Source organism: Mobula birostris, chromosome 5 (genome assembly GCF_030028105.1).
Source record: "Mobula birostris isolate sMobBir1 chromosome 5, sMobBir1.hap1, whole genome shotgun sequence".
Taxonomy (NCBI): Eukaryota; Metazoa; Chordata; class Chondrichthyes; order Myliobatiformes; family Myliobatidae; genus Mobula; species Mobula birostris.
Genome location: NC_092374.1, coordinates 188413677 through 188469107, shown reverse-complemented (window position 1 = coordinate 188469107; position 55431 = coordinate 188413677). Strand labels below are relative to the sequence as shown.

Below are 55431 nucleotides of genomic sequence, written 5' to 3'. Positions count from 1 at the left end.
ACATTAAATGTACCTTTGAATCCTTTGAAACTTTTGGAATAACTGCAAGAACAACATCAGCAGCGATCTAGGGATATCGTTCACGTGCCTGGAACCCGAGACCTAAATCAGATGATCTATTCGGGTGGAAAGAATTACAAGGTAGACAGAGGAACACATTCAAGGATATGCTGAAAGCCTCCATAAATAAATGCATCATTGCCAGTGGATTAGTGTCAATGGATGCCTGACATCCATTGTTGGCCAAACATGCTGAAAGGTTTGCTTCCATGTTGTCTGGCTCCAGGACGTCTGGGAATCTTTGGCTCACTTTGGGGTAGCACAGTGACATCGCTGGTGGAGCGACTGCCTCACACGGCCTAGTCGTGGCCGAGTTCAATCCCCGCCTCTGGGGCTGTCGGAGTGGAATCTACGTGCTCTCCCTGTGACCACACGGGCTTCCTCCGGGTGCTCAGGTTTCCTCACACATTCCAAAGGAATGGCGGTGGGAATTGGAATTACTTTCACCTTACTTCATGAAAAACCATAGAACAGATGCGTCACCCAGTCCCTTTGAGAAATCCTGTATCCCTGCAAGATACTCTTCCTTATCAACATCACCATTATATTAAGCTCGTGTTCATGTTTAATTATCATTCAACCATCCATGAATACCGATGAATACAGCCAAATGAAACAGTGTTCCTCCGGGGTCAAAGTGCAAAACGAGGTACAGGTTGGGGACTTATTACCCGAAATTCCAAAATCTGAAAACCGCCAAAATCCTCATTTTTTTTCCAAAGTGCTGACATGATATCACAACTGGAAACTTCCACAACGTGCTGGAGAGGTTCTCTGGCCAGACAGTTCTGAGAAGTGACGTCACAAATGTAATGTTAATGAAAACTAGAAAACCATTGCATGAAGTGAAAAATTAAGATCTCAATTGTGTATTGAAAGTAAGCTTTCGTCAGCACTGGAATGAACATATGCCGCTTAACAGTATGCCGATCATGAAACAAGCGAAGATCTATCACGATGAACTGAAGATTGAAGGTAATTATGAATATTTATCTGGCTGGTTGCCGAAATTTAAGAAAAGGCACGGCATTAAGTTTTTAAAGATTTTAAGAATGTTAAAGTGTCTGCTGATCACAAAGCAGCAGAGATTCATTGATAAGCTTGCAAATACTGTTGCTGATGAAAATGTAACACCAGAACGAGTTTACAATGCTGATTGTTTTAATGCCTTACATAAAACCTATAAAAAAAACTCAAATGTAATCACAGTGTGCTGTAAACATTTCATGAAAAGATGGCATCATAGGTAGAGACTGAAATCCTGCCATTGTTTGCTGTTCAACAGCTGATTCAGGTATTCTCTGATACTGCTGTGCTGCTTTTGTTATCCTGCACACATTACAGTTTTATTATATTAATGGTATGCAACAATTTTTAGAGTGATGTACAGATGTGTGATAAACAAGTGTAAGACAAAGACTGCTTACTGGTTGCACATAAATTCAGAGTCAAAAGTGATGGCGATCCTAAACTATCTCATTATATATTCCAAAATCTGGAAAATCCAAATTCTGGAACTCTTCTAGCCCCACACATTTCAGATAAGGAGTACTCAACTTGCACCATCAGTCTGACATTGGAGAGGGTTTAGAGAAGATTCATGAGAATGATTCCAGGAATGAAAGGGTTACTGTATGAGGAGCATCTGGCAGCTCTTGGGCTGTATTCCCTGGAGTTCAGGAGAATGAGAGAGGATCTCATAGAAACATTCTGAATGTTAAAAGGCCTGACCAGATTAGATATGGCAAAGTTATTTCCCATGGTAGGGCATCCTAGGAAAAGAGGGCACGACTTCAGGATAGAAGGACGTCCTTTAAGAACTGAGATGCGGAGAAATTACTTTAGTCAGGGGATGGTAAATCTGTGGAATTTGTTGCCATGAGTGGCTGTAGAGGCCAAGTCATTGGGTGTATTTAAGGCAGAGATAGATAGGTTCTTGATTAGCCAGGGCATCAAAGGGGTATGGAGTGAAGGCAGGGGAGTGGAGATAACTGGTAGAATTGGATCAGCCCATGATTGGTGGAGCAGGCTCAATGGGCCGACTGCCCTATTTCTGTTCCTATATCTTATAGTCCTATAGTCATACACAGGACAAGGCAGATAGCAGTAAAAATAGTCATACAAAAAATGTATACATAGCCTAGTCACCAAGCGACATTTCTGCTGCATGGGTGTTGTCAGCAAGAACAATACAGTTATGTCTCTTTTTCTTTGACACCCCTTCATTCTCAGGATCATCAGCTCCCCCTTCAACCTCATTCCTGCAGTGAAGGAGCCAGCAGGCTTCAACTATTCTGGGGATTACAAATTAGAAGGATAATCGGTTGTTCATTTGCACAGTATGGTACTTCACTGCGACTCCTGGAAGATCCGCCAAGAGTACAGGCGTCAGAGTCCTGCCACCAGCTTTCCGCTTGCCCCCACGAGGACCGGAATGCCATTCAAAGCGTACTGCAGATTATAGAAAACGGTTGTGTACATTTTTACTTCTCTGTGCATCTCACACTGCATCTTGTCACTTACTCGTTACTACATAGACGGCAATCATTCGGTCAAAGGTCAAAAGTCAAATCCATCGTCGCATACACAAGTAGACGTACGCACAGGTGCAATGAAAAACTCACTTGCAGCGGCATCGCAGGCTCATAGCATCAGACAAGCATTACTGAGTCCATCGGGGACATACAACCTCCCAGAACAGCAGTCTCATCTCTTCCACCTCTGCTTATTTCTCTGTAGCCCATCTTAGTATTCACTGATCCCATCAATTCACATGCCATTATTTTGCTACTTATCTGCATGCAGTTTACATTACAGTTAGACATTAGCGCCATCGTCACCATCAGCCTCCATAGTATCCAGGACACCTTCAAGGAGTGATGCTTCGAAAAAGCAACGTCTATCATTAAGGACCCCCATCACTCAGGTCATGTCCTGTTTTCATTACTACTATCAGGAAGGAGGTACAGAAGCATGAAAGCACACTATCAATGATTCAGGAACAGCTTCTTCCCCTCTGCCATCAGATTTCTGAATGGACATTGAACCCATGAACACCACCTCACTACTTTTTTATTTCCATTTTTGCACAACTTATTCCGAGGCTGTGTCCTCTGGTCGTAGACTCTCCCTCCATAGGAAAAATCATCTCCATATCCAATCTACCAAAGCCTTTCACCATTTGGTAGGTTTCAAAGAGGTAACCCTACATTTTTATGAATTCTACTGAATACAGGCCCAGAGACATCAATGACAAACCATTCAATCCTGGAACCATCTTGTGAATCTCTCTGACCTGTCTCCAGTTTCAGCACATCCTTTCTAACATAAGGGGCCCAAAACTGCTCAAAATGCTCCATGAGGCATCACCAGTGCTTTATAAAGTCTCAACATTATATCCTTCCTTTTGCATTTTAGTCCACGCCACAGACTCAATCTGCAAATTAACCTTCAGGGAATCCTGCACAGGGGCTCTCAAGTCCCTTTGTGCCTCAGTTTTTATGTATTTTCTTTCCATTTTGAAAATAGTCAACCCTTCCATTTCTTCTATCAAAGAGCATGACAATACACTTCCCAACACTGTATTCCATCTGACACGTCATTGCCCATTCCCCTAATCTGTGTAAGTCCTTCTGTAGCCTCTCTACTTCCCCAAAATTTCCTGCCCTTCCACTTTTCTTCATATCATCCACAAACTTTGTAACAAAGTCATCAATTCCATCATCCAAATATTGACATATAATGTAAAAAGAATCAGTCCCAACACAGACCACTGTGAAACTAGTCCACTAGTCACCAGCAGCCAATCAGAAAAGGCTCCTTTTATTCCCACTCCTTGCCTACTGCCAATCAGCCTCTGCTGTATCCATGCCAGAATCTTTCCTGTAATATCATGGACTTGTATCCTGTTAAGCAGCCTCATGTGTGACACCTTCTCAAAGGCCTTCTGAAAATTCAAGTACACAACATCAAGTGATTCTCCTTTGTCTATCCTGCTTGTTATTTCTTCAAAGAATTCTCACAGATTGTCAGTCAAGATTTTCCCTTGAGGAAACCATGGCCTATTTTATCATGTGCCTCCAAGTTCCCTGACACCTCACCCTTAACAATAGACTCCAACGTCTTCCCAACCACTGAGGTCAGACCAAATGGCCTACAATCTTCTTTCCTCTGCCTCTCTCCCTTCTTGAAAAATGCAGTGACATTTGCAAATTTCCAGTCTTCAAGAACCATTCCAGAATGTAGTGATTCTTGAAAGGTCATCACTAATTCCTCCACCATTTCTTCAGTCACTTCTTTCATAACACTGAGATGTACACCATCTGGTCCAGGTGACTTATCTGCCTTCAGATCTTTCAGTTTCCCAAGAAGCTTGCTAGTTATGGTGACTGCACACACTTCGTGATCCCTGACACTCAGAACTTCCAGCATACTGTGAGTGTCTTCCACAGTGAAGATGAATACAATATATACTTATTCAGTTTATCCACTACTTCCTTGTCCAGCGGTCTGAAATCCACTTTCACCTCTCTTTTACACTGTGTGTATCTGAAGAAACTTTTGGTATCCTCTAATATTATTCACTAGCTTACTTTCATATTCCATCTTTACCTTCTTAATGACTTTTTTAGTTGCCTTCTGTTGACTTTCAAAAGCTTCCCAATTCTCTAACTTCCCACTAATTTTTGCTCTATTCTCTGCCCTCTCTTTGGCTTTTATGTTGGCCTTGACTTCTCTTGTTAGCCACAGTTGTGTCATCTTGCCTTTGGAATACTCTTCCTATTTGTGATGTTTATATCCTGTGCCCTGTGAATTGCTTCCAGAATATCCAGCCGTTGCTGCTCTGCTGTCATCCCTCCCAGTGTTTCTTTTTTCAAATCAATCTGGCCAACTCCTATCTCATGCCTCTGTTATTCCCCTCATTCCGCTGTAATATTGATACATCTGACTGGTGATGTGAGTGCTACCGGGCGATAGTCATTAAGGCAGCTCACATGATTCTTCTTAGGCACTGGTATAATTGCTGCCTTTTTGAAGCAAGTGGGAACTTCTGCCCATAGCAGTGAGAGGTTGAAAATGTCCTTGAATACTCCCGCTAGTTGGTTGGCACAGGTTTTCAGAGCCTTGTCAGGTACGCCATTGGGACCTTCTGCCTTGCTTGGGTTCACTCTTTAAAGACAGTTTAACATCGGCCTCTGAGACAGAGATTACAGGATCATTAGGTGCAGCAGAGATCTTCACAGCTGTAGTTGTGTTCTCCTTTTCAAAGCATGCATAGAGGACGTTGAGTTCATCTGGTAGTGAAGCATTGCTGCCATTCATGCTATTGGGTTTCACTTTGTAGGAAGTAATGTCCTGTAGACCCTACCAGAGTTGCCGTGCATCCGATGTCGCCTCCAACCTCGTTTGAAATCGTCTCTTTGCCCTTGAAATAGCCCTCCGCAAATCATATCTGGTTTTCTGGTACAGGCCTGGGTTGCCGGACTTGAATGCCACAGATCTAGCCTTCAGCAGATGACGTACCTCCTGGCTCATCCACGGTTTTTGGTTTGGAAATGTACAGTCTTTGTTGGCACACACTCATCCACATAGGACTGCTGCGTTCCACCAGCATTTTGTGTGTGTCACTTTGTAGAGAACCATCTTCACTTTCACATGAAACTTTTTCTGTTGATCAGGGTCAAAAAAAGCCAAATTAAATCAACTGTGATTCAATGTTGCAAAACAATAAAGCATGGACTTCCAAGGGGAGGGGGTGATTTCTTTATAAGCACTATATATATACACACACATAGTATATGTGTGTATTTATATGTGTACAGTGTTTATACACGCACACCACGCACACACACAAACTGCAAAAATTCTGTTTAAATCAGAATCCGGTTTAATACCACTGACATATGTCATTAATTTTCTTTTTGATTTGCTACAGCATTATAGTGCAATGCATAAAATACTATAAATTACAATAAGAAGTATGTTTAAAAAATTCAATTAACTGATTAGCGTTAAAATAGAGCAGAAATAGAGTGGTAGTGTTCATGGTTTGTTCATTGTTCGTTCAGAGATCTGATGGCCTTGGGGTAGATCCATATCCTGAACGTTGAGTGTGAGTCTTCTGGCTCCTGTACCTCCTCCCTGATGGTGGTAATGAGAAGAGGACATGTCCTGGATGGTGAGGGTCTTTAAAGATCCGTGCCGCCGTCTTGATGTACCACCTCTTGAAGGTGTTCTTATAATAGATTTGGCTAAATCTACAACCTTCTGCAAGCTCTTGTGATCTTGCGCATTGGAGCCTTCGTATAGGCATTGTAACTCCAACCGGAACCACCCAATCAACTTAACGTCACCAGGGGGGGATAAAACACCTTCTGAATTTATTGTATTTTTACTGACAGGGTTATCCCGGTTTTACGCAATGCCTGTCCCCGCCCCATTTAGATGGGGCGTTGGCTGGTCGAGCAGAGTTTTCAAGGATCGCTGAAGTTTAGAAGACAGCAAATGAATTATTTGATCGCGTTTTGTTTTTGTTCGCTGTTCAGGCTGGGCCGCGTAGGAGGTAAGAAATAATGTTCAGGGAATGGGAAGCGCGCTTCACGGTGATTCTCGGTGCCACCGCAGGAGCGCTGAGGCCGAGGTGGCTCGGCATCCAGAACGGCTCATGCCTTACGGGCCCTGGAAGCTGCTGCCATCACGTTTGAGAACTTAGGGAGAAAGCCCGGTTTCTAATTCTGCGACCACGCGTCGCCATTTATAGTGCTGCTGTGACGCGCACCTCTCCCAAACTTCGCGCCGCGGCAACGCAGAACGCAACAACTGTGATTGGTCCGCAATCAACTTACGCTGCAGTAGCTTCCCATTGGGCGACTGAAGGACTGGGAAGGAACTCTGGCTGCAATGCTTTCCATAAAGCTTTACAGACCTCCGAAATTATGGAGGACACATTTCGCACGAAAAAAGACGCTCTCGTCTTGTTTACCCGAGACTACAATGACCATGAAGCCTTGCGCGGGCAGGTGAGTGCGCATGCGCGAATTGCCGAGCGACGCAGACGCACTAACGCACAAGTATAAATTTTTTTATTTCAAAATATACTTTATTCAAAAATAAATATATACAATAAACCATTCAATAACTTTTCATCCTTTACATACGTTTCCATTATACTCAGTAAAATACCCGTGTTTATAGCCACCCACGTGGCACTCCAGTAGTTCAGCTTAGCATCTCATTGTTGAGGGGTATACTCCCCGCCCACCGACCCCTCCCACTCCCACGGGTGGAGAAACCTATACTGTGGTCCTTCCCCACCGGGCCCTTGCGGTGGCTGCACCAAGTTTCAGTGCGTCCCTCAGCACGTACTCCTGCAGCCGAGAGTGTGCCAGTCGGCAGCATTCTGCCACGGACATCTCCATGTGCTGGTAGATCATCAAGTTTCGGGCTGACCAAAGAGCGTCTTTCACCGAGTTGATGATCTGCCAGCAGCACCGGATGTTGGTCTCCGTGTGCGTCCCCGGGAACAGCCCGTAGATCAGGGAGTCCTCTGTCACGCAGCTGCTGGGGATGAAACGTGACACTAGCCCGTCCATCCTCCTCCACACCCTCTTTGCGAACTGGCAGTGTGCAAAGAGGTGGGTCACAGACTCCTCCTCACTGCAGTCCTCCCGTGGGCAGTGGGGTGCGGAGATGACGTTCCGGGCGTACAGGAGGGCTCTGACTGGGAGGGCCCCTCTCACCGCCAGCCAGGCGAGGTCTTGGTGCCTGTTGCTGAGATCTGGCGATGAGGCATTTTGCCAGATGAACTGGACAGTCTGCTCAGGGAACCACCCCACTGTGTCCATCACGTCCTTCTCCTGCAGTGCCTGCAGGACACTTCGTGCCGACCACTGCCTGATGGCCTTGTGGTCAAAGGCGTTCTCCTGGAAGAACTTTGCTACGTGGGATAGGTATGCCAGCAACGACCAGCTGACTGGGGCGTTGCGCGGGAGTGGGGCCAGACCCATCCTTCGTAGCCAGGGCGACAAGTAGAACCTGGGCACATAGTGGTACTTGGTGCCCACATACCTGGGCTCTACACACAACCTGATGCAGCCACATACGAAGCTGGCCATCAGGGTGAGGGCAACATTGGGGACGTTCTTGCCCCCATTGTCCAGGGACTTGTGCATGGCGGTCCGTCTCACCCGCTCCATCTTGGATCCCCAGACGAATCTGAAGACAGCTCGGGTGATTTCCGAGCTGTAGGAGCGGGGAACGGGCCAGACCTGCGCCAAGTACAGCAGCCCTGAGAGCACCTCACACCTGATGACTAGGTTCTTGCCCGTTATCGACAGGGAGCGCCCTCCCCACAGTCCCAGTTTCTGTTTCACCTTGGCAGTCCGCTCCTGCCAGTTCTTGTTGCACGCCTCAGCCCCTCCGAACCAGATCCCCAACACCTTCACGTGGTCAGACCTGATGGTGAAGGGGACGCTGGATCGGTCGGGCCAGTTGCCAAAGAGCATGGCTTCGCTCTTTGTGCGGTTGAGCCTGGCCCCCGACGCTAGCTCGAACTGTTCGCAGGTGCCAATCAACCTGCGAACTGACCTCGGATCAGAGCAGAAGACGGTGACGTCGTCCATGTACAGGGAGGTTTTCACTTGGGTCCCTCCACTGCCTGGCAGCGTCACCCCTCTTATGCCCCCATCCCTCCTGATGGCTTCCACAAAGGGTTCTATGCAGCAGACAAACAAGACAGGGGAGAGGGGGCAGCCCTGCCTGACTCCAGACCTGATGGGGAAGCTGTCTGTTTCCCACCCGTTGACCTGGACTGCACTACGGATGTCTGTGTAGAGCAGTCTGATCCAATTCCGGATTCCCTCCCCAAATCCCATTTTGGAGAGCACGTCCGCCATGTACGTGTGCGATATCCTGTCGAAGGCTTTCTCCTGGTCCAAGCTGACCAGGCAGGCGTCCACCCCCCTGTCCTGCACGTAGGCGATGGTGTCCCTCAGCAGCGCGAGGCTGTCTGAGATCTTCCTGCCCGGTACAGCACAGGTTTGGTCCGGGTGGATCACCTGTCCCAGAGCAGACTTGACCCTGTTGGCGATAGCCTTGGACAGGATCTTGTAGTTAGGCCACTTGCGTAGGTTACGGCGTCTAGTTAAGGCTGCAGATGCTGGAAATTCAAGCAACACACATCAAAGTTGTTGGTGAACGCAGCAGGCCAGCAGCGTCTCTAGGAAGAGGTACAGTCGACGTTTCGGCCGAGACCCTTCGTCAGGACTAACTGAAGGAAGAGTGAGTAAGAGATTTGAAAGTTGGAGGGGGAGGGGGAGATCCAAAATGATAGGAGAAGACAGGAGGGGGAGGGATGGAGCCAAGAGCTGGACAGGTGATTGGCAAAGGGGATATGAGAGGATCATTGGACAGGAGGCCCAGGAAGAAAGACAAGGGGGGGGGGACCCAGAGGATGGGCAAGGGGTGTAGTGAGAGGGACAGAGGGAGAAAAAGGAGAGAGAGAAAGAATGTGTGTATATAAATAAATAACGGATGGGGTACGAGGGGGAGGTGAGGCATTAGCGGAAGTTAGAGAAGTCAAAGTTCATGCCATTAGGTTGGAGACTACCCGGACGGAATATAAGCTGTTGTTCCTCCAACCTGAGTGTGGCTTCATCTTTACAGTAGAGGAGGCCGTGGATAGACATATCAGAATGGGAATGGGATGTGGAATTAAAATGTGTGGCCACTGGGAGATCCTGCTTTCTCTGGTGGACAGAGCGTAGGTGTTCAGTGAAATGATCTCCCAGTCTGCATCGGGTCTCGCCAATGTATAGAAGGCCACATCGGGAGCACCGGATGCAGTATATCACCCCAGCCGACTCACAGGTGAAGTGTCGCCTCACCTGGAAGGACTGTCTGGGGCCCTGAATGGTGGTAAGGGAGGAAGTGTAAGGGCATGTGTAGCACTTGTTCTGCTTACAAGGATAAGTGCCAGGAGGGAGATCAGTGGGGAGGGATGGGGGGGACAAATGGACAAGGGAGTCGCATAGGGAGTGATCCCTGTGGAAGGTGGAGGGGGGGAGAGAAAGATGTGCTTAGTGGTGGGATCCTGTTGGAGGTGGCGGAAGTTACGGAGAATTATTTGTTGGACCCGGAGGCTGGTGGGGTGGTACATGAGGACCAGGGGAACCCTATTCCTCGTGGGGTGCCGGGAGGATGGAGTGAGAGCAGATGTGCATGAAATGGGGGAGATGCATTTGAGAGCAGAATTGATGGTGGAGGAAGGGAAGCCCCTTTCTTGAAAAAAAAGGTGGACATCTCCCTTGTCCTGGAATGAAAAGCCTCATCCTGAGAGCAGATGCCGCGGAGACGGAGGAATTGCGAGAAGGGGATGGCATTTTTGCAAGAGACAGGGTGAGAAGAGGAATAGTCCAGATAGCTGTGAGAGTCAGTGGGCTTATAGTAGACATTAGTAGATAAGCTGTCTCCAGAGATAGAGACAGAAAGATCTAGAAAGGGGAGGGAGGTGTCAGAAATGGACCAGGTAAACTTGAGGGCAGGGTGAAAGTTGGAGGCAGAGTTAATAAAGTCAACGAGCTCAGCATGCGTGCAGGAAGCAGCGCCAATGCAGACGTCGATGTAGTGAAGGAAAAGTGGGGGACAGATACCAGAATAGGTTCGGAACATAGATTGTTCCACAAAGCCAACAAAAAGGCAGGCATAGCTAGGACCCATACGGGTGCCCATAGCTACACCTTTAGTTTGGAGAAAGTGGGAGGAGCCAAAGGAGAAGTTATTAAGAGTAAAGACTAATTCCGCTAGACGGAGCAGAGTGGTGGTAGAGGGGAACTGATTAGGTCTGGAATCCAAAAAGAAGCGGAAAGATTTGAGACCTTCCTGATGGGGGATGGAAGTATATAGGGACTGGACATCCATGGTGAAAATAAAGCAGTGAGGGCCAGGGAACTTAAAATCACCGAAAAGTTTAAGAGCATGAGAAGTGTCACGAACATAGGTCGGAAGGGATTAAACAAGGGGGGAATAAAACCATGTCGAGGTATGCAGAAACGAGTTCGGTGGGGCAGGAGCAAGCTGAGACAATAGGTCGGCCAGGACAGGCAGGTTTGTGGATCTTGGGTAGGAGGTAGAAATGGGAAGTGCGAGGTGTGGGAACTATAAGGTTGGTAGCAGTGGATGGGAGATCCCCTGAGTGGATAAAGTGGGTGATGGTGTGGGAGACAATGGCCCGGTGCTCCTTAGTGAGGTCACGATTGAGGGGTAAATAAGAGGAGGTATCCGCGAGTTGTCGCTGTGCCTCAGCAAGGTAGAGGTCAAATGCACGGGGATCTCATTGAAACCCATCGAATGTTGAAAGGACTAGATAAGGTGTATGTGGCGAGGATGTTTCCTCTAGTGGGAGTATCCAGAACTAAAGAGCACAGCCTCAAAATTGGGAGGGGGGGGGCGACCTTTTAGAACAGAAGTGAAGAGGAATTTTTTTAGCCAAAGAATGATGAATCTGTGGGATGCAGTGGAGTCCAAGTCCGTGGACAGATGTAAAGTGGATTCCTGATCAGTTGGGGCATCAAGCTATCAGGGAATCAGGGATCAGCCATGGTGAAATAGTGGTGTGGACTTGATGGGCTGAATGGCCTAATTCTGCTCCTATGTCTTACGATCTTAGTGTGCCAGACTACAACAGCACCTCCCTTATCGGCGGGTTTAATAGTAAGGTTAGGATTAGTGCAGAGGGAGTGGAGAGCAGAGCGTTCAGAAGGAGTGAGGTTGGAATTGGAACAAGGTGCAGTGAAGTCGAGACGGTTGATATCCCATCGGCAGTTAGCAATAAAGAGATCCAGAGCAGGCAGAAGACCAGAGCGGGGTGTCCATGAAGAGGAGGAGGGTTGAAGATGGGAGAAGAGGTCATCGGTGGGGGTGGAAGAGTCCTTGCCGAAGAAGTAGGCTGGGAGACGGCGGAAGAACAGTTCCGTGTCATGGCGAACGCGGAACTCACTGAGGTGTGGGCGAAGGGGGACAAAGTTGAGGCCCTTACTGAGGATAGAGCATTCTGCCTGAGACAGTTGAAGGTCGGAGGGGATGGTAAAGATCCGGCATGGATGAGAGCTGGGATCAGAGGGGGTGGGGGGAGGCTGGGGGTGTCAGTGGAGAGGGGAGGGTTGGGGTGAGAGGAAGATGGGGCCCAGGAGTTGACAGTGGGATCTGAGGGAGACGGGGTTGCAGAGTGGTGGTGGGGGAAGGGGAGACGGGAGTCACAACAGCAGCACATAAAGACCCGGCCTGGAGTTCAAGGCTGGAGTTGCAGTTGGTGGTTGCGCAATCGCTGTGAAGGTGTCCATGGGCGTTGCTGGAGTCTGGGTTTTGAATATGCCCTGAGGTGTTGGAACCGGCGAGATCAATGGCAGAGGCTGCAATCTGAAGTTCATGCCTGCTAGTTTCATGGCCAGCAGGCTCTGGGGTCTGCAGATGTAGGATCTTGCGATCTTTGCCTAATATGACAAAGTCAAAAAAACGGCGATTGCAGGCGTGAATCCGACGGAGGATGAAATAACGGGTACGACCATTACAGCCGGCGAAGAAAGTGTCCCGAAGGTGTGGAAGGGTCTGGGATAGGGACACCAAGTACCTCCTCATGGCGGAGAGGGTCGCCTTCAAACAAGGCTCTAGTGAAGTTGCAAAGACTCAGTGGGTCAGACTGCATTGGGGGTTGGGGTGGGTGGGTGAGTGGGTAGGGGAATCGATCTGACGTAAACGGAAGAGATGAGAGAGGGGGAGGGGGAGAAACAACAGCAGGGAGGTGATGGGAGGAAAAGTTTTCAGGTTGTTGATTTTCAGCAGTTGTGTGTCAAGGTCATTGATCTCAAACTGAACTCTTTCACTCTCCTCTCATCAGGGCCGGATTAAGCTAGTGTGGGGCCCTAAATTTTTAAAAAATGCACATAAGTATTAAAACATAAATTATTTACTTGCATAGTAAAGTAATTTTTTTTTTCATACAGCCAGATAATACGACAAATGTCTGACACTTCAGTAGTAGTATTACTTACACATAGGTATCAATTTCAAATGTCAAAAATAACAAAACTACAATTTAAAAGTTATGTTATCTAGATTTAGCATGAGCAAATTTGTTGATGATACTGGAAATGTCTATATCACGCAGAAGTTCATGTTCAATGCTCATTAGAGTGAGATTGTTCAATCTGTTTTGACCCATGGTGCTCCTTAGTGCATTTTTAATCCTTTTCAGTTTTGAAAATGAGCGTTCTCCACTGCATTTGGTCACCATGAGTGACAAATAGATGCACAAGGCATTTTCTACATTTGGAAAACATGACTCCAAAGAATTGTCAGTTATCAAACGGTACAACTGTAACTCTACAAGGTCTTGTTTGGTGCCAATATGAGAAACAAGATCAGTTTTCAACAGTTCAGTAAACTGCACAAGTTCTTCATCAAGACTTTCTTCCAGATCTTCCAGATATGATTTAATAAAGATTTGACGACCTCTTTACGATCTCTTCAGGTGTAAACAATGGTAACTGAAGAAGGAATTCAAAAACACCATTCACCTTTAGATAAGCTTTCTGCCTTTTTGACAGGGCAGAAAGCAAGCTGTCAATAATGGCAAAAAATGTTCAGCTTTTAAACTTCTGAGAAGGCGTTTGAGATTCAACAAGTGGATCAAGAGTGCTGGAACCACTGAAATCATCGTACGCGCGATTTTGCTTGTGTTTTCTTCAAGTTTGCTGTTGATAATCTTCACACTTAGTCAGATCCTTGGATTTTTGCTCAATGTCTGAAAAAGTAGACTGCATAGCTTGAATATATCCATGCAAGGATTCATAGAGTGCACAAGCTGTGTTCAAGTCTTGGCCAGAAGATTGCAAAGAAGCACTGGTCATTTGAAAACACTGTAATACTTGATCCCACAATGTGACCAATATTCCTGTTTCCAACTTCATCATGGTTGAAAGTAGTCCATGAGCCTGTTGTCAACACCCTGCCTTCTGATCATTGTTATTTGAAATGTCATCCAAGACTTGTTTTATTGCAGAAAAGCTGTGTAAGAGTGCTTTTGTTTCATCTGCACAAGCTGACCACCTGCTCTGAACATACTGTATGCCAACGTAAGTGAACTTGAGACCAGGTATCTGGAGGCTTTGCTCATTACAGCTGGGGACTTTAACCAAGCCAACCTTAGCCAAAGTTATACCAACATGTTTCCTGCCCCACTAGAGGCCCGAATATACTTAACCACTGCTACACAGCAGTCAAGGATGCCTACCATTCCGTCCCACGACCTCACTTCAGAAAATCGGACCATTAGGCCGTACTCCTCCTCCCGGCTTACAAACAGAAATTGAACCGGGAGGTCACGGTGTCAAAAGTAGTGTCACGTTGGATGGAGGAAACGGATGAGGTCCTCCGTGACTGTTTTGAATCAGTGGACTGGTTAGTATTCAGGGACTCGGCAGCTAACCTCGAGGAGTATGCCTCAGCTGTCACAGACTTTATTTGGAAATGCATGGAGGACTGTGTGTCTCGCAAGACGATCTGGGTATTCCCTAACTGGAAACCTTGGATGAATTATGAGGTCAAGTCCCTTTTGAAGGCTAGAGCTGTGGCTTTTAGGTCCGGGGATGCCAGTCGCTACACGGAATCCAGGCGTGAACTCCGGAAAGCCATTAAGGGCGCCAAGAGGCAATATCAAACCAAGTTGGAAGCCCAGGCTAACCAGAGGGATGTCGGTAGACTATGGCAGGGTCTAAATGAGATCACTGGGCACAAAGAAAAGGCTGGGAATATCAATAACTGTGGCACTTCTCTTCCTGATGAACTTAACGTATTCTATGCAAGATTCGAAAAGGAGCGTCCCGCTCCCTCCGGATGAACCGGACCTGGTGACATCGAGATTCATCATCACTGAGGAGGACATTAGAAGGGCCTTCCTGAAGATAAATCCAAGGAAGGCGACGGGCCCAGATGGCGTCCCAGGACAGGTTCTCTGGGCCTGTGCAAGTGAGCTAGCTGGAATATTTGCTGACATCTTCAACTGCTCCTTGCTTCAGTCTAAGATCCCCTTGTGTTTTAAGAAGGCAACGATGATCCCGGTGCCGAAGAAGAGCAAGGTGGCATGCCCAAATGACTATCGACCTGTGGCTCTGACATCAATTGCTATGAAGTGCTTCGAGCGATTGGTTATGGCACACATCAACCACAGCCTACCGGTCAACCTCGACACTTTGCAATTCGCCTACCGGAGCAACAGGTCAACGGCAAATGCCACATCTTTGGCCCTACATTCCTCTTTGGAACATTTGTAGAATAGACATATACGTAAGGCTCCTTTTTATTGATTACAGCTCTGCCTTTAATACTATCATTCCAAATAAACTGATCCCTAAGCTCTGGAACCTACGTCTTAGCACTTAGATCTGCAGCTGGATCTTCAACTTCCTCACAGACAGGACCCAGGCTGTAAAAATAAGGGACAAGCTCTTCTCTACAATTACTCTGAGCACCGGTGCCCCACAAGGCTATGTACTTAGCCCCCTGCTGTACTCACTGTACACCCATGATTGTGTAGCCAAGTTCCAATCGAACTCAATATATATGTTTGCTGATGACACCACAATTGTAGGCCATATCTTGGGTAATGATGAGTTTGAGTACAGAGAGGAAATTAAGAACCTGGTGGCATGGTGTGAAGACAATAACCTATCCCTCAACGTCAGCAAGACGAAGGAATTGGTTGTTGACTTCAGAAGGAGTAGCGGCCCGCACAACCCTATTTACATCGGTGGTGCGCAAGTGGAACAGGTCAAAAGCTTTAAGATCCTCGGGGTCAATATCACAAATGACCTGACTTGGTCCAACCAAGCAGAGTTCACTGCCAAGAAGGCCCACCAGCACCTTTACTTCCTGAGAAAGCTAAAGAAATTTGGCCTGTCCCCTAAAACCCTCACTAATTTTTATAGATGCACCATAGAAAACATTCTTCTAGGGTGTATCACAACCTGGTATGGAAGTTGTCCTGTCCAAGACCAGAAGAAGCTGCAGAAGATCGTGAACACAGCCCAGCACATCACACAAACCAATCTTCTGTCCTTGGACTCAGTTTACACCGCACGCTGTCGGAGCAGTGCTGCTAAGATAATCAAGGACACGACCCATCCAGCCAACACACTTTTCGTCCGTCTTCCCTCCGGGAGAAGGCTCAGGAGCTTGAAGACTCGTATGGCCAGATTTGGGAACAGCTTCTTTCCAACTGTGATAAGACTGCTGAACGGATGCTGACCCGGATCTGGGCCGTACCCTCCAAATATCCGGACCTACCTCTCAGTTTTTTGCACTAGCTTACGTTCCCTTTTCTATTTTCTATTTATGATTCATAATTTAAATTTTTACTATTTACTATCGATTTGTACTCCAGGGATTGCGAAGCGCAGAATCAAATGTCGCTGTGATGATTGTATGCTCTAGTATCAATTGTTTGGCGACAATAAAGTATCTGACATTCTTTTCACAATGGGCAAATGAGCACCACCATCAGATAATGCAGCAGAAAGGAGATCCCACCGATAAGTAGAAGCAGAAAAAAATGTGTACAGGCTTTCTACAAATTGAAAGAAAAGTAATGCTTCTTGACAATATTCAGCAGCACATTTTCCATCCAAATTAGTGAATGTGCAAAACATGGAATGTAATCTGCACACTCATTCAGCTCTTTAATTCGTGATTGTAAGCCACTATACTTGCCACTCATGTTGCTGGCATTGTCATAACTTTGACCACGGCAGTCTTTTCTATCAATGTCATTTTCCCTTAAAAAGTCAAGTAAACTATGAGCGAGCTGTTCAGCACTATGCCCTTCCATATCCAAAAACTTCACAAATCTGTCAACTGGTCCAGATGGCAGAACATAGCGCACAATCAAAGTCAGTGGCGCACCCTCCAGCAGCGTAACAGCGCACGCTGCAGCGGCTTGGGAGCATGGGAGATAGCACAAAGGTCACCACAACACAGCAAGGAACCAACACAAGCCTGCACACACATACCATGCAGCATGCAGCTCCCCCGACATGAAAACAACAGCGTAGCCAGATCGTTGTGAGAATACAGTGAGATGTTGATTTCACCAGACTGCAGCTTGCAAGCATTTACTGTGGGGCCAGTAGCAAATGCTACTTTTGCTATTAGGTTAATCCGGCACTACCTCTGATGCTGCTTGACCTGTTGAACACGTCCAATATTTTCCGTTTTAATTTTAGACCTGTGTCTAGTGCAAATGCCCCTTATTGAGAGGAGTTCTTATGTCTATTTCATTTATCACCTTGCCTTGACCCCTGCCCACATTTCACCTTTTTCAAGGATGCAACTTAATTGATTTTTTTTTTCCTTCCTTAATGCCCAGCTGAAACGATGCAAGTTGAGGGTGCCCTTGGTTCGAATGTTTTGTTGGAGTCTGGAAACAGTGCTGATCTCCATGGTCGTGAAGTTGTGTGGGAGTTCACTAGCAACAATGGAACCGAGTTCACCATTTTGGATGTTGGACCAAACCACCCAGAAGTGAAACCAAACAAATATTTTGAAGATCGTTTAAATTTTAATCTGTCCACTGGAGATTTATTATTAAGCAATTTAAAGACAAGTGACCAGGGAAATTATACTATCAGCATTGATGGTCAGGAGCCGAGAAAAAGAGAATTGCGAATCTTTGGTGAGTAGCTTGTGTCACTGAGCATTTATAGTACGGTTGGATGCTGTTCAGCTTGGACAAGTTCTCATGAACAGACACAAATTGTTGCAGGAATTCTGCACATCAGACAGCATCTATGGAGAGGAATGATACTGATGAAGGGTCTCAGCTTGAAACGTCGACTGTTCATTCCTCTCCATGAATGCAGCCTGACCTGCTGAGTTCCTCCAGCACCAGTGTATGTGAGTGTTACTCTGGATTTCCATAAGATATAGGAGCAGAAATAGGCCATTCAGCCATTGACTCTGCTCTCCCATTTCACCATGACTGACCCATTTTCCTCTCGACTCCACTCTCCTGCTTCTCCCATAACCTACATGGGAAAGAGGTGGGGGTGTGGCACTGTTGATTAGACAGTGTTATGGCTGCAGAAAAGGTGGACGCCATGGAGGGATTGTCTACGGAGTCTCTGTGGGTGGAGGTTAGGAACAAGAAAGGGTCAATAGCTTTACTGGGTGTTTTTTATAGACCACCCAATATTAACAGGGATATCGAGGAGCAGGTAGGGAAACAGATCCTGGAAAGGTGTAATAATAACAGAGTTGTTGTGATGGGAGATTTTCATTTCCCAAATATCGATTGGCATCTCCCTAGAGCAAAGGGTTTAGATGGGGTGGAGTTTGTTAGGTGTGTTCAGGAAGGTTTCTTGACGCAATATGTAGATAAGCCTACAAGAGGAGAGGCTGTACTTGATTTGGTATTGGGAAATGAACCTGGTCAGGTGTCAGGTCTCTCAGTGGGAGAGCATTTTGGAGATAGTGATCATACTTCTATCCCCTTTACAGTGGCATTGGAGGGAGATAGGAACAGACAAGTTAGAAAAGTGTTTAATTGGAGTAAGGGGAATTATGAGGCTATCAGGCAGGAAATTGGAGGCTTAAATTGGAAACAGATGTTCTCAGGGAAAAGTACAGAAGAAATGTGGCCAATATTCAGGGGATATTTGTGTGGAGTTCTGCATAGGTACGTTCCAATGAGACAGGGAAGTTATGGTAGGGTACAGGAACCGTTGTGTACAAAGGCTGTAATAAATCTAGTCAAGAAGAAAAGAAAAGCTTACAAAAGGTTCAGAGAGCTAGGTAATGATAGAGATCTAGAAGATTATAAGGCTAATAGGAATGAGCTTAAGAAAGAAATTAGGAGAGCCAGAAGGGGCCATGAGAAGGCCTTGGCGGGCAGGATTAAAGAAAATCCCAAGGCATTCTACAAGTATGTGAAGAGCAAGAGGATAAGACGCGAAAGAATAGGACCTATCAAGTGTGACAGTGGGAATGTGTATGGAACCGGAGGAAAAAGCAGAGGTACTTAATGAATACTTCAGTATTCACTATGGAAAAGGATCTTGGTGATTATAGTGATGACTTGTAGCAGACTGAAAAGCTCAAGCATGTAAATATTAAGAAAGAGGATGTGATGGAGCTTTTAGAAAGTATCAAGTTGGATAAGTCGCCGGGACCGGATGAGATGTACCCCAGGCTACTGTGGGGTGCGAGGGAGGAGATTGCTGAGCCTCTGGCGATGATCTTTGCATCATCAATGGGGACGGGAAAGGTTACGGAGGATTGGAGGGTTGCGGATGTTGTTCCTTTATTCAAGAAAAGGAGTAGAGATAGCCAAGGAAATTATAGACCAGTGAGTCTTACCTCAGTGGTTGGTAAGTTGATGGAGAAGATCCAGAGAGGCAGGATTTATGAACATTTGGAGAGGTATAATATGATTAGGAGTAGTCAGCATGGTTTTGTCAAGGGCAGGTCATGCCTTGCGAGCCTGATTGAATTTTTTGAGGATGTGACTGAACACATTGATGGAGGAAGAGCAGTAGATGTAGTGTATATGGATTTCAGCAAGGCATCTGTTAAGGTAGCCCAAACCAGGCTTATTGAGAAAGTAAGGAGGCATGGGATCCAAGGGGACATTGCTTTGTGGATCCAGAACAGAAGGCAAAGAGTGGTTGTAGACGGGTCATATTCTGCATGGAGGTTGATCACCAGTGGAGTGCCTCAGGGATCTGTTCTGGGACCCTTACTCTTTGTAAGTGACCTGGATGAGGAAGTGGAGGGATGGGATAGTAAGTTTGCTGATGACACAAAGGTTGGACATGTTGTAGATAGTGTGGAGGGCTGTCAGAGGTTACAGCGGGACATTGATAGGATGCAAAACTGGCTGAGAAGTGGCAGATGGAGTTCAACCCAGATAAATGTGAAGTGGTTCATTTTGGTAGGTCAAATATGATGGCAGAATATAGAATGGTAAGACTCTTGGCGGTTTGGAGGATCAGAGGGATCTTGGGGTCCGAGTCCATAGGACCCTCAAAGCAGCTGTGCAGGTTGACTCTGTGGTTAAGAAGGCGTACGGTGTATTGGCCTTCATCAATCGTGGAATTGAATTTAGGAGCTGAGAGGTAATGTTGCAGCTATATAGGACCCTGGTCAGACCCCACTTGGAGTATTGTGCTCAGTTTCGGTCGCCTCACTACAGGAAGGATGTGGAAACCATAGAAAGGATGCAGAAGAGATTTACAAGGACGTTCCCTGGATTGGGGAGAATTCCTTATGAGAATAGGTTGAGTGAACTCAACTTTTTCTCCTTGGAGTGATGGAGGATGAGAGATGACCTGATAGAGGTGTATAAGATGATGAGAGGCATTGATCGTGTGCATAGTCAGAGGCTTTTTCCCATGGCTGAAATGGTTGCCACAAGAGGACATAGGTTTAAGGTACTGGGGAGTAAGTACAGAGGAGATGTCAGGGGTAAGTTTTTTACTCAGAGAGTGGTGAGTGCATGGAATGGGCTGCCAGCAATGGTGGTGGAGGTGGATATGATAGGGTCTTTTAAGAGACTTTTAGATAGGTACATGGAGCTTAGTAAAATAGAGGGCTAGTAATTTCTAAGGTAAGGGCATGTTCAGCACAACTCTGTGGGCCGAAGGGCCTGTATTGTGCTGTAGGTTTTCCATGGGTCTAATCAAGAACTTATCTTCTCCATTTTGTAAATGTCCATTGTAATTTCCATCCATACATTTAAAGTTGGGCTCTCCTGAGATAACTATTTCCTGGTAAGGGTCTTTTTACCAGCCACCAGCAGTACATTCATCAAATATTTATATCTCTTTTCAACCATTCTTGAGGTATATACCAAAATATATGGTCTTACTCTCATTTATCTGTTAGTATATCATTGAAGTTTGCAGAATATAACTTAATCGATCTACTCCCTGAACAAATAAGAACCAAGAAAAGTGAATTTTAAAAAAAGGGTAACGAAGGTGTGGTTCCAAGGCTGGGGTCTCTAGATGACCCTGGGTTGGGCTAGAAGAAAAGTCTAGCCGTGGGGGATAGCCCCTCCTACCCGTGGGTTGAGGCCCCTGCTGCAGTACCTATAAAAGTAAGTTTAAAAAAAAAACGATGTCCATTACACAGAAATGATTTCCCTGTGTATTCCTCCCATGTATATATTCTCATTTAGGTGGGGAAAAAGGAATGAATAAATAAATTTTAAAAATTGAGTAATATAAAATCCACATTATAACACGTATTTCTCGAGATGGGTATCTCACCGTCTATTTTTGCTTCCGTTTAGTTTATCAGCACTTTTAAAATTAGCCAAACCTTATGGCTCTTCTGGAGGAGGTGAGGGCTGCCCTCGGAGAACTGACAGTCTCCTCCTAAAATCCTTTTCTTGTCCTGTTTCCGTCCCCTGCTTTCCAGGTTCTCTTACTATTTCCCAAGCAGTTCGGGATAACTGCTCAGCCAGACTTTCCCTTGGTTTGACCACGCTAATGGACAGTCCTCTGTTGTTCATGTCTGTAGTTGCCTCCTCCACCGTCTGGTACAGTCGCGTCCCTTCTTGGTAAAATACCCTCAGTTTAGCAGGGTATGGGATTTGGAATTTAATCTTTTCTTGCTTTAATATTCGTTTTGCTTCGGAATATTCTTTCCGTTTCTGTAGGACCGCCGGGGGGTAATCATGATCGAAGTATGTTAACTTCCCGTTCCAAAATACCCTCTTCTTACCCCAGGCCCTTCGTAGAATCTCCACCTTGCTCTTGAATCGAAGGAATCTAAGTACTATGGAGCGCGGTTTACCTTCTCTGTCTCTGAGAGGCCGCTGGACAGGTGAATGGTGCGCCCTTTCAATTTCAATCTCCGTAGTCTGAGGAATCTCCAGCGCTTCCCGCAGCAGCTAGTCTACAAGTCTGTCATCAACAATTCCTCCGCTCCTTCGGGAACATTATAAATCCTGATATTTTTCCATCGCGATCTTCCCTCCTGGTCAAGCAATTTACTTTCCTGTTGATTTAATATTTTTATCGTCTTACTTTTAGTATCTGTTCCACATTTTGCATGCGATCTTCCATCTTCTCAATTCGAGTCTCTGCCACCGTTATTTTCTCATTGACATTGGCGAGCTCTGACTGGATATCATTGAGTTGTTGTTTTATATCTTTTTGAACTTCCCTTATCTCTTCCAAAATCCTTTTCAAATTTGCCGCTTCGACTGCACTAGGCCCAGCGTCAGCATCGCCACCACATGCACGTGTAGGAGAGCCACACGCTGTACCTTTCTCTTCCAAAGGCTCCGCAGTGGTGCTTTTTTTATCTCCATTCCTTCTCCCCATTCTTGCCTTCCCTTATCAATTCAGATATTTTCGAAAGATCTTATATTTGATGGATTAACTGGCCAAAATATGCGTTTTTCCGGAGACGCTGTTGACTTAAGCTGCCATTCTGAGCAATGACGTCACCGGAACCCCAGTATTAGCCTGCACTTTTATACCTTCTTCCAAAGTGTGTGCCCAAACACTTCCCGACACAGTATTCAATCTGCCACCTCTTTGCCCATTCTTCTAATCTAAGGCCTCCTGCAGCCTCTCTGCTTCCTCAACACTACCTACCCCTCCATCCATCTTCATATCATCCACAAACTTGGTCATAAAATGATCAATTTCATCATCCAAATCGTTGACATACAATGTAGAAGAATCGGTCCCAACACAGACCCCTGTGGAATACCACTAGTCACCAGCATCCAATCCAAAAAAAGGCTCCCTTTATTCCCACACGTAGCCTCCTACCACTCAGCAAATGCTAGAACCTTTCCTGTGATACCCTGGGCTCTTAACTTGTTTAGCAGCTTTACGTGTGACATCTTGTCAAAGGCCTTCTGAAAATTCAAGTACACAACATCCACCAATTCTCTTCATCTATCCTAATTATTATTCAAAGAATTCCAACATATTTGTCATGCCAGATTTTCCCTTAAGAAGGCTATGCTGACTTTAGCCTATTTTGTCGTGTGCCTTCAAATTCCCTGAAACTACATCCCCAACAATCGAATCCAACACTTTCCCAGCCACTCAGGTTAGGGTAACTGGCCTATAATTTCCTTTCTTCTGCCTCCCTCCCTGTTTGAAGAGTGGAGTGACTTTTCAATTTTCCTTCCTCCAAATCCATGCCAGAATCGATTTCTTGAAAGTTCATTACTAATGCCTCCATAATCTCTTCAGCTACCTCTTTTTGAACCCTGGGGTATTTTCTGGCAGGACCAGGTGACTTTAGACATTTCTGTTTCCCAAACACCATCTCCCTTGTAATAGCAACTGCACTCACTTCTGCCCCTTGATACTCTTGAACTTCTGGCATACTGGTGTCTTCCCCAGTGAAGACTGATAGAAAATACTCACTCGGTTCGTCCACCTTTCTCTTGTCCCGCATTACTATCTCTCCAGCATCGTTTTCCAATGGTCCAATCCTACTATTGCCTCCTTTTATATATCTGAAAATATACTGGTATTTTAGGCTAGCTTAGCTACATATTTCATCGTTTTCCCCCCCTCCCAGCAAAACTGTTTTTTTTAGTTGCCTTCTGTTTAGTTATGTATATCACCTTGCCTTGAACTCTGCCCACATTTCACCTTTTTCAAGGATGCAACATAACTGATTTTTTTTTTCCTTCCTTAATGCCCAGCAGAGATGAAGCAAGTTGAGGGTGCCCTTGGTTCAAATGTTTCGTTGGAGTCTGGAAACAGTGCCAATCTCCATGGTCATGAAGTTGTGTGGAAGTTCACTAGCAACAATGAAACCGAGTTCACCATTTTGGATGTTGGACCAAACCACCCAGAAGTGAAACCAAACAAATATTTTAAAGATCGTTTGAATTTTAATCTGTCCACTGGAGATTTATTATTAAGCAATTTAAAGACAAGTGACCAGGGAAATTATACTATCAGCGTTAATAGTCGAAAGCTGAGAAAAATAGATTTGCGAATCTTTGGTGAGTAGCTTGTGTCACTGAGCATTTATATTAGGATTGGATGCTGTTCAGCTTGGACAAGTTCTCATGAACAGACACAAATTGCTGCAGGAATTCTGCACATCAGACAGCATCTATGGAGAGGAATGATACTGATGAAGGGTCTCAAGTTGAAACGTGGCCTGTTCATTCCTCTCCATGAATGCAGCCTGACCTGCTGAGTTCCTCCAGCACCAGTGTATGTGAGTGTTACTCTGGATCTCCATAAGACATAGGAACAGAAATAGGCCATTCAGCCCATTGAGTCTGCTCTCCCATTTCACCATGACTGACCCATTTCCCTCTCGACTCCATTCTTCTGCTTCTCCCATAACCTACGTGCTCCAACTAATCAAGAACCTATCAACCTACGCCTTAAATGCATCCAGTGACCTGGCCTGCACAGCTGCCAGTGGCAAGAAATTCGACAGATTCACCTCCCTCTGGGGAAAGAGCTTCCCCCTCTCTCTGTTCTAAATGGATGTCCTTCTATCTTGAGGCTGTGTCTTCTGGTCATAGGTTCCCCCACCAAAGTAAGCAGCCTCTTCACATCTGCACTATCTAGGCCTTTCAGTATTCAATGAGATTCCCCCACCACCCCCAGTCCTTCTCAATTCCAGCGAGTACAGGCCCTGAGCCTTCAATCGCTACTCTTTCCCTCCTGGAATCATTCTCGTGAACCTACTCCAATCCCAGTCCGGTATCAACACGTTCTTTCTTGGAAAAGGTGCTCAAAACGGCTCACACCACTCTGTGAGGCCTCACCCTTGCCTTATACAGGCCTCAGCATTACATCTTTGTGTTTATATTGTAGTCCTCTTGAAATGAATGCTAACATTTCATTTGCCTTCCTCACAACTGATTCAACCTGCATATTAACCTTTTGGGAATCCTGCATGAGGATTCCCAAATCACATTGCACCTCAGATTTTTGAATCTTCTTCCCATTTAGAAAGTAGTCTACACTTTTATTCCTTCTACCAAAGTGTGTGCCCATACACATCCCGACACAGTATTCAATCTGCCACTCTTTGCCCATTCTTCTAATCTGTCTAAATCCTCCTGCAGCCTCTCTGCTTCCTCAACACTACCTACCCCTCCATCTATCTTCATATCATCAGCAAACTTGGTTGCAAAAATGATCAATTCCATCATCCGAATTGTTGACATACAATGTAGAAGAATCGGTCCCAACACAGACCCCTGTGGAATACCACTAGTCACCAGCAGCCAATCCAAAAAAAGGCTCCCTTTATTCCCACACGTAGCCTCCTGCCACTCAGCCAATGCTAGAACCTTTCCTGTGATACCCTGGGCGCTTATCTTGTTTAGCAGCTTTACGTGTGACATCTTGTCAAAGGCCTTCTGAAAATCCAAGTACACAACATCCACCAATTCTCTTCGTCTATCCTACTTATTATTCAAAGAATTCCAACAGATTTGTCATGCCAGTTTTTCACTTAAGGAAGCTATGGTGACTTTAGCCTATTTTGTCAAGTGCCTCCAAGTTCCCCGAAATTACATCCCCGACAATCGAATCCAACACTTTCCCAGCCACTCAGGTCAGGCGAACTGGCCTATAATTTCCTTTCTTCTGTCTTCCTCCCTTCTTGAAGAGTAGAGCGACATTTGTAATTTCTAGTCCTCCAAATCCATGCCAGAATCTATTGTTTCTTGAAAGGTCATTAATAGTGCCTCCATAATCACCAGCTACCTCTTTTTGAACCCTGGGGTATTGTCTGGCAGGTCCAGGTGGCTTTAGACTTTTCTGTTTCCCAAACACCATCTCCCTTGTAATAGCAACTACACTCACTTTTGCCCCTTGACACTCTTGAACTTCCGGCATACTACTATTGTCTTCCACAGTGTAGACTGCTACAAAATACTCACTCGGTTCATCGACCATTTGTGGTGTGAACTCCCAGGAACTTGGTGAACTTAACTCTCTCTATACAGGAGCCAGGTTTTCGCAGAGGGGGATGGTTCATCTGCACCTCCCTGAGGTCCACAATGATTTCCTTTGTCTTCTCCGTGTTCAGGCTTAGGGTGTTCTTCTCACACTATCCGCCAGCCCCTCCATGTCCTCTTTGTATTCCATCTCATCACGTTCTTGGTAAGGCCGATCACTGTTGTGTCATCCGCAAACTCGGTGACACGGTTTGAGCGGAATCATGCGACAGACACAGTCATGTGTCAGCGGCGTGAACAGCCGTGGGCTGAGCACTCAGACTTAGGGAGCGCCAGTGCTCGGCGAAATGGAACAAGAGACGTTGTTGTCCACATGGACTGACTGTGGCCTTACTGTTAAGATGCCCAGTATCCAATTGCAGAAGGAGGTGCTGAGACCAAGCGAGGACAGTTTCCCCACCAGTTTCTGGGGTAGGTTATGATGGTGTTGAACTCAACTCCGAACTGAACTCTATAAACAGCAGTCTGGCATATGAGACCCCGTTTTCCAGTTGGGACAGGACAGTGGAAAGCTGTGGCTATTGCATTGTCAGTGGATTCATTTGAGCGATAAGTGAACTGGAACGGATCCAATGTAGCCAGGAGAAAGGCTGCATGACCAGCCGCTCAAAGCATTTCATAATCATTGATGTTAATGCTAGCCGACGATTGTCATTTTGGTAGGATACTGGCGCTAGGCACGGACCTCTGCAGTAAGCCATGGCTTCTGATTTTTCCCTCACCCGGATGTGTTTCATGATGGTAACATCCTCAGTACACTTCTCTGTGGCTGGTCACAGAATCGGTACACAGTGTTGCTAGAAAGTTTGGAAACCCTGTAGAATTTTCTCTGTTTCTTCATAAATATGACCGAAAATGTAATCAGTTTTTCATGTTGTCCTAAAGCTAGATAAAGAGAACCCAATTAAATAAATAATGCCAAAACATTGTACTGGTTTATTCATTTATTTATTGAGAAAAATGCTTCATCATGACATGTATTTGTTGGAAGAAGTATGTGAACCTTTGCTTTCAGCAACTGATGTGACCCCCTTGTACAGCAACAACTTCAACCAAACATTCCCAGTAACTGTTGATCAGTCCTGCACATCAGCTTGTTGGACATCATTCCTCCGTACAAAACTGCTTCAACTCTGGGATGTTGGTGGGCTTCCTTGCATGAACTGCTTGCTTCAGGTCCTTGCACAACATTTTGCATAGGATTAAGGTCAGGACTTTGACGGCCATTCCATAACACAAATTTTCTTCTTTTTAAACCATTCTGTTGTTGACTCACTCTTGTCTTTCGGATTATTGTCTTGTTGCATTATCCAACTTCTACTGAGCTTCAGGTGACGTACTGCTACCCTGACATTCTCCTGTAAAATATCTTGGTACCATTTTGAATTTGTTGTTGTCTCAACGATTGCAAACCGTCCAGGCCCTGAGGCAGCAAAGTAGTCCCAAACCATGATGCTCCTTCCACCGTGCTCCACAGTTCAGATGAGGTTTTGGTGTTGGTGTGCAGTGCCCTTTTTCTTCCAAACATGGCAATGTGCATTTCTGCCAAAAGGTTCAACTTTTGTCTCATCTGTCCAGAGAACATTGTCCCAGAATTGTTATAGAACATCCAGGTGGTCTTTTGCAAACTTGAGACATGCAGCAATGTTCTTTCTGGAGATGAGTGGTTTCCTCTGTGGTGTCCTTCCATGAACACCATCCTGTTCAGTGTTTTTCTTAAAGGGACCACATGAACAGAGACTTTAAGTTCTAGAGATTTCTGAGGGTCTTTTGCTGTTACCCTCGAGTTCTTTTTCACCCTCTTCAGCATTGCACATTGCGCTCTTGGTGTGATCTTTGCAGGATGCCCACTCCTAGGAAAAGTAGCAACAGCACTGAGTTTCCTCCATTTGTAGACAATATATTTTACTGTGGACTGATGAACACTCAGGTCTTTAGAAATGCTTTTGTAGCCTTTTCCAGCTTCATGCACCTCTACAGTTCTTCTTCTAAGGTCCTCTGAATGTTGTTTTCATTGAGGCATGCTACGCATAAACAGATCTTTCTTGAGAAGAGCAGGCTTTCAGTAGCCTGACTTTGTGTGTCTTTTTTATAGGGCAGGCACCTCTGCAATCCACACCTCCAATCTCATCTCATTGATTGGAACACCTGACTCCATATTTGGAGAAGGCATTAGCCCAGAGGTTCACATACTTTTTCCAAAAAATACATGTAATATTGGATCTTTTTGCCTTGACAGAAGTATTTTTGTGTGATGTATTTAATTGGGTTCTCTTTATCTAGCTTGAGGACTTGCATAAAGATCTGATCACATTTTAAGTCGTATTTATGCAGAAATAGAGAAAATTTCACAGGGTTCACAAACTTTCTATCAACACTGTATTCCTTGAGGTTAACGTGGTTGCCATAGGTAACAACCTCGCTGAACGTTCTCCAGTTTGTATTATCAAGGCAGTCCTGCAGTGTAGAGATTGCCCCCTCAGGCAAGATTTTCACCACCCTTGGAACTGGTTTGACCTGTTTGATCACTGGTTTGTTATGCTGGAATTAACATTACAGATTGGTGATCTGAGAGTCCATTGTGGGGTTGAGAGACTACTTTATGGGCAGCTGGTATGTTAATGTAAACTGGTAGCAGATTCAACATGTTGGTGGAATTTAGGCAGGACTGCCTTTAGGTTTGCATGGTTAAAATCACCTGTAATCATGAAGATACCATTGGGGTGTTTGGTTTGAAAGTCACTGATGGTGCTGTAGACCTCACGCAGTACCTTGCTGGTGGGGGGGGGGGGGGGAATGGTATTTACAGCTACAGTGGCATGCAAAAGTTTGGGCACCTCGGTCAAAATTTCTGTTACTGTGAATAGCTAAGCGAGTAAAAGATGACCTGATTTCCAAAAAGCATAAAGATGACACATTTCTTTAATATTTTCAGCACGAAAACATTTTTATTTCCATCTTTTACAGTTTCAAAATAACAAAAAACAAAAAGGGCCTGAAGCAAAAGTTTGGACACCCTGGTCAGTACTTAGTAACACCCGTTTTGGCAAGTATCACAACTTATAAATGCTTTTTGTAGCCAGCTAAGAGTCTTTCAATTCTTGTTTGGGGGAGTTTCACCCATTTTTCCTTGCAAAAGGTTTCTAGTTCTGTGAGATTCTTGGGCCGTCTTGCATGCACTGCTCTTTTGAGGTCTATCCACAGATTTTCGATGATGTTTAGGTCAGGGGACTGTGAGAGCCATGGCCAAACCTCAGCTTGCGCCTCTTGAGGTAGTCCATTGTGGATTTTGAGGTGTGTTTAGGATCATTTTGCTGTTGTAGAAGCCATCCTCTTTTCATCTTCAGCTTTTTTACAGACGGTATGATGTTTGCTTCCAGAATGTGCTGGTATTTAATTGAATTCATTCTTTCCTCTACCAGTGAAACGTTCCCCATGCCACTGCCTGCAACACAAGCCCAAAGCATGATCCATCCACCCCTGTGCTTAACAGTTGGAGAGGTGTTCTTTTCATGAAGTTCTGCACCCTTTTTTCTCTATTTTTTCTAATGTTCTATTTTAAAGGTTCAAAGGAAGATATAAACAAGCCTGATGCATTTTGGAAACAAGTCCTGTGGACTGATGAAGTTAAAATAGAACTTTTTGGCTGCAATGAGCAGAGGTATGTTTGGAGAAAAAAGGGTGCAGAATTTCATGAAAAGAACACCTCTCCAACTGTTAAGCACAGGGGGTGGATCGATCATGCTTTGGGCTTGTGTTGCAGCCAGTGGTACCTGTAATATTTACTGGCAGAGGAAAGAATGAATTCAATTAAATACCAGCAAATTCTGGAAGCAAACATCACACCGTCTGTGAAAAAGCTGAAGATGAAAAGAGGATGGCTTCTACAACAGCATAATGATCCTAGACACACCTCATAATCCACAATGGACTTCCTCAGGAGGCACAAGCTGAAGGTTTTGCCATGGCCCTCACAGTCCCCTGACCTAAACATCATCGAGAATCTGTGGATAGACCTCAAAAGAGCAGTGCATGCAAGACGGCCCAAGAACCTCACAGAACTAGAAGCCTTTTGCAAGGAAAAATGGGTGAAACTCCCCCAAACAAGAATTGAAAGACTCTTAGCTGGCTACAGAAAGTGTTTACAAGCTGTCATACTTGCCAAAAGTGGTGTTACTAAGTACTGACCATGCAGGGTGCCCAAACTTTTGCTTTGGGCCTTTTTCCTTTTTTGTTATTTTGAAGCTGTAAAAGATGGAAATAAAAATGTTGTCTTGATTAAAATATTAAAGAAATGTGTCATCTTTAACTTTATGCCTTTTTGGAAATCAGTTCATCTTTTACTCGCTTAGCTATTCACAGTAACAGAAAGTTTGACCAGAGGTGCCCAAACTTTTGCATGCCACTATATTCCTGAGCCTCCACATGGGACTTGGATAACTAACCCTAGTGAAATCCAAGAGGAAGCTATTGACATGATGAAGGAAGCTGTGAACACTGCCAGAGATGGAGAACCTTCATTGCTGCCCTAAACACCAGCAGTGTAACGGGCAGTAAAACCAACATTGTGGGCCAAAGGGCCTGTAATGTCCTGTGTTCCAGTTCAGTCCTCTAACCACAAGTCGGTGAGACTGGGCAGGGGTGGTGCATTCTCTTCTCTGCAGCAGATAAATGGCTATTGCAACATCTCGCAGCTTTTACGTTAACTGGGTGAATAATGAGAATAAGGGATAGGCCATTTAGAACGGAGTTGAGGAAAAGCTTTTTCACCCAGAGAGTTGTGGATCTGTGGAATGCTCTGCCTCAGAAGGCAGTGGAGTCCAGTTCTCTGGATGCTTTCAAGAAAGAGATGGGTAGAGCTCCTAATGACAGTGAAGTCTGGCATTGTTGTGCAGGAGAGAAGGAGAGAGAAGAGAAGTGCGGTAGTCATGAGGGAATTCCATAGTCAGGGGAACAGACAGGAGATTCTGTGAGCCTGACAGAGATACCCGCATGGTGTGTTGCCTCCCAGGTGCCAGGGTACGGGATGTTTCGGATCGGGTCCTGAATATTCTAAAGTGGGAGGGTGAGCAGCCAGTTGTCTTGGTACATGTTGGTACCAATGACATAGATAGGACAAAGGAGGAGGTCCTGAAGAGAGATTTTCAGGAGTTAGGAAGGAAGCTGAGAAGCAGGACCTCCAGGGTAGTAATCTCGGGATTGCTACCTGTGCCACGTGCTAGCGAGGGCAAGAGTAGTCGGATCAGACAAATGAATGCCTGGCTGAGAGACTGGTGTAGGGGGCAGGGCTTCAGATTCTTGGATAATTGGGATCTCTTCTGGGGGAAGTATGACCTGTTCAAAAAGGACAGGTCACACCTGAACCCGAAGGGGACCAATATCCTGGCGGGAAAGTTTAATAGAGCTGTTAGGGAGGGTTTAAACTAATTTGGCAGGGGGATGGGAACCGGAATGATAGAGCGGAGGAAGGGGAAAACAGAAATAAATCTAAGATAGTGAGCAGTAAAGATGTCAGGAAAGACAGGCAGGTGATGGGTCAACTGTGTAGCCATTGGGATGAGTTGCAGTGCAATAAAGTTGCAGTGAAATCAAAGCAAAAAGTATCAAATACTGGTCTTAAGGTGCTGTACTTAAATGCACGCAGCATAAGGAATAAGGTGGATGATCTTGTTGTACAGCTACAGATTGGCAGGTATGATATTGTGGCCATCACTGAAACCTGGCTAAAGGATGCATGTCTCTGGGAGCTGAACGTCCAAGGATACACGGTGTATCGGAAGGATAGGAAGGTAGGCAGAGGGGGAGGAGTGGCTTTATTGGTAAGAAATGATATTAAATCATTAGAAAGAGGTGATATAGGATCAGAAGGTGCAGAATCTTTATGGGTTGAGCTAAGGAATAGCAGGGGTAAAAGGACCCTGATGGCAGTTATTTATAGGCCTCCAAACAGCTGCAGGGATGTGGACTACAAATTACAGCAGGGAATAGAAAAGGCTTGTCAGAAGGGCAGTGTTATGATAATTGTGGGGGATTTTAACATGCGAGTAGATTGGAAAAATCAGGTCGGCACTGGATCTCAAGAGAGAGAATTTGTAGAATGTCTGCGAGATGGCTTTTTAGAACAGCTTGTTGTTGAGCCCACTAGGGGATCGGCTGTACTGGATTGGGTATTGTGTAATGAACCGGAGGTGATTGGAGAGATTGAGGTGAAGGAACCCTTAGGAGGCAGTGATCATAACATGATTGAGTTCACTGTGAAATTAGAAAAAGAGAAGCCGAAATCTGATGTGTCGGTGTTTCAGTGGAGTAAAGGAAATTATAGTGGCGTGAGAGAGGAACTGGCCAAAGTTGACTGTAAAGAGACACTGGCGGGAAAGACAGCAGAGCAGCAGTGGCTGGAGTTTATGCAAGAAATGAGGAATGTGCAAGACAGGTATATTCCAAAAAAGAAGAAATTTTCGAGTGGAAAAAGGATGCAACCGTGGTTGACAAGAGAAGTTAAAGCTAAGGAAAGGGCATACAAGGAAGCAAAAATTAGTGGGAAGACAGAGGATTGGGAAGTCTTTAAAACCTTACAAAAGGAAACCAAGAAGGTCATTAAGAGAGAAAAGATTAACTATGAAAGGAAACTAGCAAATAATATCAAAGAGGATACTAAAAGCTTTTTCAAGTATATAAAGAGTAAAAGACAGGTGAGAGTAGATATAGGACCGATAGAAAATGATACTGGAGAAATTGTAATGGGAGATGAGGAGATGGCAGAGGAACTGAACAAGTATTTTGCATCAGCCTTCACTGAGGAAGACAGCAGGATACCGGACACTCAAGGGTGGCAGGGAAGAGAAGTGTGCGCAGTCACAATTACGACAGAGAAAGTACTCAGGAAGCTGAATAGGCTAAAGGTCGATAAATCTCCTGGACCAGATGGAATGCACCCTCGTGTTCTGAAGGAAGTAGCTGTGGAGATTGTGGAGGCATTAGCGATGATCTTTCAAAAGTTGATAGATTCTGGCGTGGTTCCGGAAGACTGGAAGATTGCAAATGTCACCCCACTATTTAAGAAGGGGGCAAGGAAGCAAAAAGGAAATTATAGACCTGTTAGCTTGACGTCAGTGGTTGGGAAGTTGTTGGCGTCGATTGTCAAGGATGAGGTTACGGAGTACCTGGAGGCATATGACAAGATAGGCAGAATTCAGCGTGGATTCCTTAAAGGAAAATCCTGCCTGACAAACCTATTACAATTTTTTGAGGAAATTACCAGTAGGCTAGACAAGGGTGATGCAGTGGATGTTGTATATTTGGATTTTCAGAAGGCCTTTGACAAGGTGCTACACATGAGGCTGCTTAACAAGATAAGAGCCCATGGAATTACAGGAAAGTTACATACGTGGATAGAGCGTTGGCTGATTGGCAGGAAACAGAGAGTGGGAATAAAGGGATCCTATTCTGGTTGGCTGCCGGTTACCAGTGGTGTTCCACAGGGATCAGTGTTGGGGCTGCTTCTTTTTACATTGTACATCAACGATTTGGATTATGGAATAGATGGCTTTGTGGCTAAGTTTGCTGACGATACGAAGATAGGTGGAGGGGCCGGTAGTGCTGAGGAAACGGAGAGTCTGCAGAGAGACTTGGATAGATTGGAAGAATGGGCAGAGAAGTGGCAAATGAAGTACAATGTTGGAAAGTGTATGGTTATACACTTTGGCAGAAAAAATAAACGGGCAGACTATTATTTAAATGGGGAAAGAATTCAAAGTTCTGAGATGCAACGGGACTTGGGAGTCCTCGTACAGGATTCCCTTCAAGTTAACCTCCAGGTTGAGTCGGTAGTGAAGAAGGCGAATGCAATGTTGGCATTCACTTCTAGAGGAATAGAGCATAGGAGCAGGGATGTGATGTTGAGGCTCTATAAGGCGCTGGTGAGACCTCACTTGGAGTACTGTGGGCAGTTTTGGTCTCCTTATTTAAGAAAGGATGTGCTGATGTTGGAGAGGGTACAGAGAAGATTCACTAGAATGATTCTGGGAATGAGAGGGTTAACATATGAGGAACGTTTGTCCGCTCTTGGACTGTATTCCTTGGAGTTTCGAAGAATGAGGGGAGACCTCATAGAAACATTTTGAATGTTAAAAGGCATGGACAGAGTGGATGTGGCAAAGTTGTTTCCCATGATGGGGGAGTCTAGTACAAGAGGGCATGACTTCAGGATTGAAGGGCGCCCTTTCAGAACAGAAATGCGAAAAAATTTTTTTAGTCAGAGGGTGGTGAATCTATGGAATTTGTTGCCACGGGCAGCCGTGGAGGCCAAGTCATTGGGTGTATTTAAGGCAGAGATTGATAGGTATCTGAGTAGCCAGGGCATCAAAGTTTATGGTGAGAAGGCGAGGCAGTGGGACTAAATAGGATAAAATGGATCAGCTCATGATAAAATGGCGGAGCAGACTCGATGGGCCGAATGGCCTACTTCTTTGTCTTATGGTCTTATGGTCTAAGTCAAGGGATATGGGGAGACTGCAGGCACGGGGTACTGATTGTGGATGATCAGCCATGATCACAGTGAATGGCGGTGCTGGCTCGAAGGGCTGAATGGCCTACTCCTGCACCTATTGTCTATTGTCTGTTGTCTCTGCCTCGCTGTTCTATGTTTGGTTAACCAGACTTGTGTTTAATTGCAGACCCTTCCGCTGATGACATTCCGATGATTGTTCTGTCGATCTCAGCCCTGGTGTTTTCTTCAGTTTATCTTATTGCAGTTTTTCTTCTGAACATCTGGAAGTGTAAATCAAACAGAGGTATTCCATTTTTGTCCAGTTTACACTTTAACATAAATGTGCAGGCATTGCTTGCAAATCTTTATTAATATTAGTAACAACAGGCAGAGAGGCGAATGCTTACAGGCTTTTTCCACTTAGATTGGTTGTGACTCGGAGGTCACAGGTTTAGAGTGAAAGATAAAATATCCAAGGGGAAGCTGAAGGGGAGCTTCTTTGCTCTGAGGGTGCTACGAGGGTGAACAAGCTGCCAGCAGAAGTGGTAGATGCAAGTCCAATTGCAACCTTTAAGAGAATGTTAATGGGGCGGCACGATCGCGTAGTGGTTAGCACAATGCTTTACAGTACAGGCGACCTGGGTTCAGTTCCCACTGTTGCCTGTAAGAAGTTTGTGTGTTCTCCCTGTGAACACGTGGGTTTCCTCTGGGTGCTCTGGTTTCCTCCCAGATTCCACAGGCATACTGGTTAGTAGGTTAATTGGTCATTGTAAATTATCCCGTGATTAAGCTAGGGTTAAATTGTGGGTTGCTGGGCGAGGCGGTTTGAAGGGCTGGAAGATCGGTGCTGTATCACATTCTCGCGATCGATCCAATACAGTTCATCATTCTCCAACGCTCCGCCCTCCCACCCTATAGACGGGAACCGCAGAGTAAAGGAATAAGTGAGGGGTAAACTCAGAAAGCTAGTGAGTCCTGCTTGGTACCAATCAGTCATCAGCATCCACACTTACCACATTCTTGCCATCAATCCAGTATGCTTCAAAATGGATGGACCAAAGAGCATCACATTACAGAAACAGGCCTAATGGTTCCAAAACGTGACTTAACAACTACTCTATATTACAGTTCCTGTGAACTCCGACATGCAACATCTTTCAGATGCCAAGCACCATCTGGATGGTGCTTCTCACCCTCTTACCCCTTGCCCTAAACTTAAGCTGTCTAATGTCTCCCACTATTTACACTCCTCCTCATTTGCACATCTTGAATCTGGCTTCCTCCTTGTCCTCCTCCACTCCAAGGAGAATGAAACACTCCATGCCTTGTTAATGTGGAATGCTGCAAGTCTGTTTCACTAACTTATTGGTGAATGGTAGAGGAGCTGCGTGGCATCAGTCGTAGCGAGGACTAGGCCTTAAGCTGCAGTGTCGCTGTCTGCAGCCGCACAGGTGAAAGGCGTCAGTTGGTGCGCTCCACTGGAGGCAGTGTGGCGCGGCGTCCAAGCAGGAGTCAGCGCTACCCGTGCTTCCCCTCTCCCCCCCCCCCCCAACCCTGCCCAAGTGTTCAGTCGGAGGTAGACAAGGCGTATTGTGTTCGACTGCAGATTTCTGCAATATTCATCGACTCAGGGTCTTGGAATATACATATTTTTGTGTGACTGTATTTTATTTGTATCTTATATTTGCTTGCTGCCTTCTATGTGCTTTGTGCTGTGTGTGACTGTTGGTACTGTGTCTTGCACCTTAGCCACGATGTAACGCTGTTTTGTTTGGCTGTATTCATGGGTATTCACGAATGACAACTAAAATTGTACCCAGACCAATGTAATACTTGATCCCTTTAGGGTGTGATGACTGGAACTGCACTTGTTACTGTAGCTGAGGCCTAATCAGTGATTATAAAGATGTACTACTTGCTCCCCAGCGTTGTTTTCCATGCTCAGGCTACATAGAACAGAGGACAGTGCTGCACAACCCAGCATAGGCCCTTCAGCCTGCAATGTTGTTCCACCCTTACCCCATGATCAACCTAACCCTGTTACTCTGACACATCCCATAACTCTCCGTTTTTCTATCACACATTCGCCTATCTAAGAGTCTCTGGTGTCCCTTATATATCAGCCCCAACCACCACCCCTGGCTGCAGGTTCTAGGCTCCCACCATAGGTCCTCTGTTGGTTGGGGTTGACCAGGGAAGTTGCATCCCGGCTTTCTACGTGATATGCAAACCAGGGCAGTATGACAGGCTCCCCTTCTCCACGCTGCTGATGAATCTAAAGGAACTGCAGAGGCCATTACAGTTTGGCACCAGCAGCGCCACAGAAGTTGCCAGTCAGCATCGAACTCAACGCAAGTCTTCCCTATGAGTGGGAGTAGCCGCAAGGCAGCGGAGGCTGGAGATCTGAGTCGTCCTTCCCCCAAATGAGCTGCCAACCACAGCTGCTGAGCTCCATTTGCCCCAAGGCACCCACCACTGTCTGTGTAAGCAAAACCATTATCTCACCTTACAAGGCTAATATAGAAATATTTCCCCATAGCAGGTGTGTAAAATTAAAGGAGATAAATTTTGAGTGAAGGGTAAAAGGTTTAAAAGTGATTTGAGCAAGAATATTTTTTCAAAGCAAGAAGTCCCTCTGTCTCATTGACTATCTTATCTACCTGAGTGACCAATTTCAAAGATCCTGGCCTTCTGCACCAAGCTTTATTCTTTCTGTTCCTTATTAGGTTCAGTATGTACTTTATCACTTCAGGCATATGTTGACCCACTTGTGTGACTTTTGCAGCTTTGATACTTGTGTCCTTTTCTCCATAGAATTACCAAAGTACGAACAGTGGAAGCATGTCCTGTATATATGTAACATCCTGCAGCTTCTTTTCATCCTCGCTGCGTTCAGTCGCTCGGTTCATTTTAAAGGTTTGTGCACAGATGTTACTCACTTCCATAAAAGTGACCAACTTCCAAACCTCTGGGGGGTTTGGAACAGACAAGTGCCTTGTTCAGTGCATTTCTGTACGGTGCTTCCTTAGGACCACCAGCACCTGCAGTCCTCGGTCCCACGGCCGAGGGAAGAGAAACTGCTGGAGGTTTCGGCTTCAATAACGGTGAACAATGCTACACCCCGGCTTGCCAGTAGAATCAAGGTCACATATTGCTTGTAAATATCGAAATTGTTAGTTTTATTAAGCTGTACCACATGTATTGTAAATATCTGTTTTACACAGACTGCAGTAGCCTCACAATCTTGTTGTCTAGCAATGGCAATCAAGTTCTATTCTGTTTTAATGAGTCACTGGCCACACTTAGTGTGGTTGAGCTTAATATCGATAGGTATACTGATAGGCCCATTGGGGATCTGAACTCCCAGATGGCATTTAATAAAATCCTTATGTTGAAACTCGTTGAGTTGACAGTTTGTTGCTATTGACGTGGGCAGACAATTGACTCGGGGTAGGAGTGTAGAGTTATTTGCAAGGGGAGGGGGTTAGCAGGTTTGCAGATGATACAGAGCTTGGTGATTTTGTGGATAGCTTTGAAAAATGGCAAAGGACATAGATTGTTTGCAGGGGGAAGGGGTTAGCAGGTTTGCAAATGATACAAGGATTGGCGATGTTACGGTTAGTGTAGAATACTAGAAAAGAACAGAGATCACTTGCAGAAATGACAGGTGGCGCTTAATCTGGCCAAACGTGAAGCTTTGCACTTTGGCAGACGACATGTAAAAAGTCAGTGCACTGTTAATGGCAGGACCTTTAAATGTATTGATGTACAGAGACAACCTGTGGTCCAAGTCTGTAGGTGAAAGTGGCCTCAAGTTGATAGGATGCTAAAGAAGGTATATAACATGCTTATTATCTTTATCAGTTGTGGAACTGATTTCAAGAATTGGGAAGTCGTGTTGCGACTTTACTAAACTGTAGCTAGGTTACGTGTGGACTACTGCATTTAATCCCAGTTGTTTCATTGCAAAAAAAGAATGCAGAAGCTTTGGGGAGGGTGCAGAAGAGGTTCACCAGGATGCTGCCTCAAATACAGGGCACATGCCATGAGGGGAGTGTGGACAAAAATGTGTTTTCTCTGGAGAGGTTGAGGTTGAGGCTGAGGGGAGACCGAGAGTTTATAAGGTTATGAGAGGCACGGGTACGTAGCTGGTATCTTTTTCTTCGGGTTGTAATGTATAATACCAGAGGGCGTGCATCTAAGGTGAGAAATGAGGCATGATCACACCAAGGAACTCATGAGATTGCCTACCCATGGGAACAGCGGAGGTTACATTAGGGTGCTCGCCATCACCCTATTGGGGGTAAACAGGTGAGCCACAAATGAGCACACACAACACACTCAAAATTCTGGAAGTTCGGCAGCATCTGTGGAGGGGAGGGGAATAAAACAGTTGACTTTTCGGTCCAGGACTCTTCATTAGGATTTGTTAGATCTGGATGAAGAGTCTCGACCTGAAACGTTGACTGTTTATTCCCCTCCTTGGATGCTGCCTGGCTTGCTGAGTTTCTCCAGCATTTTGTGTCTGTTTCTCAAGATTTTCAGCGACTGCAAAATCTCTTTTGCTTATGGACAGCAATGAAGCCTTTCTGGTGCTGCTCACGATGGAGCTAGAAGAAATCTGTGAATTGGTCACCGTCTCTCTGAGGGAAATGGCCACTTCAAGTTTTGGATCGAGACCCTTGATCAGGATTGGAAGCAAGAGTGGAGATGGCCATTATAAAAAGATGAGGGGAAAGGGGTGAAGTAAGAGCTGGCAGGTGATAGGTCAATCCAGGTGAAGCTGGGGGGTTGGGATGGGGGAGTCATACGAAGATGAGGTAGGGAGAGGAGAGAGTGGGCCTTTCCAGTCTCACCTACATCAGTGGAACTAATATCTAACTACTGTTGGGAAATGGGATTATGCTATCTTGTTGGCTTAATTTCTCAAGTTCTGCATAAATTGCTAACCCTTACTGTTTGGTGTTTGCTCTAGATTCTTGTTTACTAAATGTGGCTACAGCATGCATTGCAGTTCTCCTATTGTTTACTTTGACTGTACCATTTATCATTCAAGTACCTAAATGCCGGCGAATTTGCAGATTCAGCACCAGTATCGGTGAGAAACAGCTCATCAGTTTTATAAAATTTCCAGTCGTAGTGATATCCAACTCTCTTATCATCATGTTCTCTGTCTCTGACAGTTATTTCAGTTATTCAGCTTGCACTGCACGTCATCGTGGTTGGCACCTCAATTGCTTTCTTCATCAAAGACATCCATCAGGAAAGTGAGTTGTCTATTTCTCCATACTGTTCATGATCCAGCAGATGCAGTCACTCAAAGACTATTAGCATAAGTCCCTGCGTGGCCTGGCCTGAAGGCTGACAGGTTGATATAAAGTGTGAGGTGCAGTTTATGTAACATAGTATAATGTTACTGGCACTGTTATAATAACACAGTGAACACAGTAACACAGTCCCCTAATCTGAGGAAAGACATCCTTGCCGTAGAGGGAGTACAAAGAAGGTTCACCAGATTGATTCCTGGGATGGCAGGACTTTCACATGAAGAAAGGCTGGATGAACTAGGCTTGTACTCGTTGGAATTTAGAAGATTGAGGGGGGATCTGATTGAAACGTATAAAATCCTAAAGGGATTGGACAGGCTAGATGCAGGAAGATTGTTCCCGATGTTGGGGACGTCCAGAACAAGGGGTCACAGTTTGAGGATAAAGGGGAAGCCTTTTAGGACTGAGATTAGGAAAAACTTCTTCACACAGAGAATGGTGAATCTGGAATTCTCTGCCACAGGAAACAGTTGAGGCCAGTTCATTGGCTATATTTAAGAGAGAGTTAGATATGGCCCTTGTGGCTAGGGGGATCAGGGGGTATGGAGAGAAGGCAGGTACAGGGTTCTGAGTTGGATGATCAGCCATGATCATACTGAATGGCGGTACAGGCTCGAAGGGCCGAATGGCCTACTCCTGCACCTATTTTCTATGTTTCTATATAAATATGTGAAACAGCAGCAATAAAAGATGGAAAATGCCAGTGCAGGACAAGAGTGTGTCTGTGAGTCACAGCAATTAGAGTTGTGTGTGTAAGGTCAGGAAGGTTTCTCTTTTAGATTGGTTCATCGTGAGATGAGTAACTGCTGCGTGCTTGTTCTTGCAGAAACGCTTCAGGACAACATCCCACACTTTCAGACCACTCAGCGACTTATGCTTATAGTATTTTGTGACTGTATGTGCTGGATCATAACTCTTATGTACTGTGTGTGACTCTGTGTAGTGTGTTTGTTCACCTTGGCCCCAGAAGAACGATGTTTTGTGTATGGTTGAATGACAACTATACTTGAACAACTTCTATCTGCCATTGCTTGAGTGCACAGCAGTTAGTTGTGTCACAACCCGTGACACACTTGGACATTGAAATACCCCACACAGAGTGCATTCCTCCTCTGTTCATCTCAGTGCTTCGTCCAAGGGACGGGTTCACTGTTCGGGAGAGGCCTGATTAATGAGTCTGCGGAGTGTAGAAGATGGTATTGGGAGGTTTTGTTCAATTGAAATCAGAACTACGGTCATTATTTCATGAACAGATCCCACTATGTTACTTGTCAATGGACAAGGTGACATTAGATTTTGGATGTGCCCTGTGAGTCCAACTGTTGCTTAACCACTTTGTTATGTCCATAAGACTATAAGACATAGGAGCAGAATTAGGCCATTTGGCCCATCAAGTCTGCTTCGCCATTCAATCACGGCTGGTCCTTTTTTCCCTTCCTCAGCCCCACTCCCTGACCTTCTCCCTGTAACGTTTGATGCTGTGTCCAATCAAGAACCTATCAATCTCTGCCTTATAATACACACAGCGGCCTGACCTTCACAGCTGCCTGTGGCAACAAATTCCACAAGTCCACCAGCTGCTGGTGAGGAGACCTTTACCAAAAGGCATAGGAGCAAATTAGGCCATTTGGCCCTTCAAGTCTGCTCCACCATTCCATCATGGCTGATTTATTATCCCTCTCAACCCCATTCTTCTGCCTTCTCCCCATAATCTTTGACGCCTTGACTAATTAAGGACTTAACAACATCCGCTTTAAATACACCCAAGAGCATCTCTGAATGCACAACATGTCAAACCTTGAATTGCATGGGCTACCGCCACAAACATCAGGTGGTACCTAATGAAAATGGCCACTGAGTGTATAAAATGAGGGGGTGTTTGCCAACAAATTAACAAGTGGAGTTCTAGGGAGTTGTCGTTCTATAGAGCAGGAAGTTCCAAATTTTGGGAATGAGTTTAATTGCTGAACAAAATGATTAAACATTATTCATAATAATCTCTGAATGACCGCCCAAACTGAACACTAAATTGGATATAAACAGGTGTCAAGGGAATTTGTATGTGGCTGAGGTGTTGATATAAGAATCTGAGGTTCCATTTTTTAGTTGGAAAGGATGCAGGCATCCGTTTTGGCAGGGCTGGTAGCAATGAAGTGAGCCTCCACTTGAGATGGGACTCCTATCCTAACAGAAACATCTCATAGGCTTCTCATGATGCCTTGGATCACCTGGACAATACTAATATTTATGCCAGGCTGATGCTAGTAGACTACAGCTCAGCATTTAACACAGTCATTCCTGCAGTTCTTCTCAAAAAGCTCCAAAACCTGGACCCCTTTACCTCCCTCTGCAACTGGATCCTTGACTTTCTCACTGGAAGACCATGGCCTGTGCAGATCGGAAATAGCATCTCCAAATCAACACTGGCGCACCTCAAGGTTGTGTGCTTAGCCCACTACTCTACTCTACTCACTCTCTAAACCCATGACTGTGTGGTTAGACACAGCTCAAATGCCATCTATAGATTTGCTAATGGCACAACTATTGTTGGCAGAATTTCAAATGGTTACAAGAGGGCGTACAGGAGTGAGATAGATCAGCTGGTTGATCCATCAACAACCTTGCACTCAACGTCAATGACACCAAAGAATTGATTGTAGACTTCAGAAAAGGAAAGACATAAGGACACACACCAGTCCTCATAGAGGGATCAGAAATGGAGAGAGTGAGCAATTTTAAGTTCCTGGGTGCCAAAATCTCTGAGAATCTATCTTGGGTCCAGCATATCAATGCAGTTCATTAACATAAGAACATAAGAAACAGGAGCAGGAGTAGGCCATCCGGCGCATTGAGCCTGCCTCGCCATTCAATAAGGTCATGGCTGATCTGTCCGTAAACTCAGCTCCATCTACCTGCCTTTACCCCATAACCCTTAATTCCCCTACTATGTAAAAATCTATATAACTGTATCTTAAATATATTTAGTAAAGAAGCCTCAACTGTTTCCCTGGGCAGATAGTTACACAGATTCACCACTCTCTGGGAAAAACAGTTTCTCCTCATCTCTGTCCTAAATCTTCTCCCCCTGAATCTTGAGGCAATGTCCCCTAGTTCTAGTCTCACCTACCAATGGAAACAACTTTCCTACTTCTATCTTTTCTATCCCTTTCAAAATTTTGTATGTTTCTGTAAGATCCCCTCTCATTCTTCTGAATTCCAGAGAGTATAGTCCCAGGCGACTTGATCTCTCTTCAGGTTAACCCCTTCATCTCTGGGATCAAACTGGTGAACCTCCTCTGCACTGCCTCCAAAGCCAGTTTATCCTTCCTCAAGGATGGAGACCAGAACTGCACACAGTACTCCAGGTGCAGCCTCACCAGTACCCTGTATAGTTGCAGCATAACCTCCCTGCTCTTGAATTCAATCCCTCTAGCAATGAAGGCCAACATTCCATTTGCCTTCTTAATAACCTGTTGTACCTGCAAGCCAACTTTTTGCGATTCACGAACAAGCACTCCCAAGTCCCTCTGCACAACAGCGTGCTGCAATCTTTCACCATTTAAATAATAACCTGCTCTTCTATTATTCCTTCCAAAGTGGATGATCTCACATTTACCAATGTTGTATTCCATCTGCCAGACCTTGGCCCACTCACTCAACCAATCTATATCCCTCTGCAGACTCTCCACATCCTCTGTACAATTTGCTTTTCCACTCAGTTTACTGTCATCAGCAAATTTTGTTACCCTACTCTCAAATTCCTCTCCCAAATCAACAATGTAAATGGTAAACAGCTGCGGGCCCAGTACTGACCCCTGCAGCACTCCACTCACCACTGACTGGTAACTGGAGAAACACCCATTTATACCAACTCTCTGCCTTCTATTGGTTAACCAATCCACTATCCATGCCAATACTCTTCCCCTGACTCCATGCATCCGTATCTTATTTATAAGTCTCTTCTGCGGCACCTTATCGAACGCCTTCTGGAAATCCAAGTATACGACATCCACCTGTTCCCCTCTATCCACTGCACTCATTACGCCCTCAAAGAACTCCAGTAAGTTTGTCAAACAGGACCTACCCTTTCTGAATCCATGCTGCATCTGTCAAATGGAACAGTTTGAGGGGATTTGGTATGTCACCAAAGACATTCGCAGATTTCTATAGATGTACTGTGGAGAGCATTCTAACTGGCTGTATCACTGTTTGGAATGGGATGGGGGGACTCTGTCCTGGATCAGAATAAGTTGCAGTTGTGGGTGTAGAGAGAATAGAGCTTTGGGCTAAGCATGCATCGTTCAGATATGCCAGTATTGGCTGTCAGCAAGGAAGGGATGTTACTTCGGATCTAAAATGACAGGTCTCCCAATGAGGAGGTCAAGAATCCATTTTGCAGGAAGAGGCCCAGGTTTCAAAGTTTGATTAGTACTGAGGGGATGATGGTTTTGAGCCCTAAGCTGTAATCAGTAAACGGCAGCCTGACGTTTGAGCGGTGGCAGAAGGCAGTCTGTCTTTCCCAGATTATGTAGCGATTGTGGGGGGTGGGAGAGGGCAGAAGAGGGAGATGATCAGCTTTTGGGGGTTTACCAAGGAGTGGAAAGACACAGTCTGTGATAGAGTGGAGAGAATTACCTTGGGCACCTGTTACCTCCCTGTCATCTCTCCAGCTCGGCAGCCCACTGCTCCCCTCCCCCCTGCAGTAGATGGAGCAGCAGCTGGACAGCAGTGAGCTTCATTGTGGAGGTACTGGGTATCAGTGGTAGGGGGAAGTGTGTCTGCTTGGCCCAGCCAGGGTAAGGCTGGCTGTCCCCAGAGTCTCGACAGCATCGGCACAGTTTCTGAAGTTGGTCAGCAGCTAGAGCTATTGATGACTAACTGACAGCCCCACTTCCTCAAATGACTGTGTTCAGGTTTTGATGTTGCCATTCTGGGACGACCCATTGTGAATGGCTGTTGATATGATTGATATGCATGTGCGAGATTACTCAGTGTCTTTGCTGTTCTATATTTTCAGAACAAGGAAGTACCTTCCACACTTGGAATGTGCTCATCGCCTCAGTGGCCGAATGTACAGTCAGCTTTATCATGGCCTTAATATTCTCTTCCTGTAAGTATCAAAATGATCAGAACCCTTCAGATCACAAACCTTTTGCTGGAAATCAAAGCAGCACACACAAAATGCTGGAGGAACTCAGTCATAATGAAAACTTTCCCCAGGGTCCCACTGCCCCTTCAGGTTGGGGTTATGGGGAAACCTCCAGCTTGTTGCCCCTCCCCTGTCCCTGACTGGCTGCTGTAGTTCAGGAGGAGCTCTGGCCTGTATCTTCCCTGCTGCTACTGGAAGCTCCTCATGGAGTCATTGGTATTTTTGTCATAAATAGACTATAAGACGTAGGAGCAGTTTAGGCTATTCAGCCCATCGAGTCTGCTCTGCCTCTCCAGGGCTGATTTACTATCTCTCTCAACCCCATTCTCCTGCCTTTCTCAGTAAAATACCACAATTACACACATATTAAGCAAGCACAGGAAGAGTTAATCTGCGTAAAATAACAATATTACACACTAGTCTAACACTTCCCTAGTCATTTCTTGCCAATCAGGCGTTGCAATAGAGTTGTATCCCATCTCACCCTGACATCAGGGGATCACTTTGCCTTTTGGGATTAGAGTATGATTTTCATTAAGGTCCTGCCTGACCTCATCAGAATTCCATAGTGAAGAAAGACACAGTATCAATCAGAAGTATTGTCAAAACACTCAAAATATTTTTATTGCCTAGATCCTCTTTATGGACTTTGCTGAGTATTTTCTATCTATAGTGCAGAGGGCTCTTGGTTCTATTCTGTGAGACAGTGGTAAAACTAATTTTTCGGCCCGATAAGCCTGAATCCTGACACAGGGCAATGGGGAAATTAAAATCTGGTGAATTAAATAAAAGAATCCAACGTAAATACAGATGAATATAAAACTGGAGGATTTCACCGTCTTTCAAGAAAAAAATCTGCCGTTCTTACGGGAGACTGCTGGAAATCTGCAGGAATGCGGAGCTCCAGAACTTCTTGCTGTGCCTGTCACCGGATGCTGCGTGGGCCTCAAACGTGAATTACTTCTGTCTCCACAGAGGCTTCCTGACCTGCAACTGCCCTAAGCCATTCCTATTTTTATTGCACCTTTTAAAATAATTTCAAATTGGTACCTCAGTAATATCGTTTTAGTTTTGATGTTTCAGAGTGATGGGGGAAGGACTGTGGTGTTAAGGTTGCCTGGGATAATGTGGGCGAGGCTTGATTTATCCCGTTTTATAACTGTATCCACAGACTTGCACAGCCCGATTTGCCTTTGGGTCCGGAAAGGGTACAGCTGGATGACTGGTGAGTGCAGGCGGAGTTTTCCATTCCTCCCCCCCCCCCCCCCCCACCACCTTGACCTCCTCCAGGGAATATCTGGCCTGTGCAATTCCCCTCCCCCCGCCCTACCCCAGTGAATATCCGGCCTGTGCCATTCCGGATGGTCAAATTCTTGGGGTAAGTGAAGGTGAAGTCCAGGGGCTTTTGTCATTTCTCTTTTGGAGATTGTTGGGGAGTGAATTCAAGAGGTTTATCATCTCGTAGAGTTGGATCAATCACTGGAGGGAAGGGGTGGGTGAAACCCAGTGCCGTGTCCATCAGGGGAACATCTGGGAGGAGGGCAGGGATGGAGGATTCCAGAAAGTGCCAGATAAATGAGCCGAAGGGCACTTTGCACCTGTGGTCTCTCTTGTGTCGGGACTTGGTGTCACTCACATTCCCAGGATAGGAAGGTGAAAGGAACCTTGCCCATGGGGAGCAGATATGGGAAACTGGGAAAGGAGTTGCTGTTTGATTGTCTGCCCCTTCATTTTAAGTATTTGGACATTCAGCACACAGTCCACAATTTTCAATCATTCAGCTGGGAGCAGGCAATGGGAATGTGATGGCAGACCCTGTCTTGGGGAAAGCCATGATCTTTAAAGGCAAGTAACAAGAAGGCACATTTCCTGGCCCGGCTCCCAGTGCAGGACGGGAGCCTGTGTCCTGATTCTGCGCTCTCTGAGTGCAGGAAATTCCATCAGTCAGAAGAATGGGGGAGCAAAATACTCCATGTGAAACACCTCAGGGAAGTTACTGTGGGAGTCTGTGCATAAAGCAACTCTTCTATTGATTGTTAACCCTTTCCCACTGTGTGATCCGGGACCTTCCCCAGTCTGTAAACTGGAGATCTTGTCTGCACTCTCTGTTAAGTCACTAAGAAGGGGTCAAATTCTCAAGAGTAAATGAGAGAGGATTGAAACTCTTTTAGTGACTGTTGGTGAGACAATTCATTGAAATATTGAATATCCATAGTTATTGATTATTTTCTTCATTATAGGCAGAAATAAAAGCAACACTAATGAAAAAGGACCACAGGTATTTTGTTCGTATTAATTCCAGCGAATGTATTTTATGCAGTAGAGCTTATTTAATATGCTATAAATTATTGACACACAGCTACAAATTTGTGCACACTGAAATCTTCCCACTCTGTTTATACAAGTCAGACATTGATACTCACAATCCAATATATTAAGTCAAATCCAATCACATATATCTGACACGCTCACAGAAACTACCTCAGAGGCCAAATCTGGACTGTGAATATTAACATATATAGTGCCTATAAAAAGTATTCACCCCACCCCCCTTGGAAATTTTCATGTTTTATTGTTTTACAGCATTGAATCACAGTGGATTTAATTTGCCTTTTTTGACACTGATCAACAAAAAAAGACTTTTTTGTGTTAAAGTGAAAACAGACCTGTATAAAGTGATCTAAATTAATTACAAATATAAAACACAAAATAATTGATTGTGTAAGTATTCACCCCCTTCATGTCAGTATTTAGTAGATGCACCTTTGGCAGCAATTATAGCCTTGAGTCTGTGTGGATAGGTCTCTGTCAGCTTTGCACATCTGGACACTGCAGTTTTTCTCCATTCTTTACGGAGCTGCACAAGCTCTATCAGATTGCATGTGGATTGTGAGTGAACAATGCTTTTCAAGTCCAGCCACAAAATCTCAATTGGCTTGAGGTCTGGATTCTGACTTGGCCATTCCAGGACATTAACTTTGTTGTTTTTAAGCCATTCCCGTGAAGCTTTGGCTTTATGCTTGAAGTGATTTTCTTGCTGGAAAACAAATCTCCCAAGTCTCAGTTCTCTTACAGATTGCATCACGGTTTCCTCTAGGATTTCCCTGTATTTTGCTGCATTCATTTTACCCTCTACTTTCACAGTCCTTCCAGGACCTGCTGCAATGAAGCATCCCCACAGCATGATGCAGCCACCACCATGCTTCATGGTAGAGATGGTGTGCTTTTGATGATGTGAGGTGTTTGGCTTATGCCAAATGTAGCATTTAGTGTGATGGCCAAAAAATTCAATTTTGGTTTCATTAGACCAGCTGACTTCAGAGTCTCCCACATCCCTTCTGGCAAACATTAGCTGAGATTTCATGTGAGGTTTTTTAACGGTGGCTTTCTCTTTGCCACTCTCCCATGAAGGTGTGACTGGTGAAGCACCTGGGCAACAGTCGTTGTATGTGCAGTCTCTCCCATCTCAGCCACTGAAGCTTGTAACTCCTTCAGAGTTGTCATAGGTCTCTTGGTGGCTTCCCTCACTAGACCCTTATTGTACGGTCACTCAGTGAGTGCCCTGCTCCAGGCAGATTTACAACTGTGCCATATTCTTTCCATTTCTTGATGATTGGCAGCTGTACTCCAAGGGATATTCAGTGTCTTGGAAATTTTCCTGTATCCATCTCCTGATTTATGCTGTTCAATAACCTTTTTGCGGAGCTGCTTGGAGTGTTCTTTTGTCTTCATGGTATAGTTTTTGCCAGGGCACTGACTCACTAGCAGTAGGACCTTCCAGATACAGGTACATTTTTACTGCAATCAATTGAAATGCCTTGACTGCACTCAGGTCTCCAAAAACAGATTTCTATTCAACTAATTATGTAACTTCTAAAACCAATTGGCTGTACCAGTGATGATTTAGTGTGTCAATGTTGTAAAACAATAAAACATAAAAACTTCCAAGGGAGTGAATACTTTTTACAGGCACTGTATATATAATATGTTTTGCACTGCACTCTGGTACAAAAAAAAACAAATTTTATGACGTGAGTGATGATAAACCTGATTCTGATTTGGGTCTCGATTGTCGACTGAAAGTGGGAAGGAGGCAGGGAGAGGGGAATCATGGTTGGGAAAAGGGGAAGGAAGAGGGGAGGGAGCGGGAAGCACCAGAGATCAATAAACCAATTGTTTGGAATCAAATGACCTTGCTGGTGTCTTGGCGAATGGTGTGTCTGCACCTGGGCCACCCTCCCACCAGCCCTGGCATTCCTTCTCTCCCACCTGTTCCACACCCCTCCTGCAGCACTCCATCCTCACCATTCCCAATATTCTTTGCTCCTGCCAGATTTACAAACCTGCTCTCCACATTGATAAGTACAGTCTGTGCAAAGGTCTTCATATGTGCCTAAGACTTTTGCACAGTACTGCACGGATTCTCCCACTGTCTACACAGCTCCTGTGTCTGAACACGTTGTCTATGAAGGTAACAGAGATGTACTACCATCTTGACCTTCTTTCACAGTCTCTCAGTTTGTAAATAGATGTTGCTTTGGTCTTCTGTGCTTTCATATCTCCCTCCTTCACTTACTCTCAGAATTAGAATCAGAATCAATGACGTGCACTCAGTGGCCACTTTATTATGTATGCCTGTACTACTGCTTGTTAATCAAATATCTAATCAGCCAGTCCTGTGGTAGCAACTCAACGTATAAAAGCATGCAGACATGGTCGAGAAGTTTATTTACTGTTCAGACTGAACATCGGAATGGGGGAAGAAATGTGATCTATGTGACTTTGTGGAATGACTGTCGGTGCCAGATGGGGTGGATTGAGTATCACAGAAACTGCTGATCTCCTGGGATTTTCACACACATTATCTAGATTTTAAAGAGAATGGTATGCAAAAAAAAAAAACAGCATCCAGTGAGCGGCAGTTCTGTAGCCATAAATGCCTTGTTAATGAGAGAGGTCAGGGGAGAATGTCAAGCTGACAGAAAGGCAACAGCAACTCAGATAACCACATATGACAACAGTGGTGTGTAGAAGAGCACCTCTGATTGCAGACCATGTTAAAATCTTGAAGTGGGTGGGGTACCATGAACATACTCAGTGACTATTTTATTTGGTACAGGAGGTACCCTATAAAGAGGCTGCTAAGTGTGTCTTGAGGAATTCGTTCTTTTTCAGCAGTAGTGCAAGACATTAAAAAAAATCATAAAAGTGACAATAAGAAATATAAAAAATAATTAAGTAATGTAGAAAGTGAGGTCACGGGTTTGTGGCCTGTTCAGAAATTTGATGGCAGAGGGAAGGAAGTTGTTCCTAAGATGTAAGTGTGTGTCTTCATGCTCCTGCACCTCCTCCCTGATGGTCCCAATGAGAAGAGGGCATGTCCTGGGTGGTGGTGGTGGACCTCAGCCAACTTCTTGAAGCATCGCTTATTGAAGTTGTCCTCTGATGGGGTAGCTAGTGCCCATGATGGAACTGATTGAGTTTATGATGTACGACAGCCTTTTCTGATCACATCCATTGGCACCCCCACTCCAGACGGCAATGCAACCAGGCAGAATATTCTCCCCGGTACACCTGTTGAAATTTGCTAGAGCCTTTGGTGATGTACTAAATCTCCACAGACTCCTAATGAAGTATAGCCACTGACCTGCCTTCTTTGTGATTGCACCAATGTGTTAGGTCAAGGATAGATCCTCAGAATTACTGACACCCTGGAACGTGAAGCTAATCAGTTTCTGCATTTTACAATTTCACTTTCTGTGTTTTCAGAATGTTGAAGAACTGCAGAGTTTCACAACCTTTACCACAGAAGATGCTGGATCTGTACATTCCAATTAGAAAGGGCTGAACAGTCTGCTGTTGGATGCCATTGCCTTGGAAAAACACTATCTGGTGTGACCGAACATTTCGATCCTATCGCTCCCAACTCAGGACTTGGGCTTCCGAAAAAGCAACATGGCATAATTTCCAGTCCATTGGCTCCTGACTGGGAATGTTAAAATCTCTGCCAGATTGTCAAGAGATTATCAGCAGCAGAAGCTTTATTCCAGGTTCTTTGTGGGAAGAGGCACAAAAGGACTCCCCCAGCAGTCAGCCCTGTAAGGAGAGAGTTAAATTTGCTGTTGAAGTACAATGAAGAGTCCATGAACACACATCCATCTGTTCCTCCCCTCCCCAAAGTGCTACACCTGCCCATTCACCTCCTCCCTCACCTCCATTCAGGGTTCCAAACAGCCCTCCCAGGTGAGGCAACACTTCACCTACGAACCTGCTGCGGCCCAAAACGTCAATTATTTATTCAATTACATAGGTGCTGCTTCCTGGCCTGCTGAGTTCCTCCAGCATTTTGTGTGTGTTGCTTTGGATTTCCAGCATTGCTGGTGAAGAGTGTTTAGTGTGTGTGTGTGTGTGTGTGTGTGTGTGTGTTTGTGTGTGTGTGTATACGCGCTTTGCGTGAGAGGCTGTTGGATCAGTAGTCGGCCACTGGGATTGTATTAAGTGGATGATGAGTATTATTCTGCTTTTCTTTGTACCAGTAAGTTATTAATCGATTGTCTTCCTTTTGTATTGTATATGACTGTAATAAAGCAATTTCTCTTGCCCTTTAACACGTGTATGCTGCTTGCTTTGTTTGCAAATATATTTTTGAATGCCCTTGCTGAATCAGAAAAGAACACAAAACAAATTTTAAAATATTTTCATTACAAGAACTGTTCTTTTCTCTCCCTATTTTTTTTATCTCTTGAACATGCTTCTTTTTCAAAAACATATACTTTATACATAGTATTTATACTGTCAGTAGAATTGAGACATTTTTAACTATCAGTTTAAATAGAGAAAACTTTTTCTCACAAAGCATCAACACCACTTATGTTCCCTCCAGCTGTGAAGTGTTTGGCAAGCTGCTCCACAGGCCACAGTGCCTCCGTGTTCAGTGGTACCAGGACATTAAACAGGCTCTTTCCATGCACTCCTTCTAATAGCTGATTTCAGTTTTTGTGCAATTTTTATCTCAAAAAAATAAATCAAAAACGGTAAAGAATTAAATAAAATATAACTATTTATTTACCCCAAAGGAAATTATTGTTGCAAGGTTACTCAGTCAGACATTTATTCTTTAAAATACAAAATGTAAGCATTGAGGTACAAATAAATACAAAATGTACATTAAAAAGTAATAGTGTAAAATACAGATGTGCAATGAAACCATGTGCTTGAGGAGGAGTTGTAGAGTCTCATAGTCACAGAGAGAAAGGATCTCCTGTGACGTTCAGTGGTTCACCTCACTGGAATCAGTCCGTTACTAAAGGTCCTCCTCTCCCTGTCCAGTGCTTCACGGAGGGGGTGAGAGGGATTGTCCGTAATGCTCCATAGCATCTGCAGCATCCTCCTCTCAGGCACAACCACTGAGGAATCCAGTTCCACCCCCAGAACAGAACCAGCCTTCCAGCTTATTGATGATCTTGGCGTCAGTTGCTCTCACCCCTGCTGCCCTCCACTGTGTCGTAGAACATCTGCCGCACAGCTGAATGAGCAGAGCCTCCTCTGGAACTAGTCAGCTCTGTCCCTTCTTGTACAGAGCCTCTGTATTTTTAGTCCAGTCCAGTTTATTGTCCAGGTGAGTTCCCAGGTATCCGTAGTCCCGGACGAATTCCACATCTGTTCCCTTGATGGAGATGGGAATGCAGGGTGTTTTCACCTTCAGAAGTCCACCACCAACTTGTTTGTCTTAGTGATTCAAATAGGATTAAAAAGATTAGCTTTATTTGTCACATCGATATTGAAACATCAAAAATGTGTTGCTTGCTTCAATGACCAACAGAGTCTGAGGTTGTGCTGGGGGCAGTCTGCAAATGTCCAGCACCAACATAGCTTACCCACAACTCACTTTTTTTTATTTCAAAATTTACTTTATTCAAAAATAAATATATACAATAAACCATTCAATAACTTTCCATCCTTTTACATACGTTTCCATTATAGTCAGTACATATCCGTATTTATAGCCACCATGTGGCACTCCAGTAGCTCAGCTTACCATATCATTGTTGAGGGGTATACTCCCCGACCCCTCCCATTCCCGTGGGTGAAGAACCCTACACCGTGGTCCTTTCCCACCGGGCCCTTGCAGTGGCTGCACCGAGTTTCAGTGCGTCCCTCAGCACGTACTCCTGCAGCCTAGAATGTGCCAGTCGGCAGCATTCTCCCACGGACATCTCCATGTGCTGGTAGATCATCAAGTTTCGGGCCGACCAAAGAGTGTCTTTCACCGAGTTGATGATCTGCCAGCAGCACCGGATGTTGGTCTCCGTGTGCGTCCCCGGGAACAGCCCGTAGATCAGAGAGTGCTCTGTTACGCAGCTGCTTGGGATAAAACGTGACACGAGCCCGTCCATCCTCCTCCACACCCTCTTTGCGAACTGGCAGTGTGCAAAGAGGTGGGTCACAGACTCCTCCTCACTGCAGTCCTCCCGTGGGCAGTGGGGTGCGGAGATGACGTTCTGGGTGTACAGGAGGGCTCTGACTGGGAGGGCCCCTCTCACCGCCAGCCAGGCGAGGTCTTGGTGCCTGTTGGTGAGATCTGGCGATGAGGCATTTTGCCAGATGAACTGGATAGTCTGCTCAGGGAACCACCCCACTGTGTCCTTCTCCTGCAGTGCCGGCAGGACATTACGTGCCGACCACTGCCTGATGGCCCTGTGGTCAAAGGCGTTCTCTTGGAAGAACTTTGCTACGTAGGACAGGTATGCCGGCAACGACCAGCTGACTGGGGCATTGCGCGGGAGTGGGGCCAGACCCATCCTTCGTAGCCTGGGCACATAGTGGTACTTGGTGCCCACATACCTGGGTTCTACACACAACCTGATGTAGCCACATACGAAGCTGGCCATCAGGGTGAGGGCGACATTGGGGACGTTCTTGCCCCCGTTGTCCAGGGACTTGTGCATGGCGGTCCATCTCACCCGCTCCATCTTGGATCCCCAGACGAATCTGAAGACAGCCCGGGTGATTTCAGAGCTGTAGGAGTGGGGGACGGGCCAGACCTGCACCAAGTACAGCAGCCTTGAGAGCACCTCACACCTGATGACCAGGTTCTTGCCTGTTATCGACAGGGAGTGCCCTCCCCACAGTCCCAGTTTCTGTTTCACCTTGGCAGTCCGCTCCTGCCAGTTCTTGTTGCACGCCTCAGCCCCTCCGAACCAGATCCCCAACACCTTCATGTGGTCAGACCTGATGGTGAAGGGGATGCTGGATCGGTCTGGCCAGTTGCCGAAGTGCATGGCTTCGCTCTTCGTGCGGTTGACCCTGGCCCCTGACGCTAGCTCAAACTGTTCGCAGGTGCCAATCAACCTGCGAACTGACCTCGGATCAGAGCAGAAGACGGTGACGTCATCCATGTACAGGGAGGTTTTCACTTGGGTCCCTCCACTGCCTGGCAGCGTCACCCCTCTTATGCCCTCATCCCTCCTGATGGCTTCCGCAAAGGGTTCTATGCAGCAGACAAACAAGACAGGGGAGAAGGGACAGCCCTGCCTGACTCCAGACCTGATGGGGAAGCTGTCTGTTTCCCACCCGTTCACCTGGATTGCACTACGGATGTCTGCGTAGAGCAGTCTAATCCAATTCCGGATTCCCTCCCCAAATCCCATTTTGGAGATCACGTCCGCCATGTACGTATGCGATATCCTGTCGAAGGCTTTCTCCTGGTCCAAGCTGACCAGGCAGGCGTCCACCCCCCTGTCCTGCACGTAGGCGATGGTATCTCTCAGCAGCGTGAGGCTGTCTGAGATCTTCCTGCCCGGTACAGCACAGGTTTGGTCCGGGTGGATCACCTGTCCCAGAGCAGACCTGACCCTGTTGGCGATAGCCTTGGACAGGATCTTATAATCCACATTCAGGAGAGAGATGGGTCTCCAATTTCTAATGTCCTCCCTTTCCCCCTTCTGCTTGTAGATGAGGGTGATGATGCCCTTCCTCATGGACTCTGACATACTGCCGGCCAGAAGCATAGCGTTGTACACTTCCAGCAGGTCTGGGCCCATCCAGTTCCACAGAGCCGAGTACAACTCAGCCGGTAAGCCATCGCTTCTGGGAGTCTTACCCAACCCAAAGGAACGGATGGAGCCTGTCAGATTGTCCAGGGTCAGTGGCTGATCCAGACTCTCCCGCTTGCTGTCGTCTAAGACCTGCGTGATAGACGACAGGAAGTTGCGGGAGGCTGTGGATTCTGTGGCCTTTTCGTCGTACAGACCGGCATAGAAGGACTTGCAGATCCTCAGTATGTCGGTCTGCGAGGACGCGACTGAGCCGTCCTCTTCCTTAAGGTTGTGGATCACAGAGCTCCCCCTGTGCACCTTTTGGAAGAAGAAGCGTGAGCACGTCTCGT

The 55431-nt window shown here is 45.5% G+C and overlaps 1 protein-coding gene across 4 annotated transcripts; it reads left to right on the top strand.

Annotated features, from left to right (window-relative positions):
- Nucleotides 1-6464: 6464 nt before the first annotated feature.
- Nucleotides 6465-51648, top strand: LOC140198144 (uncharacterized). 4 transcript variants are annotated; one of them, XM_072259110.1, is made up of 11 exons: nt 6468-6622; nt 17477-17782; nt 23792-24094; nt 34756-34872; nt 37383-37484; nt 39544-39666; nt 39752-39835; nt 44913-45005; nt 46216-46269; nt 47285-47322; nt 50814-51648. In XM_072259110.1, exons 1-11 carry the CDS (start codon nt 6505-6507, stop codon nt 50880-50882), a joined length of 1407 nt encoding a protein of 468 aa, XP_072115211.1. In that variant the 5' UTR covers nt 6468-6504; the 3' UTR covers nt 50883-51648. The 4 variants fall into 4 exon arrangements, with proteins under 4 accessions (XP_072115214.1, XP_072115212.1, XP_072115211.1 ...); XM_072259113.1 differs by lacking the exon at nt 23792-24094 and having other exon boundaries at nt 6465-6622; XM_072259111.1 differs by lacking the exon at nt 46216-46269 and having other exon boundaries at nt 6467-6622.
- The last annotated feature ends 3783 nt before the right edge of the window (nt 51649-55431 follow it).

Excerpts from the sequence above, each read along its gene's own strand:
- LOC140198144 (XM_072259110.1), top strand. The coding sequence starts at position 6,505 with ATGGGGCGTTGGCTGGTCGAGCAGAGTTTTCAAGGATCGCTGAAGTTT. Across the intron at positions 37,485-39,543 it reads TCGCTCGGTTCATTTTAAAG|ATTCTTGTTTACTAAATGTG; the intron begins GTTTGTGCACAG and ends TGTTTGCTCTAG. Across the intron at positions 46,270-47,284 it reads AGGGTACAGCTGGATGACTG|GCAGAAATAAAAGCAACACT; the intron begins GTGAGTGCAGGC and ends TCTTCATTATAG.